At 45.8% G+C, this 72,089-nt stretch overlaps 1 protein-coding gene across 1 annotated transcript; it reads right to left on the bottom strand.

The window, feature by feature from the left end:
* Positions 1–15,331: 15,331 nt before the first annotated feature.
* On the bottom strand, positions 15,332–53,359 carry Gna13 (G protein subunit alpha 13). The gene is made up of 4 exons (XM_051158950.1): positions 52,967–53,359; positions 50,068–50,294; positions 19,836–19,886; positions 15,332–15,966 (listed from the first exon to the last, which is right to left on the bottom strand). Exons 1-4 carry the CDS (start codon positions 53,247–53,249, stop codon positions 15,394–15,396), a joined length of 1,134 nt encoding a protein of 377 aa, XP_051014907.1. The 5' UTR covers positions 53,250–53,359; the 3' UTR covers positions 15,332–15,393.
* Positions 53,360–72,089: the final 18,730 nt, after the last annotated feature.

Below are 72,089 nucleotides of genomic sequence, written 5' to 3'. Positions count from 1 at the left end.
GGTTCTACTGCTGTGATGAGCTCCATGACACGGGTACTGGTAACCAAGATTAAGTCCTCAAGAATAGCAGCAATGGTTCTTAGCCACTGAGTCTGACCTTTGATATCTGGTTCCTCTCATGTGGAGTGGAATGTTTACTCTGTCAAAATACAGGAGAAGGGCTCACAGTGAAGGGATTGCCTGAGACTCAGAGGAGACTGTGCACTTTTGAATGGTATTAGAACTGTTGCTAATGTTTGGGGCCCTCCCAGAGACCATACTAAATGCATTTTGTGTTATGAGGACACATCTCTTGCTCACTTCCCCAGCTCCCCCCCCCATATTGAGATACTATCATAACCTTATATTCTGCTTTGAAGGTGAAATGTCCATTATAAATTCTCATGTTTAAATGCTTTGTCCCCACCTGGTAGGACTCTTTTGGGAGACTGAATACCTGTTGGGGGTGGTGGATCCTCACTGGGAGAACTGAGTCACTGGGAAGTGGCCTTGAGGTTTGGTAAGCGAGATCCACTTCCTTCCCCCTCTGTGTAACCAGTCATCTCATATTCCTGCCACCATGCCTTCCCCAGCACAAAGGACTGTAGCCCTTCAAACTGTGAGCCAAAACAGACCCTTCCTCCCTTAAGTGGTTTTTGTCAGATATTGTCACAGCAGTGAGAAAAATACATCTTCCTACTTTCCAAAAACCAGTTAGAGTTCTTGCTTTGACCTCTCATAAGCTCCACAGTGCCTCCGTACCCTAACACATGCTGACCCCTCTCCATAGAGCTCTCTTCCCTATTTGTGTCTCTCTCTTCTCTTGTCACAGCTGTGTGTGTATGTGTGTGTGATGTATGTATGCATGTGTGTGTATATGTTGCCTGCTACCTCGTGAACTTCTCTGGTGAAGCTGGTGCCATCCTCTATAGCCTCGGTGCCTTGTAGAAGGTTGCTCCATTAAAGGTCCCTGCCGAGGCAAAGCTCCACACATGATAAGCTCTCAGTTTTCTCCCTGCCATACTGGCCCATCTAACTGGCATGCAGCCTGTGCTGTTCCTCACATCCAAACATCTTTGTTGTGGTTGTTTGATGCTGCTGTGGGTTTTGAGACAGAATTTCGCTCCGTAGCACAACCTTCTTACCTCTGGCCTTGGCGGCATGATCTGCCACATCTGGCATGACCAGGTACCTTTAAAAGCATCCTCAAAGCCTGGCCCCAATGCCTGCTCCTCCACCTAAGTGTCCCTGGATCCACCTAGGTGGAAGCAAGTGCTTTCTGGTCCTTTCAAATGTCTCTTAGCTTAGCAATTACTGCATGCTTAGCTTCTGCCTTTGTGCCTGGCTATGAGCACCTTAAATTCCATTCCATGAGTATATCTTTTTGGTTGTTTTGGTTGTTTGTTTGAGACAGGCTCTCACTATGTAGCCCTGGATGGCTGGCCTCAAACTCACAGAGATCTGCCTTCTTCTGCCTCTGGAGTATTGGGATTAAAGGCGTGTGCCACCATGCCTAGCATGCAGATCATTTTATCACTAATGGCATCCATCACATAAATGACACAGTAAACACTTAGTAAATTCTGTTACACTCTACAGACTTTCAAACTCTTAGATGTATTCAGCAAGCTATTAGATTCTGAGGATTCAGGTGTTGTTTGGGGCAGAAATTGACAGGTAGAGAAGGAATCACACCTTTTCTTCCCCCAACCGTGCTCCCTTCTTCCTTTCTCCTCCTTCCTTCTCCTTCTTCTCTTCCTTTCCTCTTTTTCCCTCTCTTCTCCTTCCCTTCCTTCCTCATTTCTCCTTTCCCTCCTCCCTTCGTCTTTTCCCCCTCCCCCTCTCTCTTTCCTTCCCTCCCCATCCTAGTCCAGTACTAGAAAACAGACTCGACCTTGTACATGCTAAGCAAACACTCTGGCCATGGAGGTTAGCCCAGTCTTCAAATTATATTTTTAAAGTAGCCTTGATGAGGTATGATTTGCATACCATAATATGCACTCGGCAGGTAGTTTTTAGTATAGTTACAGAGTTGCACAACTGTAGCAATATGACTACATCTGCCTCAAAGCCCCCTCCACTGCCGCTTGTCCTGTTTCCACTGCGGCCTATATATTTGCATACTCTGGACATCTGCTGCAAATAGGACCTGATGGTCTGATTGTGAGGGTGAATCATTTTGTAACTCGCTTCTTTCACTTTGCATAGTTGTTTTTTGTGCTTCAGCCATGTGGCAACATCTCTAAGTACTTCATCTCTTTTCATCCTGAATGCAATCCACTGCATGGCTACACCATGTTTTATTTAGCCATCCGTCAGCCATGGAACACTTAAGGGTCCTGGCGCTTTTTGACTATTGTAGATCATACTGTTCTGAACACTCGTGCACAAACTTTTGTGTGAATGTTTTCATTTCTTCTGGGTCTAAAATGACCACAACACAGGTTAATTGTCTTGGTTAGGGTTTCTATTGTTGTGATAAAACACCATGACTAAAAACAACTCTCAGGTCACACTCTCATGGAAGGAAATCAGGGCAGGAACTCAAGGCAAGAATCTGGAGGCAGGCACTGAATCAGAGACCATGGAAGAGTGCCGCTTACTAGCTTGCTGTTTATGGTTTGCTCAGCTTAATTTTTTTTTTTTTTATAGAACCCAGGACCACCTGGCTAGGGATGACACCATCCACATTGGGATGGACTTTCCAGATCAAGAGAATTTAATAGAAACCTCAAATTCACGTGCATGTGTGCGTGCATGCATATATGCATGTGTGTGTGTGTGTGTGTGTGTGTGTGTGTGTGTGTTATTGTTCTTTGTTTTGGAGATGCGGGGACTTACTCTTACTGTGTAGTCCTGGCTGAATAATTTGCTATGTAGACCAGGCTGGTCTCAAACTCACAGAGCTCTGCCTGCTTTTACCTCCTGAGTACTGAGATTAAAAGCGTGGGTCATCACCACCAAGCTGGAGGGTCAGATTTGTTTTGTTTTGTTTTTTGTATCCATTTTTATTTGCTTATTTTATGTGTGTATGTGCACGCGTGCCTCCATGTATCCATATTGCACATGGAAATCAAAGGACAACTTTCAGGAGTTGGTTTTCTCCTTCTACCACGTGGGTTTCAGGAATTGAACTCAGGCCCTCAGGCTTGTGCCAAAAGTATACTAACCTGCTGAGCTATCTTGATCTTTTTTTGTTTGTTTTTGTTTTTCAAGACAGGGTTTCTCTGTGTAGCCTTGACTGTCCTGGACTCACTTTGTAGACCAGGCTGGCCTCGAACTCACAGCGATCCACCTGCCTCTGCCTCCCAAGTGCCGGGATTACAGGTGTGCGTCACCACCGCCTGGCCATGTGCTTTTGTTTTTAAATAGGATCTTGGTATTGTATAATTCAGGCTGGCCTCAAACTCACTATTTGCCTGACTGAGGCTGGCCTTGAACTTGTGGCACTCCTCCCTGCCTCAGTCTCCGGAATGCTGAAATTATGGATAGGAGTCACCTCATTCACCTGAAAACCTAATTTTTTGTTTTGTTTTGTTTTTAAGACAGGTCTCGCTACATAACCTTGGTTGCTTATGTAAACCAGGCTGCCCTCAGACTCACAGAGATCTACCTGCTTCTGCCTCCTGAGTGCTAGAATTAAAAGCATGAGCTACCACGCCTGGCTGAAGGCTTAGCTTCTACGGAGTCATTGCCACATAAATCTTGGTTGCTTGAAAACCATGCTAAAGCAAGGATCAGCATTCAGGAAATAAAGCCTGTGTTTTGGAGGCCGAGTGTCCTTCCTGACGCCGGGTTCACTGATGATCTTAAGCTGGTTTTTGTAAACAATCACAGGAACGTCTTCGGAGATAAGCCATACACTGCCAGAAAATGTCCCTGGACGTCCAGCTCGCCTGCGACCCTAATAGGGAAATTGTTTTCTTGGCTCCAAGCACATCACTCGTCTGGCATCTAAGCCAGAGAATTGATTGACCTTTTAAGGCCCATACTTCTCAGACCCTATAGGGTTTTGTAAACAGTGCTGAACCCTAATGCTTTGGACTTGACTATCAAAGAGTGCAGGCTGCCCCCGTTGAGAGTCTAAGATGGGCCCAAGGATGGCTCGGGGCTAAGATCACACTCACTGAGACCACAGGACAAAGACCTTGTGGGGGACCTGGGTTCAGTTCCCAGTATCCACATGGCATCTAACAACCATTCCAGGTCCACAGGATCTGATACCCTTTTCTGACCTCAGGGCATCAGTGCATGCATGCTGCACATACATACACATAAACAAAACACTCATACACATAAAAGAAAAAGAACTAAATCTTAGCTGGAGAGATGGGCCATCAGTTAGGGAATTTAGTTGTTAGAACCTATGACAGGCTGACTCCTGCTCCAGGAGATACGATGCTTCTGGCTTCCACAGGCACCCTACACAAGTGACATACATTCAGACAGACACATGTGTACATACATGACTAAAAGTAAAATAAATCTCCTTAAAAATAAAGAACCTCAGAGCTGGTGAGCTAACTCAGCAGACAGAGGAGACTGCTGCCAAGCCTGACAGTCTGAGCTCAGTCTCTGAGATCCACATGTTGAAAGGAGAGAACCAGGGGCTGGAGAGATGGCTCAGTGGGTAAGAGCACTGTCTGCTCTTCCAAAGGACCTGGGTTCAATTCCCAGCACCCACATGGCAGCTCACAGCTGTCTGTAATTCCAGTTCCAATGGCTCTGACACCCTTACTCTAAAATAAAATTAAATAAATTATTTTAAAAAAAAAGAGAGAACTGACTCCTGCAAGTTGTATTCTGACACAACACACACACCACATTAATTAATTAATTAATTAATATGTAATAAAAAAACAAAAAGAAAACAACAACAAAATTTTAATGTAATTTTAACAATCTCAGTTGGCAGATAGAAGGCACAGGTTGTCATCCCACGACTTGGGAAGTGGAGGCGAGAGGCTCAGGAGTTCAAAGTCATCCTTGGATACTTGATGAGCCCAAGGCCAGTCCAAGGTACATGAAGCGCTGCTGAAAAAAAAAGAAAACACAACCAAACCAAATAATAATCTGAGTTGGTAGAGCTGGGTATGGAGGCTAACACCAGTAATCCCAGTGTTCAGGATGGGCCATGAGTCTGAGCTTAGCGAGACAAGCTGGTGAGTTCCTGTGGAGGGCAAAGGTGATTTCCACAGCTGTGCCCCACCTTGACTTCTGAGGCAGAGGCTCCCACTTGAACCCACAGCTCACAGATTCAGCCGGTCAGCTTTCTCCATGGATCCCATGTCTCCGCCCCCAAAATGCAGGAGGACTCACATGTATGAGGGTGCTGTGAGACGAGGCGAGTTCTTTACCTGTTGAGCTATTTCCCCAGCTCCAGTGGGACTTTAAAAACATATAGTATAGGTTGAGACTGGCAAGGTACCTACACATTAGGGCCTCAGCCCTACTATTTATGGAACCCTAAAGCCAATATAGAAATACATACATACACACACATGCATATACACACACATACACAGATACATGCAAACATATGTACATATAGACACATACATGCATGCACACATAAAACATATTCATACATGCACGCATACATATATTCACACATACATACATGCATGCATACAAACATATATATTCACACATGCATATATGCATGCATACATGCACACATACAGACCCATACAGACCCAAACATACATATGCATGCATTCATGCACACATACAGGTGCACACACATGCATGCACACATCCATGCATGCCCACACACATATACTTACATATACACATCATACACACACAAACACACACACACACACACACACACACACACACACACACACACAGGCCCCAAATAACCTAGCCTGCCAAAGATGAGAACCAAGGACTCAGTCACCAGTCTCATGACACCAACTTTGGTCATCTGGCCCCCAGCCTAGCTCTCAACTGTCTAGAGATAGTGGGGCGGCCCAGCTTGCCCAGACTGAAGAACCACTCAAGCTACTCATGGACCAGAACGAATAAAGTAGGTGTTGTTTTCAGCCGCTAGGTTCTGGAGAGACGTGTGAACAGCAAAAGCTGAGCTACAATCTGACATGTGACAGTCATTTCCCTTCTAATTGCCAGCATCATCGTCTAAAATGGAGGAGCCGGATCAGTTAGACACAACTGCTCAGAAAAGGATTAAACATTTAAAACATCAGATATAAAAATTTTTCTTTCAAACTAAGAAAAGTATTCTGTCAGCTGGGCATGGTGGCGCACGCTGTTAATCCCAGCACTCGCGAGGCAGAGGCAGGCGGATCTTTGTGAGTTCGAGGCCAGCCTGGTGTACAAAGTGAGTCCAGGACAGCCAAGGCTACACAGAGAAACCCTGTCTCAAAGGAAAAAAAGAAAGAAAGAAAGAAAGAAAGAAAGGAAAATATTCTGTCTTTTAGAGATATGTAATGGAAAATATCAGTGATAATTACATGATCCAAAGTCTGGGATTTGCTCCAGGATAGTCTATGCTAAAAGTAAGGAAAGGTTCAGATATATTAAGGTAAGGAGTTCGACCATGAACCAGTGACTTCTTGTTGTTTTGTTTGGTTGGGTGGGTTTCTGAGACAGTCTTGGTGTGTGCCTCTGCTAGGGCTGGATTCTCTATGTAGCCCAGGCTAGCCTTGAACTCATGGCAATCCTCATACTTTGGCCTCCTGGGTGCTTGGCTCACAGGTGCATGTCATTATGCCATCGTGAGTAACTCGTGAAGCTGACTGGTATGTGTGGGCTTATTACCGTAGTCTCTCTTAAATTTTCTTTTCTTCTTCTTCTTTTTTTTTTTTTTCCCCCGAGACAGGGTTTCTCTGTGTAACACTTCTGGCTGTCCTGGACTTGCTTTGTGGACCTGGCTGGCCTTGAACTCACAGAGATCTGTTTGCCCCTGCACCCCCAAAGTGCTAGGATTAAAGGAGTGCACCATCAGGCCAGGCTTTCTTTCTTTCTTTCTTTCTTTTTTTATTTTAAGATGTATTCTATTGGTGTGTCGGTGTGAGTGGATGTCTATGTCTCCGTATGGGTGCTCACACCACTGGGAACGCTGAGCACAGGGCTTCAGGTAGCCTCCGGCATTGGCCTCCACTGAAGTTTTCCCTTTGCAGGCAGGATCTCTTTCCACCTGTGGCCTGTGTTTCCTGGGCTAGGCTGGGAGCCACCAAGCTCCAGAAGTCCTGACTCTGCCTTCCTTGAATGTGGGGTTACAGGCATGGGTATAGCATGCCCCGCTTGCTATGTGGGTGCTGGGACTGAAATTCCAGCAGCAAACACCCTTCACTGCTGAGCCATCTCCAGCCCCATTCAAACTTTTTCTGTAAGATGGTTGAAAGAAAGAAAGAAAGAATGAATGAATGAATGAAAGTAAAGCCAAACAGAGATGTGAAAATCAAGACAACAGACTCACTTTGTAGACCAGGCTGGCCTCAAACACAGAGATCCACCTGCTTCTGCCTCCTAAGTGCTAGGATTAAAGGCCTTTACCACCATGCCTGGCCCCCATATCACCAGCTTTGAAAAAAACTTCATTGCTTCTGTGCTTTCTTATGGGAAGAAGAAAGGTCAATGCATTCTCCCGTTAGCTCAGTGTGAATTCTAGACACAACTTCTCTTAACATTCTTGTGAGGAACACACAATAGTGACACGGGTAGCTGAGCACCTAGTTTGAGCTGCTTTTTTTCTTTGCCTATTTCAAATTTTTAAGAAAGAGCTCTGGTAACATTGTGTTCACAGTGCCCCCTCCTCTGGAGCATTGGATTCAAGAGTCCCATTCATTTCTGAGGAAAGACCACAGCATGTATTTTAGGACACTGCCTGAGGTTGTACATTTTGAGAGGACCTGTCTAATTTCCCAGCTCTCCCCCACAACTCTGGTTTAACCTATAAACCTTGGGTTTCTTGAGACCAAAAGGCTTCCTTTCTCTTCCAACAACCCACACTGGGAAACTGAACAGCTCACTGAGTTTATCTTACTCCAGCATGTCAGTTAACCTTGAATGTGCCAAAGCACTTCTCAGACAGGAGTTGAAGGCTTAGCTATCTCTTTTTTCCAGCAGTGAGTTCCCTTGCTTCAACAACAGAGCAAAATTTTAGCTTTGATCTGTATGTGTCGGGGTGTGTGTGTGTGTAGTTTGCCATGCATGTGTTAGGGGGAACTTATGCATATGTGTAGGGGAGAAGTTCATGCATGTGGGAGGGGTGTGCCCATGCATGCACGGGTATGGGAACCCATGCATACGTGTGAGTGCATGTGTATCTCAAGCGCGTGTGTGTGTGTGTGTGTGTGTGTAGACCATCAGTAGACATCTTTCTCCACCTTATTTTTTGGGACAGGACCACTCACTCATTGATCCTAGAGCTTGCTGTTCTGGCAAGGTGGGCTGGCAGCCAGCTCGCTGGACCTGCTTGTTCCCTCCTCCCACTCTGGGTGACAGATGTGCAGCACTGCACCTGCTAGCTGCTGGGGATCTGAGCTCAGGTCCTAATGTGTGTGCTACAAGCCCTTCACCCCCTGAGCCTTCTCCCCGCCAAAGCATTTTCTTTCTCTTTTTCAAGCTTTTTGTTTTGAGGGGAATTCCAATGTTCACATTAGTTTCAATTGCCGAAGCTCTTAAACCTCACCGGCAGCCTTTAGGAACCTGTCTCTGAAGTCACACATTTTCAACATTTACATAAAGCCCAAATTCCGTATCGGAATCTTTTTTCAGGATCCAGAGCTAAGTTTTATGTGAAAAGTGAGGCTCTGGAGCCAACTACTGAGGAGTCCTGTGTTGTCGCTGGCCATCTCTTTCCACCTGCTGGCAGGCCCAGCTGAGGGAAATCATGTTCACTGAGGGGAAGAGAGGCATCCGGGAGCTTCCAGTAAGTGCCAGTCAGGAAAAGACTCTTGAGTTGGGCAGATGCTCCATGGATAAAGCACTTGCCATTCGAGTGTGAGGGCGGACCGGAGCTGTGGACCCCAGAGACCATGTAAATAGGGTATGGTGGTCCACCCGTAATTCCAGCCCTGGAAAGGGGACTGGGAGCAAGCCAACCAGCTTGCTGAGCTCTGGGTTCAGTTGAGAAACTGCCTCAATGAAAAAGATGGAGAGCTGTAACTAATACACCCAACATTAGCACCGGGCCTGTGCACACTCATACATACATTTGGACAGATAGTCACATACACAGAGATGCAAAAAAAAAAAAAAAAAAAAAAAAAAAGATACAGGTAGCCGTAACACCAACACTTAGGAGGCTTGAGGCAGGAGGATCAAAAGTTGAAGACCAGATTGGGCTACGGAATGAGGCCATCATCTCATGAGAAGTGAAAAAACCAAAACAACAAAAACAAAAACACAGCACCAGCAGCAGCAGCAGCAGCAACAACAAAAGACCCCTTGACAACTTGTAAAGAGGTAAGGAAGTAGTTCTTGACCCGTAGGTCACAACCCCTCTGGGAGCTGAAGAACTCTTTCACAGGGTCACCTAAGACCATCGGAAAACAGGTATTTACATTATGACTCATAACAGTAGCAAAATTATAGTTATAAAGTAGCAACAAAAGTAATTTCAAGGTTGAGGGTCACCACAATAGGCTGCATTAAAGGGTCGCAGCATGAGGAAGGCTGGAACCCACTGGGTGTCATATATACTTGATATGGTTTCATGAAAACGGCACTTTTGTGTGGTATGTTGTATGTGGTTTGTGTATACACTTGTCAGTATGGGTGTGTACATGTGTGCATGCAAGCCCATGTTGTGTGTGTGTGTAAGCCAGGTCTTTATCATGCTCCAATTGTTTGCAACACCCATGCCAGAGCTTATAGATTCAGCCAGGCTGACCAGCCAATGAGCTTCTAGGATCTATCTACCAATCACTATTGCTGATGGTACAGGTGAGACCACACCTGCCTTTTTAACTTGAGTTTTGGGGAGTCAAACTAAAGTCCTCTTAAAGGACCTCCCCAGGCAGAAAACAGTTCTACTATGGTCTCTGGGCTGGCCATCTGTTTTTGTAAATAGATTTATGAGAATACACAACACGAAAAGGATACTTCTGTGGTTCTAAACCTTATCATGGTATCTAATGAGAAAGTGTCAGAACGTGAAGTGTTAATTGGGAAGGCGGTTTACAGGGCAAAATGCTGGAATCCTTGCTATCTTGCTCCCTTCCAACACTTCCCTGGAGGAAAAAAAATACGAGCGATGATGTGTTGGGTTTTTTTTTTTTTAAATACCAATTTGGTTCAACAGGCTTAAGAGAAAGCCTACTGTAACTGATGACTCTGGAACCCAGACGCCTTCAGACATCCTGTTTCTGTCTCCAAGAGAAGCTGCGAGCAAGGCACTAGGGCGCTTCTCTCTTCCTGCTTTACACCTTAGGAACCTGAGGACTGTGAAGGCCACATCTCCTCCTTCACTCAGGAGCTGTTTCTACAGGAGCAGAGAACTGGAGATGCAGAGGTCCCCACACCTTCAGCAGGGTGCGCAAACTTCTGCTTTCAAATGTGAAATTGATCCCCGGCTCCACACTCAAGTGTCAAGTTAAAATAACATCATGCTATCAAATCGCTTATAAATGTTTATTAAATGTCAGTGATTTTTTACAAAGCAAATATTAATAGTAAAGAGACAAATTTTGCAAAATATGTACAAAAGTAAGAAGCCTTAATGAATAGCAACTTGGCTTATAAAATGAAAGCATTCTTTCCACTCTTAGACCTCCTGTAGGAATAATTTACTGCTACTCTCCAGCTAACGCACTGACCAAAAAATGTACAACAGTATCAGATAATGTGCTTAGTTCCTGGAAAGGTATAAAAAGATGTATGGGGGGGGAAAAAAAAAAAAAAAAAAACTAAGCCTAAGCCACCAACACTTTTATACAAGGTTGTGTACACCATGTCTCCTTAGGGACAGCATCTGGGAGGGTTTCCCTGTGTGCCTCTGCTAGGGCTTCTTGTGTGCCCCATGAGCTCGCCCGTGACAGAGGAGTCACCCAGGCTATTTTGCGAATCTGCATTCAAGTAAGATGTAAAGAGACGGTACCCAGTATGTAGTCTGCTTCATTAGCATATGCCCTGAGCAAGCACACACTGCCTCCTTCCTCCCTCTCATTATGGTACTAACAAACAGGCACCGTTAGTGCCAGAACTGCCACTCACTTTTGGCAGTGTTGTATTTATGAATGAAATCAGAATCACATTCCGAGAAGATGGTTTAATATGATCAGTGGTCATCACAGAGTGAGAAGTTATGCCTTGAGGATTCAGGTAGGCTTCAAGGCATCTGGAAATTTCATCACTACTAACACAGCAAAGGTCATAAAACACTGCCAACATAACGAGTGCTTTATTAGGAAACCAAGTGGTGATCTCTATACTTGGGATGTTGAGCCAGCCAGAAGGATCTCAAATTCAAGACCCGCCTGGGGGCACACAGGGAAACCCTGTCTCAAAAGCACACAGAATACAAGCCAACAAACATAAAGCCATGTTCTGTGCCATCCCTGGCGCTCAGAACTGGACGGTTAGACCTAAATGCTACCTATGGGGAAGAACAGGTAAATTCAAACGCTGATCTACACTCAGGTGGACGGAAGAATGCTAGTGGATAAACACTGCTTCGATGAATCTGCTAACACCGCCCCCTGCGTCCCCCCCCCCCCCCCCCCCCCCCCCCCCGGCCAGGCAAGGCTAGCAGTATCTAGCGGATGCTATCTGAAAAGCCATCGTCAGGTTTTGACACAAAACTCTACCTCTATTGTAAGCTGACTAAGCCCTCGTACCATAAGGAAACGGGCATCGTGCACCCTCCTGCTTCCTTTCTAGGCTGAAAAAAGCCAATCATTTCCCAGGTTTAACAAAGAGAGGGCTGGGGGGGGGGGCGCGGAGCAGAAAGTACTTTCATTCAAGCATCACAAAAAAAAAAAAAAAAAAAAAAAAAAAAAAAAGAGAGAGAGAGAGACCACCCGGGTCTACAAAGTGAGTCTAGAATAGCCAAGGCTACAGAGAAATCCTGTCTCAAAAAACAAACAAACAAAAATCACTTGACTTGTAAATTCAACATGCTGAAATCACAGGAAAGAGACACAAAGCCAAAATCTTATTTCCAAATGAAAGGACCTACCAATTTTTATTCTCCATCTTTCAAATAAGATGAAAAGAAATGAAAGCGTAACACAGTGGCTTTCTCTAGGTTTATTAGGGAACTTGTTACAAAGTGGACTGAGCTTTACAGGTAGGATGCATGGGTTCATACAGGAAATTCCAATTTACACCGACACATGGGTCTTCTCAAAAGAGAAAAATGACATTGCTACAAATTGCAACCTGGAGTCACGTTTCAAATGATTCGTTGGGGTTTTGCCTAAATGTATCATTAAATAATGAAAGCACCAATTTGAGGGTTTTCCAAATAGCTTGAGTTTCAGGATATAACCACATGACTTGGCCATTTTATTCTTCATATAAACGAGGCATAACCGGATGTGAAGGGCAATGCTGAGGAATACATCCCATCCAAACAGAAGCCCTAGCAACTGGGCGTACACTGGAAGGTAAGTCACTGAAGGGCACATGTTTCTGCTGCATCGAACAACACTTTTTGTCACTCCTGGCCTAATGTGGTCTTACTCTCTTACTTTAACAGCTGCCACCAACTTAACAGCATTTCTGTGTAGACTTGAGGACCCTGCAGGTGTGAAGTACTCACAATACACTACAATAGGGAAAACAAATGTGCTCCTCTTCAGGACATCCTGTCTTGCTTGGCTGCAGCTTCCCTCCTTTTCAGATAGAGAAACTGAAATGGAGACTTCAATTTAATACAGATAGCACTTGGCAGAAAGCTACATTTCAGGCCAGTAAAAATATTTAAGTGGCAGAAGCATGCCTTGAATTAAGATCTCAAAGCATGGAACAAAGCCCTTTCCCCATTAAAAAAAAATTAAGGTCTAAATTTGTGTTGGTTTTTCATTTATAAGGCAACTCTGTAAAATAGAAAAAAAATTCAAAGTTAACCAAGACACTTGTGTGATCATTTGTCAGTATGCAGGAAGGGTGCAGGATTTAAGAACAGAGAAGTCTGTAATTAGGCACGGGTCATTGCACTTACCCCCCAAGACTTGCAAAATCCAATGCCCCATGGAGCCTTAGCTCCAACTTACGGTTTAGGGATGGGGGGAAGTCAGCACAGTGAGGGTCAAGCACCTTTTCAATTCTGTTGGCTAAATTTTGTCTCCCTCTTCACACAACAATACTTCAATTCACAAAAGGACCTGACTTTCAGGATGTCCATATTACGACTCTTCCAATGGGGCCAAGGCATTTTGGCAGAGGCTCACGGTTCTTTGAATTCTAGAGAAACCTGTATAAGTTACATGTAAGTAAGCCACCACTCAGAATGCATCTAGACTGCATTTGGCTCTGAAATGCTGCATGCTTCAGAAAGAGGGTGCAGATGTCCAGAGAGATGTTGTCTCTAGTTGGACGTGCTTGTCATTTCTTGGTAATAGTGACAATGGAGAAAGTTGGTGATCCTGCTTTGTCAGGCAGTAAGTACTTCTGTTCTCATCACAGTGCCTAAGTGTAACTAGATACAACTGCCTTCTGGAGGGACTGGCTTCTGCCTTCACCGCAGTCAGTTGGCCAATGCACAAGAATGCTTGCTACATTAACGTGGAACAAAACAAGTGTTACCGTGTGCATGGTCAAATGTTCATCAGCACTGGAGTTATGCTAACCCCATGAACTTAATGACATATTCTTTTTGGCAAAAGGACTAGATGTAGAACCATTCAAATATACATGAACTATGCTGACCACATCTGCACTGTGCTGCTGGAGTACATGTCTTAGGCTCATGTATTGCCAAGGTTAAGGAAACACTGGAATTTATAAACAAAATGACAGTGAAAATTCAAATCCAAGACAAGTCAGAACACATCACGAAGCTCAGCGCTCACACCTGCCAGCATAAGGAAAGCCAGCGCCTGTGAACCTCAAGCTTGACCAATCTTTCAGGACCCCATCTGTTGCCTGAGAAAAGTCACATGGTAAAGTTACGGCACCAGAGTCCTCATGCACTCTCCAGAAAAAGCAGGGACATGCTCAGGCTCTACAAACTCACAAGACAGTTGGAACACGACAAGTGTTTTGGTACATCAGTAACTATGGATTTATCTTATCACAAAGCTACTTCATGGGCACGGTTTAACTTAGCAGTGGTGTGTGTGTGTGTGTGTATGTGTGTGTGTGTGTAAGGCAAACCTCTTTAAGTATGGAAAAAATTACTTATGCTTAGATGCATTCTTAAGACATTCAAATGTACCTCAATAAAGCTGCAAGACAAGGACACCACCAACACGTACAAACTGTCTACAGAGCCACGGACAAAGAATGGGGGCTCAAAGAATGCTTTCTTGACTATTTCACAAGGAAATACTGCCCACCAAAGCTCTCGGTGACAAAAGAATGCCGCAAACGCTGCAGTTCAGAGTTGCTGAGATTCAGCCAGGAGGGCAAAAGAGAGAAGATCCAACAGTGACTCCCTCCAGCAAGGCACAAAATCAAACGAGACAGGACCCAAACCTCACATGTGGCACTCTGGAAGCGCTATGCTGATCGCTGTTACTGAGGTGCTCGCCCTTTCTAGTTGTTGCTATGGCCAAAATGTCTCTAACATGGCACATCAAGTTACTGACACTTAAATACAGAAAAGGAAAACTGCATGTCACCGGTTACCTTAGATCAACATAGCACATGTACCATTTGCGAATGCATCAGCATCAGGCTGAATTCCATATTGTAAACTTAAACACTAAGACATCACCTTCGGGGGGGGGGGGGGTGGGCGACGAAAACTACTGCTGTGCGTGTAAGCAATTACAAGCACAGGAAGGCTAAGCTTCTGGAGACAGGCTGCTGTTCCTTCACCCTTTCTCTAGCAGCCCTCTCAGAACGGGGCGCACCTAGCTGGGCATGTCACTACTGTGTAAGGCACTCTCGTGGGTCTCCTCTTAGAGCTGAGCGTTCACAGTCCCATCCCTACAAGTACTTAAGGATACTGCCTATTCTTGGCACTGCAGGAGAATTCAGTTCGCAAGCAGAATTTGAAGCCTGAACTATACCTAGTGTGAGGTTAGACAGGAAGTTATAACTGGACTTGAAGGGAAGCCACGGAGAAACCGATCAGAGCCTGAATTCCAGCAGATATTGGCAATGTGTTAATTCAGCAGCTTTCAGCCAAAAACTAAAGGCCACAGAAGAACTAAGATTTCCAAGAAGTTAGACACAGAATTGAGATCTTTCTAACTGCTGTTGTAAACCGCTATTAAAAAAAAAAAAAAAAGACAAACAGAACCATCACAACCACAACAAGGTCCGGTCTCGGCGTCACTGCAGCATGAGCTGCTTGAGGTTGTCGTGAAGGATCGTGTCCTTCACGTCCCGGAACACGAGGCGGATGTTCTCCGTGTTGATGGCGGTGGTGAAATGGTGGTACAGCGGCCTCTGCTGCTGGTCCCGGCGTTTGCCCCGGAAGCATTCCACCAGGAACTTTTGGACGTCTCTTAAGCAGTGTGGGTCCCCTTCAAATTCCAGGAAGTAGTCTTTGATACTCACAGCTCGCACTTTCTCCTCAAGCAAGTCTGTCTTGTTCAAGAAGAGAATTATGGAGACGTTGCTGAAAACGCGGTTGTTGACAATAGTTTCAAAAATGTTCAGAGACTCTGTAAGGCGATTGGTCAGGCGATCCTCCATAAGCACCTGGTCAAATTCACTTGAAGAAACAAGGAAGAGTATTGATGTCACACTGTCAAAGCATTCAAACCAGCGTTTCCGTTCCGACCTCTGGCCACCAACATCGACCATTTTGAAAGGAACATTTTTAATTTCAAAGTCGTACTCATGGATGCCTTTGGTGGGTCTCCTGGCAAGCAGGATATCTTGCTGTGACGGAATGTAATCCTGGAAGAGAAAGGCTTTATACTTAGGAGTCCAGTAAATGGGTGTGCAAATTAAATGATAATAACAACAAAAAAAGAGCAGGGCGTGGTGGCGCACGCCTTTAATCCCAGCACTGAAGAGGCAGAGGCAGGTGGATCGCTGTGAGCTCGAGGCCAGCCTGGTTTTCAAAGTGAGTCCAGGACAGCCAAGGCTACATAGAGAAACCTTGTCCCAAAAACACTAAACTAAACAAAACAAAATAATAAAAAAAAGACAAGGTCTCACTAGTGGTCCAGGCTAGCCTCCTCCAGCTGGAGACCCTCCCACCTCAACCTCCCACATGCTGGAATCACAGGTGTTGTGGCTCCACAGCTGACACACTACTCACATGTAAGTGGACCTCCCAGCAGACTTCCCTCACCTGCACTACCCAGTAAGATCAAGCTAGAACAGTGTCAGTGCCCATGTGTCCCCATGCTGTTCCTTGGCCCTAAAAACCGAAGGCTCTGAGAATGGAATTCATGAGGCACACTTCTCACGCTTGGTTCTAAGCTACTCTCTAGCTCATTACAGAAGCTTCTTTATCTCTCTCCTCTCTCTCTCTCTCTCTCTCTCTCTCTCTCTCTCTCTCTCTCTCTCTCTCTCTCTCTCACACACACACACACACACACTCCTCCATGACTCTGAATAAGCTCCACGCTGTCACCATGTGGAAAATACTTTATCTAGCACAAGTGATTAACCATATGCATTTCAGACCGCAGGCCAGTCTGTTTCCAGACGACGGTTCAAGTGGCTCTCACTCACTGATGAAGAGCATGCTCTGAGCCCCGGCTCTTCTGCTGAGGAATGGGATGCCCTCACCCAGAGGACAGCCACACCTGGCACACTTGTCTTGGAAGAGCGTCACTGCCAGGACTGTTAGCTCCTCCTGAACTCTTTGTGTAAGCACTCATTGCATAGTTACCAGGCTGGCCCTGGACTTGTGATGCCCTCCTGCCTCTGCCCCGCGTGCTGGGATCACACATTCACTCTCCAGCACAAGTATGCACATGCACATACGTAGATTTCAGGCAGTCTTGCTATGTTGCCCTGGCTGACCTGAAACTTGTTGACAATTCTCCTGCCTTAGTCTTGCAAGTGCTAAGATCCCAGATCCTGCCACCACGCCTGGCTTTCCAGACCCCGTGAGCAGGGAAACGTAAGACCTTGAATAAAGGCAGCTGCTGGTCGAGGGAGTGAGCAACTACACGCCGGCAGCACACTTCCTTACACTCTCTGACTGGTTCTTCCTTCTTAGGCTAGTACTTTTCCACAAGTCAGGCTTTTTGGCAACACTCAAACAGGAGCAGTTTTAATACTTATCTTCATAGTCAGAATATTTTACAAAGTCAAGGCATGATCCAACCGTGACTTTACAAGCTGCCTGCATGTTATGCCCTTGCAAGGGCTCAATACAGAGTAGGGTTTCCATACATTTAGTAGGAGTTCTTGGCTTGTCCTAAGCTCACAGAATGGGCGATAAACTGCAGCACGGCCAGCCTTACTCTCCTTTCCACAGGCTGATTACATAACTGCTTTTCCTTCTAGATGGGGCTTCAGGGCTCTACTCACCCTAAGAGTTTAAACACTGAGTAAGCACAGCTGCCTAGACTATTTACTTACAAGTGTTTCTTGATGGCCTACTTTGGGCCAGGCACTGTTACTAGGCACCAGGGACTTAACTCTTACAATCATTACAGAAGCTTCTTTAAAACACACACACACACTCTCTCTCTCTCTCTCTCTCTCTCTCTCTCTCTCTCTCTCTCTCTCATGACTCTGAATAGGTAGGAAGTCCTGACCCTCATGAAAGAACGGGCAAAAGACAAAGTAACCATCAACTGTGGTCTATGCAACAAAGAAGCAAGGGCTGATTCAGACAGGAAGAGGATGGCAGCTGTGTAGGCAAGCCTGACAACACTGAGGTGTTCAGGAAGAGTTTAAGGTAATCTCTGACTAGACAGTAAGTTCAAGTGTAGTCTGAGCGACAAGAGACCTTACCTCAAAAAACCGCCCAACAAATAATAGAATTCCAGCAACAATGAAAAGAGGACATACATGAATGATAAATAGTGTGCTTAGAGAAAAAGCTTCCTGAGAAGCAGAAAAGCAGATCAAATGGGCTCTGCTTAGATGTAAGAAAGCACTCTTTAAAAAAAATCATTATCCGGGCATGGTGGGGCAGGCCTTTTTAATTTGCATGGGAGGCAGACACAGGCAGATCTCAGTGAGTTTGAGGACTGCCTGGTCTACAAAGCAGGCTCAGACCTATGTAATGGGACTCGGTCTCAAACAAACACCAACAAAGATCAGCTGGTCTGGGGTCTAGGGAGGCTGCTCTTGCAGAGGACATGGGTTTAGTTCCCAACATCCACATGGTATTCAGGGAATCCAACATCCTTTTCTGGGCTCCTGGAGCACCAGGTAAGGCTGAGGTCCTGAGTTTGCATCCTAGAACCCATGTAGAAAAGGTGGGTGTTAACAGAGCCCTACCTATAATCCTAGAGCTGGAGACAGGATCCCTGGACCTGCCTGCTGATCAGCAGTATAGACAAATGGGTGAGCTCCAAACTGAGGGAGACCCTTCTCAAACAACCAAGGAAGACACACAACATCAACCCCAGCCACCTCCACTAGCATGCGCACATGCATCCTCCCCCTGCATGCACACGCGTGTACACACAACACACCCCTAATGCTTTTCTCCAACTGCATGTATGATGTGTACAAACTAAGTTAGAAAGAACTCAAGTTCTGGGAGATACTTATATCAAGGGCTGGAATTATTGATGTGTGCCATTACACCCAGCAGGTAAATTCGTGAAGGAAAATGTGGAAAATGAATGTGCTAGCGTAAACAAATGCCCTTCCGTACGCTCTAAGTCCACAGTGTGTGAGCGCCTCCTTGCTGCAGGATCTTCAGTGCCTTCATCATTATGCTGGCAGTGAGAGAGCCAAAGGCTCATTTAGGCCGGGCGTGGTGGCACGCGCCTTTAATCCCAGCACTCGGGAGGTAGAGGCAGGTGGATCGCTGTGAGTTCGAGGCCAGGCAGCCTGGTCTACAAAGTGAGTCCAGGACATCCCAGGCTACACAGAGAAACCCTGTCTCAAAAAAAAAAAAAAAAAAGAAAAAAAAAAGAAAAAGAAAAAAGAAAAAAAAAAGAAAAAAAAGAAAAAAAAAAAAAAAAAAGAAAAGAAAGAAAGAAAAAGAACAAAGGCTCATTTAACACAAAAGAAATCTAAGAGGAAGCAAAGGCAGTAGCACTAGATTTGTGACTAACAAATACCTTTAGGGCAAAAACTCTAAGCAGTGAAAACTCTAATTCCACTTCTTGGACATTTGCCAGTATGGAGAGCAGACAGTAGCATGCACTCTGCCTACTATCAGGACAAGAACACCATGAGCCGGCCTCAGCCCAGTTGAGTCACTAGCTCTGAGGAAAGCACTGGGAAGCTAACAGTCTCCTTCCAAGGGTGACTCTCTTAGCACAATCTCTTCAGCAGGCCTCAAGAACAGAGCCTCATTTCCCTGAACTCCCAAAGGAGTTTTCTGCTACAGAAAACCCAACAGCATCAAAAAAAAAAAAAAAAAAAAAAAAAAAACAGGAGATAATATGTAATCTCATTTTCAAACACAAATCTCTTTTATGTCATCAAAAACTAGAACTCTGTCAGTGTTTATAGCTACTAATCATGTTTAAAGAGGATGAATCAGGCCACTGCCACCTGAAGAAAAAGAAAAGGCAGGCTGCCTGGTATTTTCCCTGACTTTCCTAACAAATAGAAGCAACACTATCTCCATTACTGCTTCCAAGTATCAATGATCAGAACATTGTTTTCAAACTTACCGGTACTCCAAGTTTATCCAAGTTATCCAGGAAATACTTCACAGACTCACCCTGAAAACAAGAAAAAACAGGAGGGCTTAGATGTCACACAGTTCATGTTTGGTCCAAACATAAGTTCGCTTAGTCACATTCAGGGAAGCTGAGGCAGGGGGACTACTAAGTGTGAGGCCAGGCTGGGCCACACAGGGAGAGTTTTGTCCCCAACAACAACAAAAATAAGGAAAGCAAATAGGAAAGAAAGAGACTTTGACAAATACTAACTTGAAAGCAGTACTAATGGGACAACCGACCGACGGTGGAGCTGAGTGGTGTACAAGGCCCTGGGTCAGCCCTCAGCACTGTAATAAACAAATCCAAACAGCCCAGTAAGAAACACACAGAACGCTATGCATTGGGTATGTCTTGATGGATGACAGAAAGACATTTACTTGCTCCTGTACCTGACCTTCAACAACAGGTTAGCCTGACCTAAAGAAAAAAACAAACCAGACCAAACCAAAGCAATGTCTAGCACTACAACAATGCCACTGCAAAGGTTTTCAGGTCACTGTAGAGATATTTGTTGTGACACTGAATTTGGTAGGTCTGCTTCCCTGAAGGCTGGTCCCTGTGATTATTAGTAAGCCTACCATGAGCTCCTCACTCTGTGGTCCTGCCATTCTAGAGCCCTGTCTCTCCTGTGCCCAGAATGGGTCTTCACCTGGCCAAAGCTCAGCGGCAGCTGACACTGATCATTCGGAAGACAGCAGATCACTAAGTTTGAAAGCAAAGCTTTCAAAGGTTGGCATGCTTTATTTTATAGTATTTAAAACCATATTGCTATCAATTCTGTCAATGTTATCAAGTGGTGCACAGATTCGGGTTTCCCTATATTCTACCACCCTGCGCAAAGCTCAGGTTCTATTACCACTAGCAACAGGAACCAAGGCGATTTCCCTGGAAATAGTGGGGTGACCAAACTGTCTGAATGCCAGTCATTCCTTTAGGCAAAAGCAGCATGCCCTGAAAAGAAGCTCCGGAGCAGCGGGAAATAAGCCTAGTCATCCTTCAGTTTCTCAGGACAAGCATCCATTTCCATTTCAATCAATGTATATCAATCAGATAGACACTCAAAGTGAAGGCTGAACCCAAGTTACCATCTTACTGTTCAATCCAGGGTACTCTTCAGTGAAACTAGTCATGGTTCTGGATCGTGTGTCATGGCCACATACACTTCTAGCCACAAAAGCAGGCGGAGAGAGAACACAACCAGTATGGATTGTCCCTTTTCCTGAAGTACAGATGGCTGTGAGCTGCCTGATGGGGTTCTGGGAATCAAACCTGAATCCTCTGGAAGAGCAGCCACTGTTGAGCCATCTCTTCAGCCCCAAGAGCCCCCTTTTCAGCCTGGGTACACCCATCCCCTTGAACAGTCTGTGTCGTAGGGTTAGAACCCCTGCAACCCCCCAAAACACACAGCGACGGCACTAAGCATCGTGGTAGGCAGAGCAGTTGAAGTGCTTGAATTATTTGCTTCAGGGCAGAATCTCTAGAAGGGACCTTTGAATTTTAAGGAGATTTCTACAGCTGAATGAACATAAATGGGGAATTGAGCATAAACATAGGATGGGCCATTTGTAATTGTCATTTACTGTCTCCCCCTCTATCTCTAAATGGAAACACATAGCAACTTGTGTTCAAGGACCTCGTAAGAGTAAAATGAACCTGGGTGTGGTGGCGTAGGCCTTTAACCCCAGCACTAGGGAGGCAGAGGCAGGCAGATCACTACAAGTTCAAGGCCAGCCTGGTCTACAAACTGAGGCTACACAGAGAAAACCCTGTCTCGAAAAACCAAAAAAAAAAAAAAAAAAAAAAAGGGGGGGGGGAGGGGGTAAAATGAAGTTGCTATAACACTGATATTTTGGAGTAAAGAACAGGGACTGTGCTACTGGCTTCTTTAATTACCCTCAGCAATTAAGCACACACACACAAAACAGAATGTGCTAGAGTCAATGTGTGTGTACATGTGTGTACAGGAGCTTATGCCCGAGCACATGGACACAAGCCAGAAGATGGTGCTGGCTGTCCTCTCACCCTCTGTCTAGTCCTTTTTGAGGCAGTTTCTCCCTGTACCCAAGGCTTGTATTTTGTAGGCTTGCCTGGAAGCCAGCAAGCCCCAATGATCCTCCTGCCTGTGCCCCATGCGGAGCTAGAACCTCTGGTTTGTTATGTGGGTGCCTGATACAAATTCTGATCCTAGCAATTATACAGCAAGCATGTTTAATTGCTGGGCTGTCTCTCCGGCCCTGAGTTTCTCTCTCTCTCTCTCTCAAAGGCAGGGTTTCAGCTTTTAACAAATAGCTCTACTACTTTCTTTTCTGCCCCTCCCTCCCTTCTTTCTTGGAGGTGAGGTTTCACTGAAGAACCTGGACTGGCTCTGAATTCACAGCAGAGCCTCTCAGCCTCACAGCTTCCTGTACCTTTCCACAATCATGCCCACAGTGAGTCTTCTGACAGAGCTAAACATTTTTAAGATGCCTGCTTAAGCACTACTGGGTCCTCTTCCTCACACAGGTGAAACCCTGGGCTCACTCTCCAATAGAGACTATAGACAATGATGAAAGAAGCTGACTCGTGGCACAGCCTGTAATCCTGGTACCTGGGAAACGGAGGAAGCCCGGGTTATGTGAGCCCTGTCAAAGAATAAACAAAACCAAAAAAGAAAAGAAAAGAAGCCCCACATCCAAGTCAACAGTAAAGGTTCAACTACAAAAAAAGCATTAGTATAATTTATCTCCATAGATAAATGGAAGTCAAAATACCCTGCCCTGAGTCCATGAGCATTATCTGAAGCAGCAGCCTCCCTTCCTCACAAGTAAATACTTACACTACCCTATTGTTTGAGAGGGTTTACAGAAAACCGTGCACACATCCGAATGGAGTTACAGATCTATACAAACCTCTTAGAAAGCTAGGAACATTATGCCCTATAAAACTTTTAATAGCCTTTGGTCTGTCCCAAGGAATTTACTCAGGAAAACAAAAGGATGCACACAAAAGGACAGCTAAGCTGGGAGTGATGGCCACACTGGAGGCTCTGGAGCCCACACTAACCATCAGCTTTAGAGTCAGTTTGATGTCAGACCCTGTCTCAAACAGTACCCCAAAAGGAATAAATAAATTAAGTGTCATTTACAACAATAAAATTTGGGACATTATTTTTCCATATAGACTTAATAAAGAAATGTGACAAATCTGAGTATACTTATATATAAAATATTGTAAGTTATAAAATACAATTATTTGATATCACTTCCACACACAAAATACTATGAAATGCTAAACTGAAGTGGTGGATTATAAAGTCAAAGCCACCACCTGACCTAAAGGAAGGTATTCTTTAGCTTTTGTTCCTGCAAATGGGGCCCAATACTCATGTGGCGGCAAAGCCTAATGTCAAGGTCTTTACTTATACCACATGGCTAAATTATTAAATGTTTTCATGACCACAAAAACTGTGGTCACTGTCTGTTGTATGTTCTTGTTGTGTCATTAAAAAGAAGAAAGAAGCCTGGTGTGGTGGCACACGTCTTTAATCCCAGCACTTGGGAGGCAGAGGTAGGAGAACAGCGGTGAATTCGAGGCCAGCCTGGTCTACAAAGTGAGTCCAGGACAGCCAAATCTCAAAAAAACAAAACAAACAAACACACAAAAGGGAAAAAAAAGCCTTAATTCTATAGCACATCTTGATTCTAAGATTTGCAAGACTAGTAGCTCAGCTATATTTTAAGTTAACTCCTTAAAATATGGGCAAAGGTAACTCTGTAGCATTGTAGGTAGTATCTTTTTTCTGAAAATGAGAGAGCTATGCATGGTAGCTAATGCCTGCAATGCTGGCAATAGAGAGGCTGAAGCTGGGAGGCTAGCCTGCCTTATGGGGCAAATGCAAGCCGGCTTGGGATATCCAGTGAGGCCCAGAGGAAGAAGAGAGAAGGGGAGAAAAAAGAAAAATAATCATGTCATGTGTCTTTTTTTGGAACTACAAATACTTTATATGTGTGCATGCTGCTCTTCCAGAGGACTCAGCTTGGTCCCCAGTACCTTCATCCAGCAGTCAACAGCCACAGCCAGTGGCTCGCAAATAATTCTCACTCCAGTCCAGGGGATCTGATCCCTTCTAGCCTCTGTGGGTATCTGCACTCACATGCACATATCCACAAGCATAATTAAGAGTAAATCTTATAGATTTATTTTTGCTTTATGTGTACAAATGTTTGCCCACATGTATGTATATTAGTGTAGCACATATGTGCATCACTCACAGAAGCCATGAGTGTCAGATGCCCTGGAACTGGAGTTACATATGGCTTCAGCTACTACGTGAATGCTGGGAAATGACCACATGGGTTCTAGGAATTAAACCTGGATCCTCACAAGAGCACCAACGGCTCTTTACCACTAAGCCATCTATCTAGCCCCAATAAAACTAAACCTTAAAAACAAACAAATAACCCTACCCCCACACCTTATACCCACCTTTCTGCCTCTGTCTTATTGCTGGGGTTTCAGCAAAGTGCTTCCCACACCCGAGTAAAAGACTCATCTGAAATTCTGTTGGTCCAAATTAGTCAAAAATCTCAGGAAAACCAAGTGGTAAAGACCCCAGAAAAAGGCATGTATCCCTCAGACAAAAAACAAAACAACAAAACAAACAAACAAACCCCAAAAACCAAACCCTCAAAAGAGACAAAACCAAGTCATCCAGGGCTACGTAGTGAGATCCTATCTCAAAACAAAGAAGGAAGAGGAAAAGGAGGAGGAAGAGGCGTTTGCAATTGTTATCAAAGCTCAGCTTCTAGTGACTCTACCGGGAGTTAGTTTAATCCTTTGTGCATTCCAGACTTTGAAATTCAATAGTTTAAATTCCTTCACACTTAAACAAGGATGGCTTCTACTATTTCCAGCCTTGCCTTCTCTCCTACCTCAGCCACATCCACCCAAGGACATAATACATTCGGTGTTACTCCTGTGCAGATATACTTTGTTAAAATTATGCCTCCAATCAAAAAAGGTAAGTTGGAGCTGGAGAGATGGAGTGATTTGGATTTGTTCTTCCTCTTCCTCTCCCCCCATCTCTTTTTTGACAGGGTCCTGCCATGTAACCTGAAGTCAAGATACTGTCAACAGCTCTTGAGTTCCAGAAATTTTTATTAGCCGAGTTTACATTGTATTAAAGGGGGGAAAAAAACCACAGAGAAGACTCTTTTTTATGATCTCAAAAAAGTTAAAAACACAAAATGTGTGCCATTTGCAGTTTCCCCACAAAGGACACGGACACGTGGCAGTGGTTCCCTATGAGGGGCCTGGGCTTCTGCGCATCCCTGCTGGATGTACCCAGTGCTGGGTGCTTGGCATCTGGCATGTGAGCATGTGAGAAGTGAGAATGAACTGCCGCCACTAACTACTTTTTCTAACGATCTCAGAAGTCCTCGAGTCTTCTTGTGTCTTCTGGTTTTCTAATGCCGATGTGAAGGAAAGAAGAGACTCTGAACCCCTTCTCTAACCCTGTGGGAGTGATTTGACTTAAGTTTCCAAACTTCTCCAGGCCCCAATTTCCCCAACAGTGAATTAAGGCAAAGAACTGAGTGGCTCAGTAATCACTCCTCTGCACAAAGTACACTGACTCAAAGTTAGATTTTCCTGTCAGTATAGGTCACGTTATTGATCTGGATTTTGGTGTTTTGTCTCACTATTCAAGTTATGCACCTTAGTGTCTGTACAAATACACACAGGACTTCATGGGGTACACAAAAATACTGCAAGCTTGAGACTTGCTGGTCCTAACTTGAAATTGGGGTAGCTTTTCTCAGTCCATTTTCTACTACTGAAAGAAAATTTACATCGAATTTCAAGTAACAGTCCACTGCCTAGTTAAGATGAAACCCTGTCTCGAAAAACCAAAAAGACTTAAATCTCAAGGTGCTTTATGCCACCCCTACTTCTTTTTTCTCGGGAGAGCAGTGAGGTAACTTTGCATCTGTGGTAAGCTACTCAGTGGAGAGCGGCGTGGCACATGGCTTCTAGTATCTTTCAGCTTGTGGACAGCTGGGCTCCATTTGTATAATGGCACTGTGGCCTGTAGACCTGGGTTTAGCCCCACACTTCCTGAGGCAAGGTCGTTGTACACCAGTGGGCTTCAGTTACCTGCTGAATTTTCAAATCATATCGGTTTTATCAAGGTGTTCCTAAGCTAGAAATAGCTATGTTGTTCCCACTCCCAAGAACCACTTGTTAAAACATACTTTCTTTGCTTATGAAGACACAACAGGCCAGGAATCCAAAAGCTGAGAGCCTAAGTTAGGAAGGACTCCTTCACATGGCACCTACTGGCCAAGTGAGGGATGACCACTCTACACACCCAAGACAGCCAGAGGACAGACTGAGTGTGTACTGTTTTCTGAAGAATATTGAATTTTAGCTGGAGAGTCTAAGAATATACGAGAAGAAGTTACCTATTTTTGGAGAAAAACATACTGAAAATACTGGCATTTTATGCCAACAGGGAAAAAGTAGAGAGGTTAATAAGTAGCAGCTTTGCCTGTGATCCTAGCACTAGGGGAGGCAGGCGGATCTCTGTGAGATCGAGGCCAGCCTGGTCTACAAATCAAGTCCAGGACAGCCAGGGCTACGTACCCAGAGAAACTCTGTGTGTGGGGCGCAGATGTTGGGGGGGGGGGTGGAGAGTTGTGGCTTTAAAGCCTTAGCCAGGGTTCAGTGGCTAAAAGCACTTGTTGAGGACCCAAGTTCAGATCCCAGAACCCAAGTCAGGTGGCTCACAACCACCTGGGATCCCAGCACCAGGCAATCTACTGCCTCGGTGGGGATTGTCACGTAAGTGACGCAGGTACACACAAGTAAATCTTTATTCTAGAATGCAATTTTGGCAATATGTAGCAATGCCTTTAAAAGACTGTCATTAGAGTAGTACTAACAGAATCTGTACAACTCCAACCATAGTAGTAAATTACTTTTTGACAGAGAACCACTGGATTATTTTTGTTTATCCAGACTGTAGATCAGAGGTCTGCCCACAGACGACAGTAGCCCACAGGCCAACTACAACCCACTGCTTGTTTTATGGCTCATTTCTAAATGATTGGGAAAAACATAAAAAGAGTATTTTTAACGTGTAAATGGTATGAAATCAAATTTCAGGGTCTAGAAATACAACTATACTGGTGCACAGCCACACTCCTTTACTCGTCTAGCGTCTCTGGCTGCTTCCACAGCCGCTGTCAGAGCTCTGCAGCACTGCACAGGGCACTGAGGAGCACAGAGAGGGAGTTTTAAGTTGAGAATGCTTCAAATGGCACCAGTATTACCACTCTACCCCTCCCCTCCCTTCCCCCCCCCCTCAGGTCCAAGGTCCAAGCAAGGGGTGCCATTCACTGCTGGGGAGTTAAGTCTTGTTTGACTGCAGTAGGCAGACACCTCTGTCCAGAGATGACAGACTGTGAGCTTCTCAGTGGCAACAGCCACTCAGAGCGGAGGACAGCAGGGACAGCCTAATAACCAGGTGGGCCTCTGTGAGTTCCAGGCCAACCAGGGCTACACAGCAGGGCCCTGTCTCAAAACACAGCCAGTAATGAATGATAAGGAGCAGACTAAAGATTTCTAGGACTTTTCCTCCATTCTTTCTGCATTTACTGTCAACAGTGCTTAGTCATCTGTCTGTCGAGTTTAAGTACCTGCACGGACTGTACCTGTGAGCAAGACATTCTGCTCAATCAAGTTGAGACAACACTATATCGGTGCAGCTGGCACTGGGCTCTGATGAGGGTGGGCCGAGGGGAGTACGGAGAGCAGAGAAGGAAGTGGTGGGCAAACACACACAGCTGTGAACCAGCTAGATTCCGAATTCCTCACCAACAGGTACTTTGTGGGAAACATACACAAAGGAACTTAATTTGCTCTTGTGAACTTGCATATCAACATGTCCAGAAACCTTAGCCAAAAATAAGAGTCAATACTCATCTGGGAAAGGTGCAGTGGCACCCTGCGGCAATCTCAGAGAATCAGAAGTCCAAGATCATCCTCTGCTACACAGCAAGTGCAGGACCAGAATGAATAAGTGAGACCCAGTCTCAACAGACAAAGCACAGAAGGACCATCCAAGTGAGTATTCTGACATGCCCTATACAAGTGCAGTGTCTCAAGAGTGGTGTCAGCTTACTCAATTTCTGAGCATGGCAAGAGAATAGACTTTCTTGTGGACAAGAACTACCCTTAACCACTGCTGCTCAACACTGGGTTTTGAAATTAGCTTTGGGAAGAGTAGATTCTATTCTTGAAGGCGTTCACCCTAAAATTATAAGGCACAACAGCCTGTTTCGGAGAAGCTTGTACTCCGGAAAACTCATCTCAACAGCTGGCATTATGACTGACTCTCTAGCAACGACAAACTTCATGCACTCCTCTGTGGTCAAAGGGAAGTGAAAGATCCACACAAATTTGTGAAGCATATCCAGTTCCAAACTCCCAATTCCTGAAGCATCCTCTGGTCCAGATTCACACACAAACCCCATTTAACTGCAAATTAATGCTTTGCCCCGCCTTCTAGAGAAGTGAAAGCGTGCAATGATGGCACGCTAAGCATAGTAGGAAAGGTCTAGAATTTCTCTGAAGAAAATCTTGTGCCCAATGAGATCACAAGCTCATGGTGTCTCATACAGTGTCTGTCTACATTTTCCTGCTCTGAGGATGGAGCCCAGGGCCTCACACATGCTAGGCAAGTACACCACCACTGAGCTAAAACATCAACCAAAGACATTTTCAAGGATCTGATGTGAAAAAATGCTGACACATCATCATTAATGGCGAACATTTACAGCATCTACATGGCAACTCACAACCATCTATACTTCTAGTTCCAAGGGATTAGAAGCCCTTTTAGTCTCCAAGGACACCAGGCACTCACATGATGTACAGACATACATAAAGGCGAAATGCACATACACATAATATTAAATAATAAAATAAAAAACAAAAGTGCAATTAAAAATGCCAAGCTACTACGAAACTGGGCTAGAAATTTAATTTACTTTTATTTTACTGTAAGAGTAGATTTTAAGCAACACTGCATATTCTTCATAATCCAGCTAAGACATACTCACATGCACACTCACAAAGCAGGGCTCCATCTGAGTTCAGGGACAGCCTAGTCTAGGATGAATGAGTCAGACATTGAGAAGCTCACGGACGGGGAGCTGATAGGGTAAGGTTTTTAGAGAAAATTCTGGGAACAACGAAGGCTCAAGGGAACAATGTACTTACATTGCTGGGTTAAAATCTCCTGGCTAGCTAGCTTGTGGTGGGACACACTGCGATCCCGGGACAGGCCGAAGCAGGAGGGTCTGTGGTTAAAGCAGCTGGCAAGCTGGAACTATCCACACAAAGACCTTCTCGACTAAAGAATAAATCCAAAACTAACTGCCTCCCTGCTTACTAAGAATCACCTAGAATGGGAGGACAACACCATCCTCAGTGATAAACACTCAACTAGTGAGCCAAATACTTAGTCCCAAGTAATGAGAGTAGTTCCCATTTTTCTCTTAAAGATGAGCCCACAGCCAGGCATTGTGGCACATGCCTGGAAACTGCAGCACTTAAGGTTAGACAGGAAAGATGCTGTGAGTTCAGGGACAGCCTGGACCACACTCCACAGCTGAGCACCAGTCCAACTCAGGAAAAAGAAAGGCTTCCCTGTGATTCTTGCAAGTGCTGTGCTTCTTCCATCCTGTCCCTGGCACCAGTGCCCGACGCATCTCCTTCCAGTCCTCATCTGAGGCCCTCACAGGGCAGAGGGAGAGATTCCAAGCTGAAGAGTCTACAGAACAGCTAGTCTTGCCCACTTCGGAAAATCTGAGGGTTAGAGGTTACATGGTTTATCCAAGACTAATTTAGGGGATAGGAACTGAAAGAAAACTATTTCAGTAGCAAGAATTGAAAATCTTGTTTGTTTGTTTCCTAGTAAAAATCAGTTCTTAAGCCGGGCATGGTAGTGCAGACCTTTTCATCACAGCACTCAGGAGGTAGAGGCAGGTGTGTCTCTGTGGGTTTGAGGCCAGCCTGGTCTACAAAGTGACTCCAGGACAGCCAGGGCTCTTGTCACACACACAAAGAAACCCTTCTTCAAGAAATAAAGGAGAATAAATCCCTACCCAGATCTAGCCAATGGACAGGACATTCTCCACAGCTGAGTGGAGAGTGGGGTATGACTTTCACACGAACTCTGGTGCCTCATATTTGATCATGTCCCCTGGAGAGGGAGACCTGGTGGCACTCAGAGGAAGGATAGAAGGTTACCAAGAAGAGACTTGATACCCTATGAGCATATACAGGGGGAGGAAATCCCCCTCAGGAACAGTCATAGGGGAGGGGAATAAGGGGAAAATGGAAGGGAGGGAAGAATGGGAGGATACAAGGGATGGGATAACCATTGAGATGTAACAAGAATAATAAAAAAAATTTAAAAAAAAGAAAAGAAAGAAAGAAAGAAAGGAGAAGCCGGGTGTGGTGGCGCACGCCTTTAATCCCAGCACTCAGGAGGCAGAGGCAGGCGGATCTCTGTGAGTTCAAGGCCAGCCTGGTCTACAAAGTGAGTCCAGGACAGCCAAGACTACACAGAGAGACCCTGTCTCGAAAAATCGAGAGAGAGAGAGAGAGAGAGAGAGAGAGAGAGAGAGAGAGAGAGAGAGAGAGAGAGAGAGAGAGAGAAATAAGGAGAAAGAAGAGGAGGAGGAAGAAGAAGAGAAGGAAGAAGAGGAGGAGGAGGGAGTCAGGTCTTGGAAAACCATGAATGAAGCTGTGCCCGTGTTTACTCCTTCTTTCCACTGGCGATGCCCCCCAGCTGCCCCTGCCCTCAGGACTATCCTTCTGTTGTTTGCACTGAGGGTTTGTACCTTTCAAAGCACCTTGCTTTGCTATATGGTCCTGTATGGAAACACCTACACTCAAAACTTTTGCTCTCTATATCCCAGAACAGGATTATTATCTTGTACATAGTAACAGGAACGTCTGCTGGATGCTTTGTATTTGTAACTTCCCCTTTCCGACATCCTGTTTCCATCTTGTCAGTCACCGAGAGCCTAACATATGGAAGGATGGTTTTTAGAGTAATGACTACTAAGTTACAAAAAACAAGAAATAAACACAAATATACATATGGCTTAGTTCTTCCAAGTCTTTTTTTTTTTTTTTCAGTATGTGTGAGAATTGTGAAAAGTACTATGGAAAAAGCACAGTATCAAGATGATCTAAAGATAAAATTTAAAGATCTTACGGTGTGAGGGCAAACATTAAATGTTACCACCAATTAAAAAGGCATGCAGGAAAAGCAGTAAAAGGTGCAAATGAAGATACACAAGTAGAACTTAAAAATTATATTTATCCAGCTGGGCGTTGGTTGCCCACACCTTTAATCCTAACACTTGGAAGGCAGAAGCAGGTGGATCTCTGTGAGTTTGAGGCTAGTCTGGTCTACAGAGTGAGTTCCAGGATAGCCAGGGCTACACAGAGAAACCCTGTCTCAAAATACAAAGAAGCATGACATTTATTCTTGTGTATGAGCGTGTGTGTGTGTGTGTGGAGGTCAAAGGACAACTTGCAGGAGTCGGCTCTCTCTCTCCACAGCATGAGTTCTAGGACTAAACTCATGACGTCAGACTTGGCAGCCAACTACTTCCCTTACCCCCGAGTCATCTTGCTGGCCCTCAAGGAGGACTTGAAGAGATTGCATGATGATGAATCTTCAGAACTGCTTTTTTCTCTAAGTAAACTTAAGTTTCTGAATATTTGTCTTCTAAGCAACAGGCAGGCAGGGTGGGGCCTAGCCCAGGTCTCCCTCTGCAGAGATTAGGAGGAGTCATAGACCATATAACATCGGGAAGGATTCTTGCCACAAGTAGACATTCTAAACGTTAATACTAGGGCATTTGACAAATGTCAATTCTGACAACAGAATTGCAGGCAATATGTACTGTGCATGTGTCAACTTCGCTGTACTGGACTATTTTATAGACTATGACAACCAGAAGACAAACTGAAACCTGCTGCTCAGAGCGTGTTTGTTTGTACACTTGGGTTAGCTCAGCGATGCAGTGCTTAGCTAGCAATGCTAAAACCCTAGACTTGATTCCCACCACTGGGGAAAATAACATGTTTTAATATGAACCATCGTTGCTTAACCTCATGAAATGTGAAAATTTTAGCTGCAAGGCAATTAAATATGTCTTTAAATGGGAAAATAAGTTTGCTTTGAAAAAAATTAAGAGTCCCCTCCCATGAGACAGGGTCTCTCTGTGTAGCCTTGGCTGTCCTGGACCTGCTTTATCGATCCACCTGCCTTTGCCTCTCGAGTGCTGGGATTAAAGGCTTGCATCACTACACCCAGCTTGAAAAAATTAAGGATCACATTTTTATTTAACTGAAGGTACAGCCATCACCTAAAACAGTCTCCTGCTTATTAATCCTGCTCTGCTTGAAAATGTACCGAATGTATCACATCAAGTACTCTTTCCCCAGAGAAAAGCAAAATAACGAAAGATTTAAAAACAAGAAATCAAAAACAATCTCTAAGATAAGAACCAATAAAAGTCCCCAGAAACCAGGCAAGATGAGAGGCTCAAGGGCAGAAATAAAACAGACCGGGATTATACTGTGTACCACTGCACCTGTCTCTCCATTTGAGTTAGGATCTTGCTCTGTAGCTTAGGCTGTACATTCTGTAGCCTAGATATTAGATATTAAAATTCAAAAGAAAATTCCTTCTACCCATTTATCAATATTAACTTTACAGAGTCTGATGGCATATCAACCAATCAATCAATTAATCATCAACCAACCAACCAATTAATCAATCAATTTTCACTTTGCAAGGCCTAGTGGCATAGGCCTTCTTGGAAGACTGGGGAGGTGAGGCAGGAGGGTTCTAGGCTGAAGGCCAGTTTGGGCTATAGAATGAGTACAGCCTGGGCTACAGAATGGATATAGCCTGGGCTACAGAGCAAGATCCTAACTCAAATGGAAGAGACAAGTGCAATGGCACACAGTTTAATCCCAGTCTGCTTCATTTCTGCCCTCAACTGCTCATTTTGCCTGATTTCAAGACTTTTATTGGTTCTTATCTTAGAGATTGTTTTGGTTTCTTGTTTTTAAATCTTTCATTATTTCACTTTTCTCTAGGGAAAAAGCACTTGATGTGCTACATCTTCCCCACCCCCGCCTCAAGACGGTTTCTCTGTGTGGCCTTGGCTGTCACTTTGTACACCAAGCTGGCCTCGAACTTACAGCAATCCGCCTGCCTCTGCCTCCTGAGTGCCTCCTTACCAATTCTAAGAGCCAAAATTAGTTATATCAACACTTGGTACTTGAAATTTTTTATTTTTTTATTTTTTTTTGGTGGGAACAGGAAGTTACAAGTGAGGGGATAACAATCAGGATGTAATCTGAATAAGTTATAATAAATTAATTTTTTAAAAAGTCAGCTGAAAAAAAAGGAAATTATTTTTTCAAAATATCTTTTTAATAAGCAAAGTAAAAATTTCCTAAAGAATACTATTTTTGGCCTCAAACTCACGGAGATCCACCTGCCTCTGCCTCCCAAGTGTTAGGATTAAAGGCGAGCGCCACCACTGCCCAGCCAGTAAATGCTTCTTTATGTCAAGTATTTTAGATTTATCACCAGAATGATTTGTAATCTTAATGATGTAGCTTACCTATTAAATGGTAATTCTCCTTCCTCAGAAGTCATAAAAAAAAAAGTACTGTATTTTATTAAAATGCTTTATCTTGGAGGAACAGAAGACTCAGCCATGCCTCTACTAAGCATTTATAAATGTGTGTGTACCCTATAATGGGCTCAATTCTGCCAGTATCCCAGAAACTCACTTTACAGGGAAGGACTTTCACACTGCAACAGTGGGCTAGTTCTGACCACAGGACAGCCTTACGGTAAGATTTATCCCACGTGGTACTGTTTAGAGTTACTACTTTTACTTCCAGTTTAAGTAAAAAATTCAGGCCCATTTCTAAAGAATCTGCTGGTACTGAGGAAAATCACTGCCAGGAAATGCTAATGTTGCAACCATAAATGAGCAGGACGGAGAGCACAGAAGAGTCTCAATACCCAACATGTATTCAAATTCCAGAGAAAGATAACCAAAAGGTCAACAGAGATGTCTCAGATGATGGTACAGAGCATCACTGCAGGATGGCCCCCACCATGTTCAACTTGAGGACTCAGTTTCATCTCCTCTGGACCACGGTTCAGGTTCTAGCATCTACATCAAGCAGCTCACCACTGGCTGTGGCTCCCTTTCGAGGGGATCTCACACCTGTTCTGGCCTCCTTGGGCACATGCACACACATGTTGCACCACGTGTATGTTCAGGCACACATAAGTAAAAAATGATAAATAAACCTTAAAATAAAATTTAAGTCATTCCCTCCAAAAAGCTAACAATTTTCCTCCTCTTCAGTTTTCACATAACACATTTAATACAATAAAAGTTAGAGTTCTGAGCTTTGAAAAATGCTTCAATGTTAGCTATATTTTTGAAACGAGTCAATTATACACAGTCTCAAAACCATATAAAGAACACTGGAGGGGGGCTGGTGAGAGGGCACAGTGAGTGTGTTGGTTAGGGTTTTGTTTTGTCAACTTGGCACAAGCTAGAGTCTTCTGGGAAGAGGGAGATGTGACTGAGGGACTGCTGTCATCAGACGCCCATAAACAGTGTGTAGAGCAACTGCTGATTAACATAGGATGGCCTCGCCCACTCCCTGGCAGTGCCACAGATGGTCCTGCGCGTTTAAGGGAGCAAGGCAGGAAGGAGCCTTCCTCCATGGCCCTTGTTGCACTCAGCTCCTGCCTCCAGGCTCCCGCACCTTGGCTTCCCTTAATGACAGGCTAACCTGTATGCTAACATAAACCCTTTCTTGCCCCCAGTTGGTTGTGACAAGTGTCTTATCACAGCAATGGAACAGCACATAGGACAGTGGGTAAAAGCACTTGTGCAAAGCCCAACAACTAGAATTCAACCCCTGAGCCCACACAGTAGGACAAATCAACTCCACAAGCTGTCCTCTGACCTCCACACATGTGCCCCTATACATGTGTTGCTTACACCTCCACCCCCTATGCTTCTCTCACACACACATTCTCCCTCCCCCCCCCCCACACACAGTAAAAAAACCAAAAGAGTATTGCCACAACTAGAAGTCTTCAGTAATAAATTGGTTTTTGTTTTTGTTTTTCAGTTTCCTAAAATTAATGACTCAACTTCCGGCAGGCAGGGAGAAAGGGAAGAAAAAAAGGAAACATGCAGCTTTCTGACATATCACCTGCGGTCTCCATTGGGAGCGCTGTCAGAGGCTCCTGACACCCACAGGCCCTAGGAGTGCACACCAGAGGGAAGTCTGCCTCTACGATGATACACTACAAATCCTCAAACACAAAGACTGCACAACAGCAACATTAACTAATAAATTAGAAGCTGGTGACAGGAAAATCCAGATGCCTTTTTCCCAGTTTTATGTTGACTCCGTGTCCCCAGCCTCTCTTGCCAACAGTGAAGTTTACTTAGCCTATTCGTTTCATCCCTGGATCCTATTAGACAGCAAAGCAAGGTGACCAAAATATCTCAAATACTGCCGAACGTGAAAATTAGCTCAAAATATATCTGGTCACATCAGTTCCTGTCTCCAAGTCATGATCTGATTACCTCTATTAGCATGAGAGACAGAAAAGCATGGAATTGAGTGCCAGACATGGGCTATGGAGCTCTACTGCCTTGGGTTTAAATCATGAGGTACCTGCTTTCTCTGAGGTACTTTCTAAGCTAAAACAAAAACAAAAACAAAAAGCAAACAAGAAACCCAACCAACCAACCAACAACCTCTGCACTCCCCTCCACTAGGACTGAGAACTATGAGTAAGGAAAGCCAGCAATTCCTAGGGTCTTGTCTGGGCCCAGAATATGTTCTCTAGGGTAAGTATTCAGTGCATGCTTGATGAAAAAGTGAAGGGCATGGGTACACAGTGACCACAACACCGCCCTCACTTTACTTAGTGGGAAGTGATCACCTATGAAACATACCAGCACGGTCTGGATCCAACCAACCTCAGTCTGAAAATACCAGGAGGAAAGTTTCTATCTGGAGCCAGGGATAGTGGCACACAGAGGGCTGCCTAGGCTACACAGTAAAGCAACAATTCCATCTGCACTGAACACACAGACTCCACACAGACTCTTTTCTTCTTGTCATTAATCCCGAAACAATAACGTACAATAACTACTTAGGCAGCAGCACCACACTGCATGAGACACTACTAGTATGCTAGAGGAAATTTAAAAGCACATGGCAGGTTGTACCTAGGTTATATGCAAATACTACACCATTTTTATAGCAGAGACTGCACATTAAGAGTCTGTTATCCCAGGGGGTTGGTTGCCAGGCCCCTGGGGTAATAAAGGAACAGCTATACAAAATGGGAAACTCGTGTGTATTTATGTAGCATGATAATTATTTTGAGAGCACATGTGCCAATCTGGCCTTGAACTTGCTACAAGACTAAGGATGAGAACTAACCCTCCTGCCTCTACCTCCTAAGTGGTAGGATTACAAGTGTGGTACTACCATGGACCAGTTATGTGGTGCTGGCAATCAACCCCTAGGCGTTGGGCATACTAGGTAAGCACTCCATCACCTACGCTATACTCAACCTCATTTAGCCTACCAACTCATATTTAACTCCTTGAGAGTGCTATTCAAAGACACTGGTTAATACAAACACAATGTGTTGAACTTTAAAAAGGTCTGGAAACCACAACTTGCTAAGCCAGGTGGTTGAAAGTGCTGCAAAAGGGAAATGAGAACAGCCGGCCTGACTTCAAGTGACTCTCCTCCACTTCCTCACCTCTCCCTCCTCAGGCGCTTCCAGTCTGGCCACTCCTCCCTAGTCACCTGCCAGCCAGCACCCGGAGCCTTCCTGTCACCAGCTCCTCACCGACAGACTCACTGCTCTGTCTCAAAGCACTACTCTGAGTTTCTGCAGCATTTCTTCTCTGTAAGAAATATGTTTGGCTTTTTTCAGACATGATCCTGCTATGACAAGCAGTTCTCCTGCCTCAATCTCCCAAATGCTGTGCCAGTACATTCTAGGGCACTTCTCCTTTTCATGGTGATTTCTGCCTGACTTTTCTCAAAAGATGCCTAGGTCCCTTAATACTCCACTATGCCTAGGCGTGGTGGCACACACCTGAAATCCCAGCCCTCGGGGAGGCAGAGGCAGGCAGATCTCTGTGACTTCAAGGCCAGCCTGGTTTACAAAATGAATCCAGGACAGACAGCCAAGGCTACACAGAGAAACCCTGTTTTGACAACCAAAACAAAACAAACCCTCTACCCTGAGCAGCCCTATTTTATACTCTTATACTCTGAAAAATCATATAGACTGCAAACAAAAAGTTCACAAACGCCTCCCCCCAGTCCCAAACTCTGCCCTGGACTCAAACTCTCTGCAGTGTCTCACTCACCTGTAGGCACTGCTGTTTCTGCAGCTCTCCCAGGTTGACAGCTGCACACAGCACAGGCCCCGGAGCAGGCCTCTTCATTCAGCAGCCTGTGTCTTGCCCAAGGTCCTCTGGTGGCTTCCCACTACATTCAGAGTTCCCCCTGCCTCATATGGGCTACAGGTCTGACAGTAACAGCTGTCACCAGACTCCTCCGCCTGGTCAGGCCCTCACATGCTCTGCCCTCACTGACACTCAACATGTTTTCTGATAAGCAGCAAGCTTTCCCAACTTCACACACTGGCTCCTTCTGCCTGGTGAACTCATCCCCTCTCTGCCTGGCGGCCACTTTCTTATTCATGGTGTCTTAAATAAATGTCAACTCCTTGGACCAAATTCTTGGTGTCTTGCTGCTCCCTACTCTTCCTTTGGTGTACCCACAGTATGTACAATTATCTACTGCCTATTCACCATAGGTAACTTCAGTTAACATCTGTGACCAACACAGGTTATTTTTATTTGGTCCTCTACCAGAAAGACCTGCAAAAAAGAAAATACCTGCCTCATTAATGGGTATGCAACAGCATGTAACTGGCACTTGCCTCATCAATGGGTGTGCAAAGGCATGTAACTGGCACCTCCCTCATCAATGGGTGTGCAACGAAATGTGAGTGCATGGACTGCCAGGTGCACCCCACAGAACTGTTAGAAAACCTACACCCTGCTTTTCTGTTACCTAGTGCTTTCCCACTCTCATCATCTTTTTATTTCGACATTAGAGATGGAGAAAAAGCAGATTATAATGAAACTAGACTATTTTTTAAAAGTCATAACCCCATACCTTAATACCTGCACACATGTGTACACACACATCACATAACATCAGACATATAACTCATTGTTTATCTATTCAATAGAACATGACCACCAGCAAGAAACCAACAAGTAAAAACAGACATAAACACATAATCCTATAAAAATTTAATTGCTATAAAACAAAACTTTTATATCAGATTAAGATATCCTATTTTAAGGTCAAAAGTAAAAATATTATACAGTGGGGGAGACCTCGGTTCTCTCAATTGTAATATCAATTTTAAAGCTGGGTGGTGTGCTGGCTAGTTTTATATCAACATGACACAAGCTAAAGTCATCTGAGGGGCAGGAACCTCAACTGAGAAAATTCTTCATAAATGTCTGTAGGGCACTTCCTTAATTACTGACTGATAGGGTAGGGCACTGTCCATTGTGGGTGGGGCCATCCCTAGGCTGGAGGTCCTGGGTCCTGTAATAACACAGGTTGAGCAAGCCACGAGGAAGAAAGCGAGTAAGCAGTACCCCTCCATGGCCTCTGCACCAGCTCCTGCTTGAGCTCTGGTCCTGACTTCCTTCAATGATGAACAGTGGTGTGGAAGTGTAATCTCAACAACCCTTTCCTCCCCAACCAGCTCTTTGGTCATGGTGCTTCACAACAACAGAAACCCTAACTAAGACAGGTGGATTAGGGTGGGTGGGAGGTGGGATACTGCTTCTTGTTTTTGAGACAAAGTCTCACTATCTGTAGTGTAGGTTATCCTAGAATTCCCTACGCAGACCCGGGTGGTTTTGAACCTCGAGATCTGATCCTCCTGCCTCTGCCGCAGTGCTGTGATTAAGGTAGATACCATCATTCACAGTTTTTTTCCTTTTGAAGTGGCCATGTTTATGACATGTCATAATTTTAAAAGAACAACAACCACAACAAACCCCATTGGAAATACCATTTGAAAAAAACAAAAATCATACAAGTGTTACTCTCCTCGTCCTAGAGTTGGAATGCACGCTGCTGGCACTGCAGCAGTTTAACATGACACTCACCAGAGCTAAAGCTGAAGGAAATAAGGAGGTTTACTGCAAACGTGACAAATTAGCAAGAGTTAAAAGCAGCAAATCATCTATGTTGCAAGATTTCTAACTGAATTGGCTATCTCCCATCATCCACTTCAGATCTGTGTATGTGGGTTTGCCTTCAGGGCCTTCTGCACACTAGGCAAATGCACATCTCCAGCCCATTTTTCAACAGTTTGGATTAGGATAACTAGTATTTTACACCTCTGTGAATACATAGAATTTAATTATTTGACTTTACCAAAAATCAGTAAAAACGAATTTGGAAGGCACCACAGCCACGAGCAGCCATTGTCTGAAGTACGCTCACACACGTTTCCTCACTTGTTAGGTCTACTGCAGCAGAGTTAGCTGGGCAAGCACATGCAAGCCACCCCTAGCAACCCGGAAAACGTGGGCAGGGGCTTGTTACTTATAATGTCCACAAATCTTTCTTTTACTTAACAGAGAATGGATAACAAACTACACATCCTGCCGTCTCAGGTTTAAGTAAAAATCACCTGATAAGAGAAGATGACAGGTGACAGACTTGACAGTTTCCACCCTATTTAACACACACAAAATTGAAGCCAGAAAGTGGCAGTGTACACCTTCAATCCCAGCACTTGGGAGGCAGAGGCAGGCTGGTCTCCAAACTTGAGGCAAGCCTGGTCTACAGAGTTCCAGAATAGCCAGGGATACACAGAGAAATCCTCTTTCAAAAAGCCAAAAACAAAATAAAAAACAAACAAATTTTAAGTTGGGAGAGCACACCTGAAAAATTTCAGTTCCTGGAGACAAAGGCAGGAGGATTCTAAATTCAAGGCCATTCAAACTTAATGTCACACGCTGTGACCTGAGCCTGTAACCCAACACTGGGTTGAGACTGAGGTAGGAGGAGAGCTGTGACTCTGAGGCCAACCTGGGCTACACGGTAAGTTCGAGGCCAGTCTGCACTATAGAGTAAGACCCTGTCTTAAAAGGAAATTTAATGAGAGTCTGTCTCAAAATAGAGGAAAAAGCACTCGGGAGGCAGGCACAGTAGCAGAGGGCGGAGGTTTGCACGTTCTTGGCCGGGCAGAGCCAGTCAAACCTTCTCTCAAACAAACGAAAGCCCAAAGAACACTGGGGATGGAGTTCCAGGTAGAGCACTCTGTCTGCTGTGTTCAATCCCTAACATCAGAACAAACACACACACAAGGGCTGGAGAGATGGCTCAGCAGACATGAGCACTGGCTGCTATTCCAGAAGACCCCAGGTTTGCCTCCCAGAAACCCAAGTTGGCTCACAATCATCTGTAACTCCAGTTTCAGATCTAATACCTGTTTCTGGCCTGAGGGCACCAGGCCAGCACATGCTGCATAGACACGCTTAGAGCACAGCCCACCCCCCAGCCCCACCCCATATGAGAGAATAAACAAATAAACATCCAGGGTGGTGGTGCATGTCTATTTCACCATCACTAACGTGGAGGGAGTCAGGATTGTTCAATATCCTTGGATGCAGAGTTCAAGGTCAGCCTGAGCTATACTGCCCTACCTGAAAACAAAAAGAGCAGGAAGGTAGAGATGGAAGAAAGTCACAGAAGAAAATGTGAAGTTACCTGAAGCTGGAAAGACGGCTCAGTGGTAAAAGCACAGGCTGCTCTCCTAGGTGCGGTTCAAGTCCCAGCACCCACATGCCGACCAGCCATCTAGAACTCCTATCCCAAGGACTATGACACCCTATTGTGGCCCCCATGTGCACGGCATGTAGGTGGGCATCAACATATATGCAGACAAGACACTCATATACAGTTTTTTTTTTAAGTTACTCAAAGGCTAGAAAACAGTATGCCAAGATTAAGAAATAAAAGTTCCCTACTCCATGTATTCATGTCAGCTATTTTTTCTTCTTTTTGAAAAAAAAAAAAAAAAAGAGCTCTAACTAAATATAATTGCTCTGGTTCAGAGAACCCAAAGACCTCTAGGGATGTAAAAGCACGATAGGAGTTTGTTTGTTAACACTGCTTTTAAATGCTACAATCAGCATCTGCTTTCTTTTTCTTTTGAGAAAGAGTTTCTCTGTGTAATAGCCCTGGCTGTCCTGGCCTCTCTTTGTAAACCAGGCTGACCTTGAACTCACAGAGATCAGCCTGCCTCTGCCTCCCCAAGTGCTAGGATTACAGGTGTGCACCACTGGCCCTGGCTGTTTTCTTTTTCTTTAGGGAGAACAAATGTAGAATCTTTTTCTTTATCAAGAGAAAGTAGACCCACAATTAAACTTTTTTTTAAAAAAAGTTATTCTTGTACAAAGTGTTAAGTTTGTCCCACAAAAAGCAACAAAAAACATTTTTAACCTGAGTATTGAAAAAAATAAGAATGTAAGGAATTTTTTTTAAACCTTGGAAATGAAGGCTAATTATCCTCTGTAACCTGGGAACTCATGGGACCTCTGCCAAGTCACAGGCAGGGAAAGGGCAGAGCAGGAAAGGGTAGGTCTGTGTGCATATGGAAGGGCCAAAAAGAGGGGACAGAGACAAAGGCAAAGGGAGAGAAAGCTTCCAAAGGGACGGCAAGCAAGGCGCCTGCATCCGTGCCGACTTCCAGCAGCACACAGGGATTCTGAGCCCTTCTCCCAAAACAGCTAGAGCTATATAAAAACAGTCTCCAAACTACATAACTCTGCCTAGAAAGGCCACAGTGAGTCAGTTCCACCAAGTATCTATACAATGCTTTATTATTTAAGTCATTTTTATTTTCAGTGTCAGCTGAGTGTCTGAAATCTAGAGTCTCCAAAACACCAACTGACACAATGCCACAAGTGGAAAACCCCTTGACTAGCATCCTGTAACAAGTCTCAGGCAAGACACAGGCACACGTACAACACTATATAGCTGCCTTCAGGCTATGCACATGAAATGTGTATGAAGTACAGGTGAAGTCCATGGGTAGGCTTGGGTTTCATCCCTTACTATATGTATGCAAAGATGGAAAATCTGAAACCCAAAACATGTCTGATCCCAAGATTTCAGACAAGGGATATTTAACCTGAATTACATTTGATTCTTTAGGACTAATGAATTTATTTTTAAGCTGGGCAGTAGTAGCACACACCTTTGATCCCAGAACTCGGGAGACAAGGCAGGCAGATCTATGTGAGTTCCAGGCCAGCCTGGTCTACAGAGTGAGTTCCGGCCAGAGCTGTTACATAGAGCAACCTGTTTCAGAGAAACAAAAAACAAAAACAAAAACACCAAACAACCCAACAAACCCAAACAAACAAAAAAAGAATTTATCTTTAAAACCACTCACAAGTATGCATCCAACAGCAGTTCACAAGTGCCTATAGCATAAGTTCCAGGGGATCTAATGCCCTTTTCTGATGTCTGTGGGCACCTGTGTGCACATGGTGTATGCAATCTGTACACAGGCACACACATCAATAGTCTTATCTGAAACATCAAGCAAAGTGCTGCTAAAAGGCAACAAGAGACAATGTATGAATGATCACCTCGGAGCTTTTGGATGTGTGGTCCTCTTGGAGATAGCATGGTGTGCCAAGGTAAGTCACACAGTCTACTTTATTCAGAATCCAGGATGGTTATATATTAGCAATCAAGTTCAGAAGAGTAAAAGCAATCAAAGCTCACAGTGTTTCTTTAATAGCTTCTGAGGCACACATGGCATAAAAGGAATATTGATAGCTAGTAACAGCATTGCCAATAATGCCAGGTGTCACCATAAGGTCTTACAGGATCATCCCTGTAGTCCTCACAACAGATAATAGATCCCACAGTCATCCCTATTTTATAGTCATGAAACCAATTCAGAGAGGCTGAGCGCCTTGTCCTAGCTCACACAGAGACTGACAGCCAGGGAAGCCTGGTTGACTAGCCTTCTTGCTCTACTTTTAGCCCACCAGCCAGAAACCGCCTCAAAGTATCACATTAACACCTGTGCTAAAATGTTTCATACTTTGATAGTAGTTCACTTTTTAACTAGTATGAGAAAGAAAAGCATAGACAAAATAAATCAACAGAAATTCTACCCAGGGGATCTATGCCCATTACAGACACAGTAAGGATAAGAAAACTCACCCACTGTACTGACTGAAAATCATGAATTGCGATGGTGTGATAAGCCTGAGCTCCCTGCACTAAGGAGTCTGAGCAAGAGGATTGATCACAAGTTCAAGACCAGCCTGGGGGGTATCACAAAAAACAAACAAAACAATGCATTTTTTTCAGAAGAAGAACAATTAAGTGTGAAAGATTAACTACCTTCCCTAAGCTCTATCATCCACCACAGTTCAGTTCTCAAAACTATTTCCTTTGATGTCTATCAGCCCACCCAAATACTGCTCTGCTCCTGTGGCTAAAACAAATTATTTTGAAAAGAAGCATCTTGTAAAAAAAGATGGGCTTACAATACGGTCAATCAAAAACAAAAGGTATCACGAGGCTAGAGCTAAGAATGAGGTATGTTCAAGCAAGGAAATAAAAGTGTCTGTGAGTACACAGAAATAAGATTTTTAAATTAGGTCATTTCTGACTGAAACACAATTTGTGACAACAAGCAATCTGGGTGCTCGCACACACACAGTATGGCGGGTGGTGCGTCTGCACAAGAAGCATGTCAAAGGGGTCTGTGAAAACAGGCTGACCTGCGAGTCCTCTCTCCAAAACAAAAGCCAGTCTGAAAACAGCCAGGAGACAGGCACTAGTCTGCAGCGATGTTTCCACAAGAGGCAGCACCTCGGATGAGAATTCCTGTCACAGCAAGGAGCCCGCCCTGGGATGAACCATGCACATAGTAGGCGAGCTCAATATCCACGTCATCTAAGAATACGTCTATCCCAGCTGCGAGCTAGTTAGCAGAGTAAAAGGGGAATAAATAGGAACGTTATGAACACTGAGAATATAAAAAAGGATATGTGATTATCACTGCAATGCAAACATTAACAAAGCCTTCCACATCCGCAAAGTGGTGTGCTAGGCCTTAGTACAGGAGTGCTAGCTGCCCGGGAAGAGGGAGTTCAGGACAGCTGAAGATGAGAGGTCCAGGAAGTGATGGGACAGAGCATGCAGAGACACTTTCCGGTCTACTATCACTTACGAGGTCTATGACCTGAACCTGAGCATCGCGGAACCGTGCCCAGGCCTCATCTTTTCTGTGTCTGTGAGCTGAGAGCACCAAGGGTCTCATCACCGTTTGCTGTTAGAAGCCAGGGGATAACATATGCAGCAGTGACCGCCCCAAACACGAAGCTTCTATGCAGGAATTAGAGTCATCTGCACTATCAGTTAACGCTCTAGAAAAACAGCAGACACCCCAACTTGTTTAGGCTCCGGCCTATTTGTAAAAGGGGGAATGGGAACAGTCCATCCAGGAAGTGCTTGGGCTGCTGTTTTCTTTAAAGTGAGCTCATAAGCTTCTGTCCTGGGTTAGGTCCACACAGGAAGTAGAATTCTGAAGCTAAAGCCCAGTTCTCATGATGAGCCAGCTTCCTTGCTCCACAGCTTTCTTATTTAACAAATCTGTTAGCAGCACCAGTTTCTTTCTGGTAACTTTGTTTGCCGTCAAAGATGAGGCAAAAGGCACTGTACTACCCTTTCAAAGCACCCCCTGGGGTTACTGGCTCAGCAGCTCGCTTGCATGCTCCCCCCCCCCCCGCCCCACCCACTCTGTCCTGGGTCTCTAATACAACCCTTGAGCTCCCTATGCAGCTCAGGCTGGTTTCTAATCCAAGATCCTCCTGCCTCAGCCTTTGTGAGTGTTGTTATTAAAACAGGAGAATGAGTGGGGTGGGGGGTGGGGAGGTGGCAGGCGCCTTTAATCCCAGCACTCGGGAGGAATAAGCAGGCGGATTGCTGTGAGTTCGAGGCCAGCATGGTCTACAAAGCGAGTCTAGGATAGTCAAGGCTACACAGAGAAACCCTGTCTCAAAAAACCAAAAAGAAAATAAATACAATAAAGTAAAGTAAAACAGGAGAATGCTTCAATGCCTGGCCTCAATCACCTTTTAAAGCAAACCCAAAGCCAGGCGTGGTGATGCACACCTTTAATCCTAGCACTGAGGAGGCAGAGGCAGGCGGATCACTATGAGTTCGAGGCCAGCCTGGTCTACAAAGCAAGTCTAGGACAGCCAAGGCTACACAGAGAAACTCTGTCTTGAAAAACCAGAAAAGAAAAAAAGTATAAAGCAAACCCAAATTAGTGTTAAAGAATCAACAAAAGCCTCGGATGGTACTCTATTTCCAACATATCCTGTGGTGCAGTTAAAAATATTTTACCAGGCCGGGCATTGTGGTGCACGCCTTTAATCCCAGCACTCAGGAGGCAGAGGCAGGCGGGTCTCTGAGTTGGAGGCCAGCCTGGTCTACAAAGTGAGTCCAGGACAGCCAAGGCTAACACAGAGAGACCCTGTCTGGAAAAACAAAACAAAATATTTTACCAACCACGACACAAGTTCCTAGTTTTATTTAGTTGAGACTCAGCTCCTTTTACAGATCACCCATGAAACAAAATGGTTACTCCGCTACAGAGATTGTAGGAGAATGTGTCTTCACCAGTAACTCTCAGTCAGAGAAGTTAAGCTATCATCCAGCACAAACTGTACCAACTGAGCAAGAAATCCAGGGCCCACTGAAGGGACAAGGAATGATTAACACGGAGAATAGTTTTGGTTTCAAGAGCTGCAAAGGCAGACTGGCCATTACAGGAAGCTGAACTAATGCTGACAAAGTTAAACTGTTTACAGAAACTAGGAAGCTGTCCCCTGTTCCTCCCACTGTCACACACCCTGTCCTGTCCTCTGTGGCCAGGGTTGCTTATACTGCTCAACTGTAACTGTAAATTGAACTAAGAAACTGGCAGGCGGTGACTCCCAGGCATTTGCTAGTCTGAGTGTGTCGCCAGCTGCATCACACCCAGCCAACCTCACCTAGGCAGACAGTCATCTACACTACCAAACGCCCAGCCACTGTCATCTGAGAAGCTTTTCAAAGCAAGATGCCTCACAAGCACAGTGGGAGCCACCAGGGGCAACAGACAAGGTGAAGTGGCTGGAGACTCTGGCTGTACTAGCTTACAACCGGGAAGGCACCTGACATTTGGGCAGCAACGTGATGCTGAGATTTTTCTTTTCCACATAAGCTATTTAGTTTACCCACAACAGAAATTAACCAGAAAAAGAAATGTTTAATGTGAGAATTTTGAGAAATATCATATTAGCATGCGAAAATTACAACTAATACATGAATGTTCTGCTGTAGCATTGCTTTCCTTATCCCTCGTCTGAATAGCAAGAGGCACTCACTCATCCATCTTAAGCAAACTGAAAGATGTGAAAGGATCTCTAAAACTATCAGTAATTTTCCTCGTTTCAGTTTATAGTAGGTTAATATAAGCAACCACTGGTTGACACAAAAACTTTTAAAAACAGATTTTCCATCCATCCATCCATCCATCCATCCATCCATCCATCCATCCATTCAAGAGGAGCCCATACCACAGCTTGACTGTGGATGTTTACAACAATCCGTAACTCCAGCTCTAGTAAATCCAACACCCTGTTCTGACTTTCATGGGCATTAAGCATATATGCAGGCAAAACACATTTTAAAAATTTCTAAGCCAAGTGCAGTGGCGCAAGGGTAATCCCAGCACTAAGGGAGGCAGAGGCAGACAGACCTCTGTGAGTTTGAGGTGAGTTCCAGGATAGCCAAGGCTACACAGAAAAACCCTGTCTAAAAAAAAAAAAAAAAAAAACAACAACAAAATGAAAAAATTGTTCTACAAAATTAATAGAGAAATATATTTAAAATATGATTACCACTGCTCTAAATAAAGGATGATTGAATGAGCACACTTGGCCCAGAAAAACCAAGCAAAAGAACTGTATAAAGAAGCTAGGGAAGTGGAAAATCAGGACACACATGGGAATTAAGAGGTTCTACACTATCAGTTCTACTGCTGAAATCACATGTAAGCTAACTTCACCCACAGCAAGACGTCTGTCTACACACAGAGGAAGCCATCAGGGCTCGCGGAGTACTCATGCTGGTTCAGTAAGGCCACTTCTGGAGTTTAAGAGGAACAAAAAACATAAAAAGAAAGGGAATGAGTTTATCCAACCTTACAGAGGAGAAAAGATGGCACCTGGGTATCTGCTCTATGTGGGCACTGTGTGGACAGTGACTTTAAACAAGCAATGTGCTTTCTTAGTGCCAAACACCACAGCCCATTAAAAATATGCAATAATCAAGTACCCATCATGGGCCAGATCCTACTGACAGTGCTGAAAAGACACTCAGAGTAGCAAAATCCTTGCCTCTGGTTTAAAAGCAGATCTCACTTTACTAGAGGCACAAGAACTCGCCTTTCAGCTGGGCATGGTGGCTCACGCCTATAATCCCAGCACTCGGAAGGCGGAGGCAGGTGGATCGCTGTGAGTTCGAGGCCAACCTGGTCTACAAAGTGGGTCCAGGACAGCCAAGGCTACACAGAGAGACCCTGTCTCAAAAAACCAAAAAAAAAAAAAAAAAAAAAAAAAAAAAAAAAAAAAGAACCTGCCTTTTCCTGTTGATGGTAACATTCTTCTACTGAAACATTAGTTAACTCAAGGCAAGAATACACAGCTCTTCCCCCTGACTGATTTTGTTTATTCTTAAAGTAAAACATACGCATGCCCCTTTCTCAACAATGACACAGACCTTGTTTTGAGACTAAGATGTCCAAGTACAGACTCAAACCCTGTCGGTGGCACCCCAATTTCAACTAGATAGGCTTAGGACAAATAGAGACGTTTCTTTCCCACAAGGAACTATTCAGATACACTGTTGTTCGTTTATTCATTCGGGGCGTACTGACTGCTTACTGTGTAGGTGGCTGTTTTTTCCCTGGCCTTGGGAAGATAAACATTGGAGAAAACCGTGGAAAGTGTGTCTATTGAGAAAATAAACCAAGAAAGATAATAAGCTGCCCTTAAAAGAGAGCAGTAAGAAGGGACGTGTGGAGAGCAAGCAAGTCCACAGAAAACACAAGGACAACAGGGACCAAAGGTCAAAGCTAACCAGAAATCTGGTGACTCAATGAATGGCATTTATCAAGTCAGACTCACAGTTTTCGATATATTGCTGGCAGACACTCAGTTTGAGAATGTGACATGATGCATACATGGATGCACTGTACCAGCCCAGCACACAATGCACAATACAGTAAGGAGCAAAAGGCACAGGTTTGCAAAAGCGGTTTCATAAACCTTTCTTGGGACTTTTCTGGAACTGCCTAGACTGTAATGACTACAGACTGTACCAAGGGAGACTGGCGGCTGTGCGCACTTGTGTAGCCACACCCACGAGGGTCATCTGAACCTTAGTGACATCAAGCAATTGAAGCAGTTTTACTTTAACTGTCACTTTACTTGAATTGAATTAGAGGATAGCACTTCAGAACTGGGCGGTCTCCACACTGCACACGGCTACACGGCTACGGCTGCGGGACCCTCTCTGGTCTTCCGCAAAGAGAACCAAATGCAAACAGTGCTCACAACTACATTACATTAAAAATAATTTGATTAAAAATTCTGTCTCAGGCTGGGCGTGGTGGCGCACGCCTTTAGTCCCAGCACCCGAGAGGCAGAGGCAGGTGGATCGCTGTGAGTTCGAGGCCAGCCTGGTCTACAAAATGACTCTAGGACAACCAAGGCTAGCACAGAGAAAGCCTGTCTCGGGAAAAAAAAAAAAAAAATTCTGTCTCAGTTCTTGTTTTTTTATCTTTGTTTTGTAAATCTGGGCCTTGCTGTGTCACCCAGGCTGGCCTGGGACTTGTGACCTTCTGTTTCTGGCTTTCAAGGAGCTAAGATTACAGGCATAAGCCACCAAGCCCCACTCACACTAGCATCTTTAACCCTGGGTCAGATCCCACCTTCCTGTTCTCTCGTCAACAGTGTAGAACAGCTATGAGGTAGTTTCTAATCTCTAAGATACAGGAGGAAAAACAGATGGAAATTATTTCCCATGTGAAACAACAGCACAAAAATAGTATTTTCTTTCTTATGAAATATTTTAAGGAGTATTTACTGTTGAAGAATTTAGTCTCTCAGCTAGGCACAGGGACTCATGCCTGTAATCCCAGCAGTTAGGAGGCAGAAGAAGGCAGGCCATTCTAAGTTTAAGATCAGCCTGGTCTACACAGCAAGAAAAAAAAAAAAAAAAAAAAAGATCCTAATCGCCCTATCTCAAGCTTGTCTGTGTCATTAGATAAGGGCCTCAAAGGCTAACTGGCACATGTGGACAACCAGACTCACTCACTAGACTCACTCACAAGACAAAGGTCATCGTTTTAGAAGACTATGCTACTATAGTTGTGAGAAAAATATTTTAAAGAGAGAATAAAATTAGAATGGCCTGAGAAAAGTCACTACAACCTTACTTTCTAACCAGTAAAACAGCTTCATTAAATCTATAGAGTTGACCTTATTTTTGAATCGTGCTTAGTAAAAGGCACACAGAGCTACCCATGTATCTGAGGCTACAGTTTTGAACTGAAACATTACACTGTACAAGTCTGTTAGAGTGTGCTAAGCCAGATACTGCTAAATGTCATCAAATAAAAGTACCCTTCAGGGCCAGGGTGGCTCAGCAAGTACGGGTACTTGCCACCAAGCCTGAGGACCTGAGTACTCACATGCTAGCGGAGAACCAACTCCCACAAGTTGTCCTCTGATGTCCAAATATGTGCTGTGGCATGCATGTGCCGACGTGCACATAAATAAAGATGCAAAAATATAAAAATATATAAAAACCCATTTTAGAGAAGTGAATGTCTTACCAGCTGGAATTCCCGCCGCCGATCATAAGCATTCTGTATGCCGCTATCGTCCCATAAGGCTCTGATAGCAGGAAGATACTGCAAAAAAATTCGCGTTTCCACCATCCCCTGGGCAGCCATGGGGGCGCGGGTATCAAAGGCCATCAACTTGTCTCCATGGAGCTGGTTTTTGTTATCTCCCCAGGGAATATGAAGCTTCTCTCGGGCATCTACCAGCACCCTCATACCTTTGTTAAAAAAGAAAAAAAAAGTGTGAGGAAGACCCACTAAGATACCATCGGACGCTTTCACCCCAGTGTTACTCAGTATTGGTGCCTTAATTTTTTTAGCTATTACAGAACCCCCACTTCCAAAATGGAGACCAGAATCAAAACAAAACCTTAAATTTTCTCAGAGGTTTAAGAAACAATTGTTCACAGTCTTAAAATTAGAAGCCTTGGAAAGTATTAATAACAAAATCACTCTTTTGGAAGGACCTTAATATGCTACAATTCATAAAGTCATTTCTCGTGTAGTAGGTAGTCAAAACCGGAGACGGAAAAAATAAATAACGCTGCCTAACCCGAAGCCAGGCTAAAGACAGCCGGTCACACGCTAAGAACGGTTCAGTGTGGTTCTCTACCAACACTGTCTTCTAGGACAAATATCAACTCAAAGCTCCCCCAGACCAAGCTACAAATCAGTGCAGTTACACACTGGCTTTAGAATTACCTAAGGAAATGATATAAAAAATGCAAAATGATGCAGGGCAGTGGTGGCACACCCCTTTAATCCCAGCACTTAGGAGTCAGAGGTAGGCGGATCTTTGTGAGATCGAGGCCAGCCTGGTCTACAAAGTGAGTCTAGGACAGTCAAGGCTACACAGAGAGACCCTGTCTTGGGGGAAAAAAAAAAAAAGGAAAATGATACAAAACAGAGGCTTCAGCTTATACAAGTTAGTTCAAATTCCACACTCCTGTCACTAAGCTGTTACCTCTGTCATTAGGAAGTCATTTCTTTTTTTTTTTTTTCCTTTTCTGTTTTTTTGTTTTGTTTTTTCGAGACTGGGTTTCTCTGTGTAGCCTTGGCTATGCTGGACTTGCTTTGTAGACCATTCTGGCTTCGAACTCACAACGATCCGCCTGCCTCTGCTTCCCAACTGCTGGGAGTAAAGGTGTGCGCCACCACTGCCCAGCCTAGGAAGTCATTTCTTTGGCTAAATGAAGAAGAAGGAAAAAAAACCTGTTTTGCTTTCAGTTGTCTGACCATGCCAATTCAAGAAAATAACATGCCTAGTTAGACTTAAACTTGATCACACAATGATGCTCAAAGTAATTCTTAGGCCCAGTGTGTATCGAAAAACAGGTGGTTTACCTTACTGACAGTGAACACGAGTCTATTCATTAACATAATTCTTTAAGTTCAACTGTATCAGGATACAAAGGTACCTTCAATTAAGGGCTGGCAAGGTACAGTTTACAGCCTTAGAAGAGACTTTAATTAGTTTTGTGCTGAACATTAGGGCAGACTAAATACAACCATCCTTTACAGTTTAACTGCAGCGGTACCAGGCTAAGTAGGAGCCATGGACGGTGAGCTCTTGGCCTAGCCCATCAAAGCCCATCAAAGCCTCCCTCTCTAGTTTCCCCTGACTTGAAATCCTGAAGGAGGCGGAGGGGGGGAGAATAGACATGAAGGAGCTTGCTTATGTATTTCCTGAACAACAATAACAAAAAACCACTGGTTGGGGGGTGGGGGGGAGCAACACAACTCCTTGCAATGACCTACAAACTTAGTTTGCTTCCAATTTCGTAGAAAAAAAATAATAAGGTCAAACATTCAGTGCTGTGCCTCAATTCTGCCGATGCCTTTTATGTATATGACACTGGACAATAAAGAAAAAAAAAAGGTGATCCTTTTAAAGGACAAAATAAAAGCCACCTCCGCAATTTATACAAACACTAAGCAATAAAGACCTTGTGTATTTTTCACTTAGGAACACTATTTCTTTTCTAAAATACTGTCAAACAGGACTTGTAAAGCTCACCGTTCCAACTCCACACATATTCACTGCCTGACTTCTCTACGGTCTCCTATAACCTTTAAGCCAAAGGGTCTTTGTACTTAAACATAAATTCATTTAAACATTAGAAATGATGTCTCGAACTATGAAGAAGAAGAAGAAGAAGAAGAAGAAGAAGAAGAAGAAGAAGAAGAAGAAGAAGAAGAAGAAGAAAGTGTGCAACATGTTGAACTGTGATTATAAACATCCTGTAGCATTGAGGCGACAAAAACCACTCGCACTTATTTTTTTTTTCTAATATACTCTCCTGATGCCAGTTCAGTTAACGCGAGTTTCGTACTCTTGCCTCCAAAAGGCACTAGAGGCTGTCTGTCACTCTATGCCCTTGACAAGAGTCTCAGGGTAAAAAAAAAAAAAGTTTCCTCATTGCGACCGTTCCAGAACTTGCTTAAGAGGTGGCCTAGGAAGTCCAGAGCTGGCAGGGTAACAGACTCGGTTACTAGGGTCACCCACCAGAGACGGGAAGATGAGGGGAGGATTGGGGGTGCAAGACTTGGGCAGCTGATGGGTGGTCCTGCTTGAAGTGCAAGGAGGACACAAGTTGCCCCGCTGCCCCGAGTCACCCTGCCCGCCCCACTTCCCTTTCGGAGGGGGCGAGGCCAGCAACGGAGTGCGGGGCCCGACCGTGACCCTCACCCCGGGTAGCACCGGGGACAGCAGGGCGTCTGGGATCTGAAGGACTAGGGCACAGCGGCACACAGGACTGTGCCCGAGGCGCGCCCACCCGCTCGCCCGCCCGATCCGGTCTCCTCAGACTTGGGACCGGAGGGTGAGGGCGGTGCCCGGCCCGGCTCCCCTGGGGTCCCCGGGTCCCCGAGCCCCGCTGCGCCCCCGCACCTTTGATCACGTTGCTGTAGATGGTGGGGCGGAACTCCTCGCGCGCGCGCTGGTCGAAGTCCTGGCCGTGGATGATCCGCATCTGCTTCAGGAAGGTGGACTTGCCGCTCTCGCCCGCACCCAGCAGCAGGATCTTCACCAGCCGCTTCACGTAGGTCTTCTCCCGCGACAGGCATTTGTCGATCTCCTTGGACTTGCGCTGCTGCTCGGCCTCGCCGTTCGTCAGCACGCAGCCCGGGAAGCACACGGACAGCACGGAGCGCGACGGCAGGAAGTCCGCCATCTTGCCGCCGCCGCCGCCTCGGCGGGCCCCTGCGGCTCCTCCACCTCGTCCTCCGGCAGCGGGAGGCTCCGGCAAGGCGGCTGGAGGGCGGGGAGCGCAGCGGCGGCCCGAGCGCGCCCGGGGAGGGAGGGAACCCGAGAACTGACTCGCCAGGGCGGGCCGCGCCGGCCGGGGGGAGGGTGGGAGGGTGGGAGGGAAGGAGGGCGGGCCCGGGGAGGGGCGGCGGCCCTCTGAGCCCGCGCGCGCGCACGCTGCCCGTCGGACACGCGCACGCAGGCACGCAGCGCTGGAAGGCCGGCGGGAGTCACGCGCTCGCGGAGGAGGCTGAGCCCGGGAGCGCGCGCGGAGAACCGGGGAGAAGAGGGAGAAGGCGGGGGGCGGGGGTGGAAAGCCCGGGGTCACGTGGGCCGGGCCGGACGCGCGCCTGCGGATCCAGAGTTTCTGTTTCCCTTTAATGCAACTGCTTTCCCCGAGCCCAGAGGCGAGTAAGCCCATCCCGACACCATTCTATTAGAGATGCTTCTCTCTACTGTTCCCACTGTCCTTTACTACAGTTACTTGCCCGCCGCCTGCCGTCACCTCCACGCGCCCAATTTTGAGACCATTGCCTGGGACATTACCGCACCGACTAGTGCAAGCCTGCAAAGTTCCCCCCGTGCCTCCTCTTTCTGCTCTTCCTTCGTTACGTTTTGCTTTTTTTTAAAACCCGAGGCAGGATCTCATTCTTCAATTTAAGGCGGTCGTCCTGCCTCAGCCTCCCTCTCAACTGCTAGGATGACAGGCAAGCACTTTACTCCAAGGTCATGCGTTTAATTAGCAGCGACTCCCTGGCTCTGTAACCATCCTGAGTCTAGAAGGATAGATAACTAGATGTCAGGTGTCATTATTGATGACCACCCCTGTCTAGCAATTCTGGGCCCTGTTGATAACACGCCCTGTTTGGAGAAAGAGTTGGAGTTGATGCTCACGTGAGATGTGCTTGGAAGGCCACTGGTGGCTGCCTCACTAACGTGCATTCTCACCCGGGCTGTGGCTTGGGTAATGCCTGCTGAGGTCAGTGCATGGTGGAGAGGGTGAGGTCATGGTGAAAAATCCCCCTAAACCGGACACTGATGTACATTCTTCCCAAGGAAGCAGATAAGCAAACAGCCTAGGATCGCAGCGGGCACATTTTAGGTTTCCTGCCAGATTACAGAGGATATGACCGGCAAGGGACTCTTCCCCGCCGCCCCCCCCCCCCCCCCCCATCCTAGCAGCAGATCAGGGCAGGACACCTGAAATGACTCCTGAAGAACACATGTGACAAGTGACATCCGAGTGACTGTGTAGCAAGGACCTCAGAAGCCAACTTCTTCATTTTTTGTCAGTTTCAAAGGGGAAAGGCAGTTGATGCCTGTCTGGTTTTGTCTCAACGTTTTTTGCTCCTGGGTCCTGGCTGGTGCAACTCGGGAACTTCCTATGTGTTGGGGAGCTAAGAGTGAGAGGCCGGGTAAGTCAATCAGTTACCATCAGTTTGGGCCAGTGACTGAGGAGCTCATGACTCAGTACACTGGCTGTAGTAAACACTACCTGTGGTGGAATTATCTCCTTTAACACCCACTGAGACCATGAGTGGACCTGAGCCCACACAGTAGGCCGTCTGCAAAGTGGGTTGAGCTCACATCCAACATCTGTGGATTGCTAGGGTCAGGGCCTGATGTGTGTGACAAAGGTCTTGCCGTGGACGAAGGAGCTCTATGTAGCCTTGACCACTGTTAGGGGTGCCCTGCGCTGGGGCCACGGGAAAGGCTAGCTTCTACCCAGGACAGGCAGGTCGTTCAAAGGCCCTGAGTTACCTCCAGCTTCTCCTCTGAATCCTTTAGCAAAAACAGAGGAGGGAAATGCATGCGCTAGGTGTGTACAACATAATGGAAAAGTAAGGATGCCCAGGAGGCAGGAAGGGATTTCCTGCCTGGCCAGTTCTTGTTGGGACATGTAGTACGGGAGAGAAGCTGTTCAAAGTCCTGAATGGAACCTCGCCTTGGAACACATTTGGCCTGGGTTGAGCCTCACTGCTCTAACCAGGGTTTCTGAAAAGAAACATTTAAAGCCCCGCCTGAGCTTTGGCCGCTACTGGAAACTGGTGATCAAGAAGACACTTTGTAAATCATAAGCATAAAAGTGAGTCAGTTTAGTGGTTCTTCAAAAGCTAAACATAGGATTGCCACGTGACCCAGCTGTTCTGTTCCATTCCTAGGTATCTACCCTCAGAGAACCGAGACCACCAGTCAGGCAAAAACTTGGACACCCATGTTCATGACAGCACTGTTAAGAATAGCAACAAGAGTGGGGCGGTGTGGCGCACGCCTTTAATCCCAGCACTCGGGAGGCAGAGGCAGGCGGATGGATGTGAGTTCGAGGCCAGCCTGGTCTACAAAGTGAGTCCAGGATGGCCAAGGCTACACAGAGAAACCCTGTCTCGAAAAACAAAAACAAAAAAAAAAGAATAGCAACAAAGGGAGGCATAGGCAAGTGTATCTCTGTAAGTTCGAGACCATTCTGGTCTACAAAGTGAGTCCAGGACAGGCAAGGCTACACAGAGAAACCCTGTCTCGGGGATGGGGGTGGGGGTGGGAAACAACAACAACAAAAATAAATAAATAAATAAAATACCAAGTGCTGAAGTGCATATGTGAAAATGGCCAAGGATAGCTTGTATGTTAGGTGAATCTTATACAGGAGGAAAAAAAATGAAGGAAGAGATACAGCTGGGCGTGGTGGCACACGCCTTTAATCCCAGCACTCGGGAGGCGGAGGCAGGCGGATTGCTCTGAGTTCGAGGCCAGCCTGGTCTACAAAGTGAGTCCAGGACAGCCAAGGCTACACAGAGAAACCCTGTCTCGAAAAACCAAAAAAAAAAAAAAAAAAAAAAAAGAATTAAGGAAGAGATGTGTTACATAAATGACATTTGGCATCATTTGACACTGAAGTTAGGAAAGTGCCACGGTCTGTAACATTAATGAATGGAAGGGCCATTGTGTAGCATCTAATGAATGAAAATGCTACAGTGCGCAACCTGTCGTGAATGGAAGTGCCATTGTGTTTAAACTAATAGGGCTTAAGTGATTTGCAAGAGGCAAAAGGCTACTTACTGTAGAAGCTGCCTCTGCTTATACTGTCATGGCATTGGGGAGATTTTCAGTTAGGATGTTTTTTTTTTTCTTTTCTTTTTGTTTTTCTTTTTGTTTTTTTGAGACAGAGTTTCTCTGTGTTAGCCTTAGCTGTCCTGGACTCACTTTGTAGACCAAGCTGGCCTCGAACTCACAACTCACAACGATCCACCTGCCTCTGCTTCCAGAGTGCTGGGATTAAAGGAGTAATATTTTTTCTTATTATTTTTTGGTTTTTATTTTTTTCAAGACAGGGTCTCTCTGTGTAGTCTTGGCTGTCCTGGACTCGCTTTGTAGACCAGGCTGGCCTTGAACTCACAGCAGTCTTCCTGCCTCTGCCTCTGGAGTGCTGGGATTAAAGGTGTGCGCCACCACGCCCGGCTTGATGTTTTTCTTAAAAGAAAAATAAAATAGCCTAACTCCTAAGGGAGGGCAGCAGCTACCTGTTAGAATAGAACCTGCTGGATGGTGTTTCTAACAGATCCAAATGTTAATTTGTTGGAAAGGTCGCTATGAAAGCCAGCCAGTTAATCCATATGCAGAAGAGTGGTTTGGGCCTGCCCTGCCCGGTCCTCCCCCCCCCCCCCCCCCGCCGCCCCCCAGCTGGGTTACAATGATAGGAGCCAGTTGCAAAGCTCTTTCTGGAAGGTCAAAGTTTAGTGGCAAGACGAAGGAAGGAGCCCTTCCCAGTCTGCTGTCAAACTCCAGCCCTTTGGGAGCTGAAAGACTTCTGTTTTGTAGTCATGGTTTATTTTTAAATTTTTAAAAACAGTATTGCTTAGCTTATTTACCAGTCTTTGTGCCAAATAACTTTGGCCTGTTTACAAAAATCAGGATTATCCACAAAGGACAAAAATGTGTCACCCTCAGACATATTCAAAAGAATGTGCCAGAGGCTCCAGCAACAGTTCCAAAGAAGAGTTAGGAAAAAAAGAAAACAAAACAACAACAACAACAAAACCTCTTTCTTTTGAATGAGGGCAAATATAATTTAAATAAACGCTTTGCTTGCCAAGATGACTTCTTACTAGTCAGGATGGGGCAACACCCATTTAGATGTGTTTATTTAAAACTCAGTCACATCACTTGGTAGTTAAACCTTGAGTTAATTTTCTAATGGGGACAATGACACATCCAGCGTTCGCCTTGCACAACTCTGCCGTCTCACCAGCAGTGTGAGATAAATGGATGCTAATCTTTTCTTACAGATAAAGCAGGCACGAATTCTCTCATGTATCCCTTTTCCCTTCCAGGAAAGGAAGGGAATAGGGAATTCCTGAGTGTGCCTCCCCGCGCCCCCCTCCCCCCTCCAAGCCTTGCAGTGTGTAATGTTTAAAATGCCTGCGAGCACTCTGACCTACTTTATCGCATTCAGTACTCACAATAGCCTGACTAGGAACACTCAGCCCTAGCCTCATGCTCTTTGGCTACTGCAAGAGGCTGCCAGGAGAAAAGGCTTAAATGACTCCTTCAAAGTTTTGCTTACTGCGGCCAGTTGCAGAGCCAGCCAGAACTGGAAGCAACCTATTTTGATTGGAGGAGAGCGGGGAGGGCATGAGACACAGGGTCTCTTGTAGCGCGAGCTGATCTTGAGCTTTTCTTCTTCTTGTTGTTTGAACTAATTGATCAACACATGTTTTAATTGATTTTATGTATGTGAGTGTTTTGCCTGCATGCATCTGTGCGCTGCACATGTGTGCAGAAGAGGTCATTGGATCCTATAGAACTGAGGGTATATGTGGTTGTGAGCCACCATGGGGTGCTAGGAACTGAACCTGGATCCTTTACAAGAGCAGCAAGTAGGTGCTCTTAAGTGCTTGAACCATCTCTCCAGCCACCCCCCCCATATGTGTGTGTGTGTGATGTAGCCCAGGCTGGTCTTAAACTCTGTATGTAGCCGAGGGTGATTTTGAATTTCTTTTATTATGTGTGTGTTACAAACACACATGTGTACAGGTGTTTACAACCATGCTTGTGCATGTAAAGGCCAGAGGAGGGCTTTGGGTATCTTTTTTTTTTTTTTTTTTTTTGTGGCTCTTTGTCTTATTCCCTTGATTCCTTGAGGCAGGGTCTCTCACTGAGTCTGGAGCTAGGGTAGTAGCCAGTGACACCCAAGAATCCTTCTGTCTTACCCCTCACAGCAAAGGGCTTTAGGCCCATGAGACTACAACGGACTTTTGAACATGGGTGCCGGTCCTCATGCTTGTTCATCAAGTGCTTTTGCACACTGAGCCATCCCCCCAGCCTCTGGCCTCGAACTCTTTATCCCCAAACACTGGGGTTACAGGCCTGAGGCACTGGGAATCGGTCCTGTTTTGGCTGTTAATGCAGTGCTCTTTCTAGTGCACCCAAACAGCTCTGATGCTCAGAATTCAAGCCTAAGACAAGAAGTTAAGTGCTTTCGCCTTTAAGGCCCTGTGGTGGTCTGTAGTTCTGTTTGTGGGTTGGTCTGTCTGCTTTTCCAGCCCCTTCCAGGCTGCCTGCCATCTTGAAGCTCTCCAGCTGTTAGACTGATTCTAGTAAAATGTTCCCTACTTTGAGCTCAGGCTCTGGTTTGTAAAATGTTCCAGGTGGCTGATGGAGGGAGAGAGAGAAAAAAAAAGGGGGGGAGGAGCCGGGCTTCTGTGGCAGTGTTTACCTGGGATGTAAACCCCATGCGTTATCCTCTTAGCGTGAGTTAGCTCTAAAAAGGCAATGCTTCTGACTCTGTGATGCAATTTGATGTGGCCCTTCCCAGAATAAGCTTCTCATGTGGAAAGATTCAGATGAAACTAGACATGTGGAATTGAATGGTGGGTGGTTTTGTTTGTTGTTGTTAATAATGGAAAACATGACTTTAATTCTCAGTTGTATTTTTCTCAGCCTCTAAAAAGCATCCACGAGCCACTGATGGCCAGCTGAAATCTCAGCTCATCCTGGGCCAGAGGCTGTTGAAAGACACGCATCAGCGACAGTAGACACACCTTGTTCTGAGGCATCAGACCCACTCACAGGCTAGCCCATCTATGGCTCTACACACACACACACACACACACACACACACACACACACACACACACACACACACACTCCTGCCTGCCTATCTGAGACTCTGTTGTGCCCAAAACATGGCACTCACGCACTCACTCTGTCATGTTTGTTTTCCTCTACCACCTTGTGTGTGTGTGTGTGTGTGTGTGTGTGTGTGTGTGTGTCTGTACCCCCTTGGTGTGGATGCAGAGGCCAAAGCAGGCTCTCTCATGGAAGCAGAAGTCCCCCCATTTTAGCTACACTGGCTGGCCAATGAGATCTGAATATCTAGTTCTTTTTTTTTTGTTCTCTGATGGGCACCTCAGCTATGCCTGGTGGCTTTCTTCTTCTTCTTCTTCTTCTTCTTCTTCTTCTTCTTCTTCTTCTTCTTCTTCTTCTTCTTCTTCTTCTCCTTCTCCTTCTCCTTCTCCTTCTTCTTCTTCTTCTTCTTCTTCTTCTAAATATGGGTGCTGTGGATTTAAACTTCTTGCAGAACAAGCATGTTTACTCATGGAGCTATCTCCCCAACTCTCTTCCCTGCCCTCCCCACCCTCAACTTGGAATAGGGTCTCATAATGGAGCCCAGGCTAGCCTCATACTTGAAATCCTCCCACCTCAGCCACCCGAATACAGGGGTTATAGGTGTATGCCACCATGCTTGCCTCTCTCGTCACTTTGAAAGATGAGAGGTACTTGTTTTCTTGCCAGAAACAAGAATTGCTTAAACTCGAGTTCTGCTTCCCCAGGGAAATTCAAATCTGCTCCCAATCTGGTGGTAGTGGCTTTCCCATGGAACGCTGGGTTAGCAGGCTTGGACCTGCCACTTCCGGCAGCCACTCTCCTGTGGCTGGCCGGCTGGCAGGCTCAGTTGTCAGGTACTGTCACATGTCACGGCCTGCTAAGCTGGCCTCTGCCTCACTGGAAAATGCCGGGATGGACTACGTCAGCTGGTTGTGTTTGTCTCACAGCCTTAACGGCTCATCCAGAGGTGCTGAGAAATGGTCCACGTGGCTTTTGTCTGCCTGTGACAAGGTTCCCGGAGCAAATAGTGTCATCAGCTCATCCTTTGGATTCCAGAGTCAACTGCTAAGGAAGCCGGTGAAGAAGGAAGGATTTGGGGTAAGGCAGCAGCTGCTGAGCCAGAATGCTGGTGCTGGACGGCTTACAAGAGAGACTCTCAGGCCAGGTTCCTTCTGTTTCAGTGTTAGCAGCCTTCCGCTGCCCTGCCAGGATCCTACAGGAGAGGAGAGGAGGCAGCAGAAGCCAGGGGAAAGTGGCTCAAGATGCAACCAGGAACCTTGTGCCTACAACTGCTTGAGGCGAACTAGGGAGCACTCCTTTAGGGAGAGAGCTCAGCCACTTTCCTTCTAAACCAGTGTGACTCACAGTAGGTCATTGCCTGTTCATTCCTAGTTTCGAGAAGGAAAGGACTACTGTGGGGGGACTTGGTAAGAACTCAGTTGGTGGATCCCTTCCCTGCCTGCCTTGTCTGTCAGTCAGGAGTCATTGCATGTAAAGCGGTGAAGATTACATACATGTTCAGCGTCTGTTCTGTAAACGGGAGGCATTGGTTTTAGACCATTAAAGGAAGAAGTAAATCAATGGTTTTGAAACCCCTAAGAAACTGAACAGCATTGTCCTCGTCAGAATGTTGTCCTTGGGGGCCAGAGAGATGCCTCAGTGAGTAAAGGTGCTTACCACCACGCCTGATGACCCACCTTAGTTTGATTCCCAGAACCTGCACATAGGAGAAAACTAATTCCCACAAGTTGTCTTCTGACCTCCACAACTTGCACTGTGGCACACACGCAGCCCACATATGAGCACACAAAATAAATACATGTAATACAAGAATTAAAAGAACAAGAATGGAGCCGGGTGTGGTGGTGCACGCCTTTAATCCCAGCACTCGGGAGGCAGAGGCAGGCCGATCTCTGTGAGTTCGAGGCCAGTCTGGTCTATAAAGTGAGTCCAGGACAGCCAAGGCTACACAGAGAAACCCTGTCTCAAACACACACACACACACACACACACAAAAAAAAAAAACCAAGAATATTCTTGGATCTTTCCTAAGCCTTCCTATTGGTGGTTTAAACAGGTTGGGGTTTTTTTCCCCCCTCTTTCCCGTGCTCAAGTTTAGCCACAGCTGCTCTTGTGTCCCCAGTAGGATCCATTTCTGTTTGCAAGGGCCTGAGACAAGGTGAAGAAAGAGGCATATGAAGGGTGCCACCCCTGCAAATCTCAACCAAAAACCAAAACCAAAAACAACAACAACAACAAAAAAGAGCTTGGGTTTTAGTCAGCATGATAGCACACAAAATCTATATAAAGGAGGCTAGCATGTGAGTCTGCTTAGCTAGTGAGACTTTGTCTCAAAAGAAAGGAAGAAAGGGAAGGAAGGAGGGATGGAGGAAGGGAGGGAGAGAGAGAGGGACAGAGGAAGGGAAAAGAAAAGTGATCCAAATAAAAGGACATGGTTTCTCTGTGTAGCCTTGGCTGTCCTAGACTCACTTTGTAGACCAGGCTGGCCTCGAACTCACAGCAATCCGCCTACCTCTGTCTCTTGAGTGCTGGGATTAAAGGCCACCACGCCCGGCCTCAAATAAAAGGACTTTTTGAGGGAAGAAGGAGGAGAGGGAAGGAAGAATGGAGAGAGAGAGTTTTTCCCACTAAGTGGGTCAGTAACTTCACGAAGCTTTTGTAGCAGTTTTAGAAGATGGCCGAGCAGACACTCCATTCTGCTGAAACTGTCCAACTAATGAGCTGGCATTTGCTGTAAGGTCGCGGGTAATAAGGACACATTTCTTTATCCCACATCCACATGTTCAACAGCCACCAGTAGATAGCCCTTAGCACCCCTCCAGCCTGCATTCCCAGGGAAATGGACGAGGCCTGCTTGAAAAAGAAACTTCAGGGTCTTGGTTCAAAGCAGGTTAGTGTGGAAGGAAGTATAGATCCTGACAGGTCCCTTTACCTTGGTCCATTTGTAGGAGCAGCATCAGGAGACTGGCTGAAGTGGACCCCCTGAGTCACAGACAAGTGGGGGCCTCCTTTGCCTGGAGTGAAAGGTGCTGCTGGCTGGGAGGCTGCTCCTTTCCCAGAGGCCAGACTAGACCTCAGCAGCTTCCAAGTTCCCAGGCTCTCAAAGTGGAGCTCAGCCCAGTCACTCCATCTCAGTCACTCACTAGTTAGTCCTCAGCTAGGAGCTGTTAGTGCCCTTCCCACGGGAGCCTCGGGAGCCTGGGGAGACCCTGATTGTCCCCACCCTTCCCAAGGCCACCCCGGGCAGGGAGCCAAAAAAACAATTTATGGAAAAATCAGAGGCATGATAGAAATTATTTTTTAACTAACCCCCAGTTATCTGATCACCCCGGGTTTCTGCTCTGTGAAGAAATCCCAAGAGTCAAACACACTTCAGGAAGAGATAGCTTCAATTCTTCTTGGGGGTGCAGCCAAGATGTGACACCTAAAAGACTCTTGCTCCTCTTCTGAACCACATGTGTAGTGAAAAGGGTGGAGAGGTCTGGGGGTGTATATGGCTCACTGGAAGAGTTTGTCTAGCCTCCGGCAGACTCTGGATTTGATCCCCACCCCCAAAGGGATGGGTCAAGAGGTGGGGATGAAAAGAGCGAAGTAGAGCCAGGCGTGGTGGCGCACGCCTTTAATCCCAGCACTTGGGAGGCAGAGGCAGGCAGATCGCTGTGAGTTTGAGGCCAACCTGGACTACAAAGTGAGTCCAGGATAGTCAAGGCTACACAGAGAAACCCTGTCTCGAAAAAAAAAAAAAAAAAAAAATAGCGAAGTACTTAGAGTTAAAAAAGAAGAGCAAATACTACCCTGGTTTTCTTCCAAAGAAATAGGTGGGTCACTGGGACTCCTGACTCATTTGTTTTAACAGTTGAAGAATTGGGATTGGGGATGCCATTTTCAGCACACGCGCGCGCGCGCGCGCACACACACACACACACACACACACACACACATACCATGATTAATTTGCCAGGGGACGCACAGCAAGTTCCAAAGAAAGGGAAGGCTAAAACCAAGTGCCTTCAACTTGGATCTTGTTTCCAGAAAAATTTGCTTCTCCATGCCCTATTGAGAATGATGAAATCTCAATAAATGGGGAACTTTGTTAATAACCAGGAACTATGTGGTGTTTCTGAGTAGTTTTCCTGCCAGAGCCCAGTGTAGTCCTCTCAGAAAGTAATAACACGTCCTTAGGGAGAAGTTTCTATTAACGAATTCCTTTCTTGGTTAATCTTTTTTTTCCCGTTTCAGCAGTTTTGGCCATTTGTGTGTGTTGCTTTAATATATATGTTATATATGGTGTCATAACATATTTTTATTTTCTGTATATATAGTTGGTTGTCTTTGTGTGCATGATATTATGTGCCCACATGCATGTAGGTACCTGTAGAGGCCAGAGAGCATCAGATCCCCTGGAGCTTGAGTTACAGGTTATCTTAGTTAGTATTTTTATTGTTTTGGTAAAACACCATAACCAAAAAGCAAGTTAGGGAGGAAAGGGTTTATTTTTTATTTATTTTTTTTTTAATTAATTTATTTATTTATTATCGTGTATACAGTGCTCTGCTTGCATGTACTCCTGCAAGCCAGAAGAGGGCGCCATATCATATTACAGATAGTTATGAGCCACCATGTGGTTGCTGGGAATTGAACTCAGGACCTTTGGAAGAGCAGGCAGCGCTCTTAACCACTGAGCCATCTCTCCAGCCCCGAGGAAAGGGTTTATATAGCTTACACTTCCATAACACTATTCATTGTCTAAGGAATTCAGGGCAGGAACTCAAACAGGGCAGGATCCTGGAAGCAGGAACTGATGCAGAGGCCACGGACAGGTGCTGCTTACTAGCTTGCTCCTTGTAACTTGCCTTACCTGCTTTCTTATAGAACCCAGGGACAGCACCATCCATATTGGACTCGCTGCCCCTCCCCCCATCAATCACTAGTTAAGTAAATGCCCTACAGCCAGATCTTATAGGGGCATCTTCTCAATTGAAGGTCCCTCCTTTCAGATAACTCTAGCTTGTGTCATGTTGACAAAGAACTATGCAGCACAGAAGTGGTTGCGAGCCTCCTGGTATGGGTGCTGGGAACTGAATCCAGGCCCTCTGCCAGAGCAGTAAGCTCTCCTAACCATTGAACTAGCTCTCCAGCCCTTGGCTTTGTTTTTGAGGCAGGGTTTTCACTATGGTAACCTCAGTTGACTAGGAATCCTCTTTCCTTAGCCCCCTCCCCACAACCCCCTGGGATTGTAGGAATGTACCATCTTGTCTGTCCTAGTGATTCCAGTAGTATGGCCGTTAGCATTGGAAAAAACACCATGATTCTCCCTGCTCTGGCCTCTATCCTACCCCAGAATGAACAAAGTATCCATGGTACCTTCTTTCTCTCTGCCACAGCACTCACCACACTATGTTATATGCTGCCGTCCCTTGCCTTCCATGCCAGAATGTGCCCTTTTTGAGGTAGGGGCATGGTCAGTTTTCCTGTGTCCTCAGTATCTGCTGTGGCATATAATAAAGTCCTAGCAGGTGGGCACACATTCAATAAGGCTGTGCCGCCGGCTACAGGCTGCCTTCTACTTGCATTTTGAGGGGTAAGAGCTGGATTTAGAGAACAACGTGTGGATGAAAGTGGGGACACGGCTTCTCCAAGGAATGCTTGAGAAAGATTTTATTGTAGAAATAAGGGCTGGAGAGATGGCTCAGTGGTTAAGAGCACTGCCTGCTATTCCAAAGGTCCTGAGTTCAATTCCCAGCAACCACATGGTGGCTCACAACCATCTGTAATATGATTTGATGCCCTCTTCCAGCCTACAGATGTATATGCAGAGGGAGCACTGTATAGATAATAATAAATAAATCTTTTTTTAAAAAAAGAGGGGGGCAGAGAACAGCCAGGGGCATCTGGAAGAGTCCAGACTGAACCAGGCTCGGAGAGGAGAGGGGAGGGCGGATCCAGGAAGGAAGAGAAAAGAGAGGAGCAAAAGAGGGGACTAGGAGCCAAGAGCAGGGGACCACATGAATGTGTGGCCAAAATGGCAGGTTTATATAGGAGTGAGGAGCTTGGGGAAGGGAAGGGAAACCCAGGCCCTGGGCTAGAGAGGGTTAGGGTAGGGGCAGGGTGAGAAATGCTTGAAGAAGCTGAGCAAGCCTTGTCCTGGGAGTGCCAGGAAATGTCTGGGGCTTGGGGGTAAGGGGCCATGACTTTTGGCTCAGACTCATTTGTCAAACCCAGGGTTCAGATTTTGCTATATACTTATGCCAATTTGGGCTATGTAATCTACATTGTGGGTTACTCGGGCAATGAAGGGTACATGCACATTGCCATGGAATTGGAAGGTCGGGAGCCAACAGCATCATGCCTTGTCTAGATATTATAAAACAAAGTTGAGTCACAAAAACCAAGTTGTTTCAGCTGGGCAGTGGTAGTACACGCCTATAATCCCAGCAGTTGAGAGGCAGAGGCAGGTGGATCGCTGTGAGTTCGAGGCCAGCCTGGTCTACAAAGCGAGTCCAGGACAGCCAAGGCTACACAGAGAACCCCTGTCTTGAAAAACCAAAAAACAAAACAAAAAACTAAATTGTTTCAAGCAAACATATTTACATGTTTTCTAGTAACTGGATAGGGCATTAAAATGTGTCACGTTAAATAAAACTGAGAGTTCAGTTACTCTGAGCCACATTTCAGGTTGCCAGTAGCTACATGGAGCTAGTGGCCGGTTCCCAGGCCGTTGTACAGAAAGTGGACAACAGGAGCCGCAAGTGACTGGATGCAAAGCAGATGGGGTAGCCCAAGAGGCAGCGTGTACAAAGCAGAGTGGTTTGCTCAAAACCACGTAGTGGAGGCTGGAGAAGCGCGGTTCTGTGCCAGTGGAGGGAGTTTGGATGGCAAATCGTGACATCAGGATCCTTGGTTACTACTTTGTTACAGAAAGACTTGCCTATGCACCATGAGATCACACGGTGCCAGCGCCTGAGAGATGGTGGGGAACAGGATACCAGCAGCCATGGGGGAGAGGTCTGGAGAGTGCTGAGATAGTGCCTGGCTATGTAGAGAGACCAGGACCCTTTGGGGTCATCAGGACATAGACACCAGCGTGGCTTTTTAAGGAGAGTGCGGAAGGGGTGGGGACTGCGAGGAACGGGGTGGGGGATGGCTATGGGGACTTTGCTCAGGGAGGTGGCTCCCTTAACCTTAGCAGTTCTGCCGATTACCTGGGACAGACAGCTGGGCTGAAGCCTTCATTGGAACCTGGGTTTCTTTCTTCCTTCCTTCCTTTCTTTTTTTAAAATTTAAAACAAAGGTGTGATTTCTAACTCCAGCCCCACCCTCTGAACCACCAAGGGTGACCCTGGACTTTACCCTGAGTCTGAGATTACGGAGAGACACTCCTTAGTCCTTAGGAACTTTGAGTGCTGGGTCCAGACTAAAGCAGAAGTAAAGGCCCTTTGTTCTCAGAAGCCAGGGCAGCAGAAAGCCCCCTAGCTTCCTGCCTAGCTGGCCCCTGAGCCCTTTCTCCCTGGGAGGATCTTCTCTCCTCCGATGAGTTGAGGTTTGCTACAATGAAAGGGAAGGCTCTGCTCACTTACCCGGGTTCCCCTCAGCCTCCTGGTTACTCCTTCTGCCCCGGGTCCCTGTGATCCCATCTTTACATGTATGCCATCCAGATCAGAGACAAGCATCTGGGGACTGCTGGCCCGGTTGGGAACCGACTCGCCGACTGTGCTTCCTGCTACCCACCTGGAGGCGCAAGCTTCAATGTGGCAGTGTCCAGAAGTGCGAGGTGTGCTTGCCTCTTGTGAGGTGGTGTGCCCATGGGAAAGAAGTCTAAGAGGAGTTTATTGTGTGCAAAGGCAGACAGTCCAAGCTGCCATTACTGGGCTCAGGGCTCTGTGCTGCAGTGGCAGCGGGGACAGCTGCCCAGGCAGTGAGAGTTAGACAGTCTGGATCATCTGGGAGGTGGGTATGAGCTTCCTGGGCCGCGGAGCGACCTGGGGTGATGGGTGAAGGCGTGGAAGGATAAAGCGCTGACTGTATTAGTCCATGATGGTGGCGTTTCTTTGTCTGCCGCTTGTTTGTCTTTTGGGATTTTGTTTTGCTTCATTTCAAAAGGTGTGTGTGTGTGTGTGTGTGTGTGTGTGTGTGTGTGTGTGTGTGTGTGCGCGCGCACACGCGCGCGCGCATGCAAGTAAGTCTCCATGATTCTGTCTTGGTCCCCCTATAGCACCGGCGTTATAGGCACATGCAGTCACCTCTTGCTTTTTCCATGGGTGCTGGGAATTTACCTTCAGGTCCTCAAACTTGTACATCAAGTGCTCTTGCTGGGCGTGGTGGTGCACGCCTTTAATCCCAGCACTCGGGAGGCAGAGGCGGGCAGATCTCTGTGAGTTCGAGGCCAGCCTGGTCTACAGAGCGAGTCCAGGACAGCCAAGGCTAACACAGAGACACCCTGTCTCGAAAAACAAAAACAAAACAAACAAACAAAGTGCTCTTACCCAGGAAGCATTTCTGCAGCCCCGCCCCCTTTCAAGTCAAATCTCTGTTCTTTTCCCAGGTTCCTTTTGTTATCTGTTAGCAAAAAATTTAAATCTCTTTTTAAAAATGTTTTTTTTAAAAAAAGTGAAAAATGCTCATAATTCCTTTTATATTGTGTTCTCCTTCCATCCTTTGGAAGTTAACTCTTTTACTATTGCAGCTGCGACATCTTCCTCGTGGTGGTTTATTTTACATACGTTTTACTCTTTTTGTGTTTATCTTCTGCGAGAGCTGACTCTTCCCCCAGTCCACTGTGGGTCTTGTAATAAAATACTTGCGAAGGTTGTCTCTCTCTCTCTCTCTCTCTCTCTCTCTCTCTCTCTCTCTCTCTCTCTCTCAAAGCTGTAGCATTTTCTCCATTATGAGATCTTTTCTCATGGCACTTTCTTAATTTAGAACTCTATTAACGTTACATCCATGGCCCATGAGTTTTCAGTTCAAGGATGTAGTCCCTCATGGTGGGAGGGCGTGCGGCAGGAGAGTAGGGGGCAGCTGGTCACATGGTGTCAGCAGTCAGGAAGCTGGCTATCACCATTTATGGAGCCCAGGCTGGCCTGGAACTCACTATGTAGCCCAGTTAGGTCTTGAACCTTGAGTGACTCTTCCACACGGCTTCCTGAATGATGGGTGTGCAGGGGTACACCACCGTGCCAGCTCTGATGGCTCCTGTTTTCCTGATGTTTGGCTTTGTGCTAGGCACTGTCCAAGGGTCTCTCAACTGTTAAGTCTCCCCCTGCCCTACATGAGAGAACAGAGACTCCCTGCCCTGAAAGTGTCCAAGGTCAGCTTCAAGAGATGGCCTGGGTTCAAATCATGAAACTAACTCACATCATCTTCTGACGTGCAAAACCACAGATGATCTTTTTGGGGACACTCAGAACTTTGCACTGGAAGCATTTAGGAAACCCATAGTAATCTCGATTAAGTTTTCTTGTTGGATGGGCAGACAGATGTCTTACATCAGGGCCCTCTTGTAACATTCCTTGTTGCTAATGTGGGGAATGAATGAGAAGATTCTCCCCCCCCCTGCCCCCCACTTTCTTAGTGGTGGTGGGCATTGAACCTAGGACTTCTACTGAGCCGTGCAAACTGATCCTCCCCTCTGGCTGCCTCCCTCACCTGAATACTAAGAGTTGAACAAGTCACGTTCCAAACCATTGTCATGGCTTCCCTTAGCCCTGAGTACACCCAGTGCAGGGCCTGCAGTGCACAAGGAATGCCCCGCCCCCTGGCCGCCACCGCGCCCCCACCCCCACTCCCTGCTCGGAGCCCCTAAGCTGAGCAGGGCTGGGCAGAAGTTCCCCTCCAGTGCTGCTTGGGCACCGTGCCCAGACTTAGGCTTTTCCAGGTCAGGCGGTTCTATCTTGAGCCCGGCCCTAGGATATAGCTTGTGTAAAGTGCAGCCATCGAAGGCATGCTGTGTAAACACAGACTCCCTCCCTCTCCATGGCTGCTTTGTGGGGGGAAGCTCCTCCAACTGGGAGACTCTATCCCAACCCCTCATCAGCTTCAGGTCCCTACGCTGATATAAGGAAGCTATTAAAATCTGTTTCCTGGTATTGCCTTGACCCCACCGAGACAAATTCCTGAAATGTCCCTTGGAGGAGAATTTTTTTTCTCACACTCCTCAAATCCATTACTCAGCCTCAAATCCCTACATCAAACAAGCCTGCAGGAACTTTGAACGTGTTTCAGCCAAACCCTGTGCCCTAAACGTTTACTGTTTTACCCCAGCTGGTGTAAATGTGTTTGCTTGGCTCTTGTTGAAGTCTCCCTGTTTCTTTCACTCATATTTATAAACATTTTCCCTTCTCGGTGTCTGCCAATGCCTTTAGAATCCCTCACATAGCTGTTTTAAAATAAAAACCGTGTGTGTGTGTGTGTGTGTGTGTGTGTGTATACCACTTCAGGCCTCTCTCCTTGCCCTCCACCTTGAGACAGGGCCTTGTGTTTACTGCAGCCAGTGTACACAGGCTAGCTGGCCTTTCAGCCACGGATTCTTCTGTCTCTACCTCACAACTTGCTCTAGGAGTAGAGGGGCTGTAATCAAGGGTTCAGCCTTGAGTGGGTGCTGGCAATCCAAACTCAAGTCTTCCACACTTGCCCAGCAAGCATTTAACTCACCGGGTCATTCCCCCAGCTTCACAAAGGTTCTGCCTGCCTGTGTAGACATCTCATTCCTCCCTGGCATCCCTCTTGCCCTTTCTATTATAAAAGGCTCGTCCTCACATTTCACTGAAGCAAAAAGTCGGGTAGGGGGAAAGGCAAAGCACACCTCGAGGATTGAGCTAAGAATGACCCTAGTGTTCCCAGTACTTTTTCTTTGCTCACTCTTCCATCTGAACTGTGGAGCGCAGTCTCTGGCTAGCACACCGACCGACATGGCCCCTTTGGTGATATGGTTTGGATGTGAACTGGCCACCACAGACTCCCGTAGTTGAACAACTTGGTCTCCAGCTGGTGATGATGTTTGGGAAGACTATAGGACTTTTAGGAGGCGGAGCCTCACTAGAGGAAGTAGGCCACTGTGGGGGCGGGGAGGGCTGACCTTGAGTCTTTATAGCCTAGAAGCCCCACTTGCTGTCTGTTCTCTGCTTTCCAAGCACAGACACAAAGTAACCAGCCCCTCATATTCCCACCACTGTGTCTTCCCCACCACAATGGATTGTACACTCTTTTTTTTTTTTTTTAAGATTTATTTATTGTGTATACAGTGCTCTGCCTTCATGTACCCCTGCAGGCCAGAAGAGGGCATCAGATCACATTATAGATGGTTGTGAGCCACCATGTGGTTGCTGGAAATTGAACTCAGGACCTCTGGAAGAACAGTCAATGCTCTTAACCTCTGAGCCATCTCTCCAGCCCCACTCTTTTTTTAAAAATTTAATTTTATTTATTTATTGTATATGAGTGCTTTATCTGCAGAAGAGGGCATCAGATCACATTATAGATGGTTTTGAGCCACCATGTGGTTGCTGGGAATTGAACTCAGGACCTCTGGAAGAGCAAGCAGCGCTCTTAACCACTGAGCTATCTCTCCAGCCCGGATTGTATACTCTTAAACTACAAGCCTGAGCCACCCCTTAAATTCTCCTCCTCCTGTTCTACTTCATGAGACAGGATCTCCTGTATCCCAGGCTGTTCTCAAACTTGCTATGTACCAGAGGAAGACCAGGAACTTCTAAACCCCATAAGTGCTGAGATTACAGGCACACACCATCACATTCGTCTTATGGAGTGCTAGGAACCCAACCCTGAACTCTTACAATGGTATTCCGCAAGTCCTTAAATTATTTCTTGTCATATATTTTTGGTCAGCAACAAGAAAAGTATCCAAAAAAGCCCTACCAAATGTTCCTGTCCTTCTGTAGCCCCCTTCCCTAAATGGACAAGACCATCCTAGGTAAACATGGTGGCACAATGTAACTTCTGAGGGTAGATCTTGAAAGACACTGTGGTTTCTGTTGTATTCTCTTGGATAGCCTGGCAGGAGAGAAGCTGGGACTCTAGGTAAGAGAAATATAGGAGACGGAGAAATAGAAGGATCCAGAGGATCCTAGAAACCTACAAGAAGAACATCGTAACGGGTGGATCAGGGCCCAGGGGTGTCTGCTCAAACTATTGCACTAACCAAAGACAGCACAAATAGTAAACACCGAACCCCTACTCTGAGAATGCCAATGGACAGGACATTCTCCACAGTTATGTGGAGGGCAGGGACTAACTCTGACATGAGCTCTGGTGCCCCATATTTGATGACCACCCCTTGGTAGGGAGCCCTGGTGGCACTCAAAGAAAGAATAGGCAGACTACCAAGATAAGACTTGCCACCATAAAGTGGGGGAGGAGATCCCTCTCGGACATGGACCTAAGGGAGGATAACAGGTGGGGGTGGGAGGGTAAGAGGAACTGAAGGATATGAGTGATGGGAGAACAGTTGAGTTGTAATCTGAATAAATTAATAAAAAAAGAAATAACTTTGTGGTTGGGGGTCACCATAACATGAAGAACTGTATTAAAGGGACGCAGCATTAGGAAGATTAAGAACCACTGTCATCAATGCCTGGGCAGGCATCAATGTCTGTAACCTCTTGAGAGACTGTGGGTAGAACCTGGA

Source organism: Acomys russatus, chromosome 16, assembly GCF_903995435.1.
Source record: "Acomys russatus chromosome 16, mAcoRus1.1, whole genome shotgun sequence".
NCBI lineage: Eukaryota > Metazoa > Chordata > Mammalia > Rodentia > Muridae > Acomys > Acomys russatus.
Note: the sequence above shows the minus strand (reverse complement) of the source record. Positions and strands in the feature narration are given on the sequence as shown.

Coding starts and splice junctions, on each gene's coding strand:
- Gna13 (XM_051158950.1), bottom strand. CDS start 53,249: ATGGCGGACTTCCTGCCGTCGCGCTCCGTGCTGTCCGTGTGCTTCCCG. Junction 50,295..52,966: donor CTACAGCAACGTGATCAAAG/GTGCGGGGGCGC, acceptor TTTTTAACAAAG/GTATGAGGGTGCTGGTAGAT. Junction 19,887..50,067: donor GGCGGCGGGAATTCCAGCTG/GTAAGACATTCA, acceptor TCTTGTTTTCAG/GGTGAGTCTGTGAAGTATTT.